Source organism: Zingiber officinale, chromosome 10A (genome assembly GCF_018446385.1).
Source record: "Zingiber officinale cultivar Zhangliang chromosome 10A, Zo_v1.1, whole genome shotgun sequence".
Taxonomy (NCBI): Eukaryota; Viridiplantae; Streptophyta; class Magnoliopsida; order Zingiberales; family Zingiberaceae; genus Zingiber; species Zingiber officinale.
In genome coordinates this window covers 37,773,269-37,845,357 of record NC_056004.1, presented here as the reverse complement: position 1 = coordinate 37,845,357, position 72,089 = coordinate 37,773,269, and the positions used below count along the sequence as shown (strand labels likewise).

The 72,089-nt window shown below is 40.0% G+C and overlaps 3 protein-coding genes across 6 annotated transcripts; 1 reads left to right on the top strand and 2 right to left on the bottom strand.

The window, feature by feature from the left end:
- The first annotated feature begins 42,253 nt into the window (after window positions 1–42,253).
- On the top strand, window positions 42,254–44,622 carry LOC122026957 (GATA transcription factor 4-like). The gene is made up of 3 exons (XM_042585723.1): window positions 42,254–42,373; window positions 43,033–43,301; window positions 43,406–44,622. Exons 2-3 carry the CDS (start codon window positions 43,044–43,046, stop codon window positions 44,267–44,269), a joined length of 1,122 nt encoding a protein of 373 aa, XP_042441657.1. The 5' UTR covers window positions 42,254–42,373; window positions 43,033–43,043; the 3' UTR covers window positions 44,270–44,622.
- Window positions 44,405–50,916, bottom strand: LOC122026958. Of its 4 annotated transcripts, none has more exons than XM_042585725.1 (2): window positions 50,241–50,904; window positions 44,405–44,809 (listed from the first exon to the last, which is right to left on the bottom strand). In XM_042585725.1, exons 1-2 carry the CDS (start codon window positions 50,719–50,721, stop codon window positions 44,778–44,780), a joined length of 513 nt encoding a protein of 170 aa, XP_042441659.1. In that variant the 5' UTR covers window positions 50,722–50,904; the 3' UTR covers window positions 44,405–44,777. The 4 variants fall into 4 exon arrangements, 3 of the variants coding, with proteins under 3 accessions (XP_042441659.1, XP_042441658.1, XP_042441660.1); XM_042585724.1 differs by lacking the exon at window positions 44,405–44,809 and adding an exon at window positions 44,817–44,979 and having other exon boundaries at window positions 50,241–50,905; XM_042585726.1 differs by lacking the exon at window positions 44,405–44,809 and adding an exon at window positions 45,002–45,164 and having other exon boundaries at window positions 50,241–50,643.
- A 5,483-nt stretch (window positions 50,917–56,399) lies between these two features.
- On the bottom strand, window positions 56,400–63,669 carry LOC122026603 (uncharacterized PE-PGRS family protein PE_PGRS54-like). The gene is made up of 4 exons (XM_042585338.1): window positions 63,624–63,669; window positions 63,404–63,549; window positions 57,460–57,581; window positions 56,400–56,691 (listed from the first exon to the last, which is right to left on the bottom strand). Exons 1-4 carry the CDS (start codon window positions 63,667–63,669, stop codon window positions 56,400–56,402), a joined length of 606 nt encoding a protein of 201 aa, XP_042441272.1.
- Window positions 63,670–72,089: the final 8,420 nt, after the last annotated feature.

The following is a 72,089-nucleotide window of genomic DNA, read 5'->3' as shown; positions in this document are numbered from 1 at the left end:
TTCCTTATTTGTAGATTAAAATGTTGATTTTAATTTTGGTAAAAACTTTCCTTTTAATTATATTCATGATTTAAAAGAAAGTTTAAAAATTAAAAATTCTCTTTTATTAGTTTCTATAAAAGATTAAGAAAAGATTTAATATCATTCCTTATTTGTAGATTGAAAGGAGATTTTAATTTTTAGAGATAACTTTCCTTTTTGGAAATTATCCACATGTTTAAAAGAAAGATTTTAATTTATAAAATTTCTTTTTATTAACCAATCATGAAGGGATTAAAATTATTGGAGAAATTTTTATAAATTTCTAGAAACAAATTAGGAAGTTTTAATTTTTATTTTAATTAAAACTCTCCTTGTTTTGGGGAGAAGAGTGGCCGGCCATTATAATTTGAAAAGAGAAAATTATTTTAATTAAATAAATTTTCCTTTTCAATGGCAAAAGAATTAAGGAAGTTTTTATTAAATTTTCCTTATTTGCCAAGACCAAGGATTATAAAAGAGGGGGTAGAGGAGGCTTCAAGGCTAACAACTCTATTATATTTTCTCCCTCTTTTCTTCCTTGGGTGTGGCCGGCCCTTTCTTTCCTCTCCTCTCCTTTGTGTGGCCGAAACCTTCTCATGGTGGAGATAGCTTTGGTGGCCGGATCTAAGAAGGAGAAGAAGGAGAGAAAAGAAGCCTCTTTTCTAGCATCCCTTGGAGCATGGTGGTGGTGGCCGAACCTCTTCATCCTAGGAGAAGTTTTGATGGCCGAAACTTGTAAGGAAGAAGAAGGTGCTTGGTGGTTCTCATCTCGGAAGATCGTTGCCCACACAACGTCCGAGGTTAGAAGAGGAATACGGTAGAAGATCAAGAGGTCTTTCTAAAAGGTATAACTAGTAATTTTTGTTTCCGCATCATACTAGTTATTTTTGGAAATAATACTAAATACAAGAGGCATACGATTCTAGTGTTTCAAATTTGTTTTCGATATAGTATTCTTTTGTTTTTCTTTTCCTTGTGATTTGATTGTTCTTTTCGGTTAACCTAAAGTTATTTTAGGAAATTAAATATTAGCTTTCCATAAAAGGTTTTGTCTAGTCGGTGGTGGTTGCTCCCATATCCAAGAAGGTCATGTGCCTCGCCACGTCAGTACTGGGAACCAATTATGGAAATTAATATTTAATGGAATTAATAACTTAAGGTGATTTAGGTCGAACGTGTTAAGTTCGGAGACCCAAGTCAAAACCTAAAGAATGAATAGATTAAGTTTTGGATCAAACGTGTTAAGTTCAGCGATCCAAAATTTAATTTAAAAGAACACATGGTAGCTAGAAAAGTTTCGGACCTTTGTACAAAATTTTTATGCGTGGAACCTCTAGGTTTTCCGAGTAGCAACCAATGGACGTCTGGCGGGTAAGTAAGGTAAGTCCTAGAGAGGTGTGAGGACGCGTTCGGGAAGGGAACATTAGGCGTCGATCCGGCTTAGATCCATTTCGGATATCTAAGTCGAGATCGTGACTAGATTCGGTCTCGGAAAGACGGAATCTAAGTCATACTCTTGATGCTAATTTTATTACTTAGCGTATCTGTAAAAATGTGCTAACAAACTGTGCTGCAGGGTTTATTTGCCTCGAACTAACACTGTTTTGCGGGTAGGGAATGTCGGCGCCCGGAGGTCCGGGCGCCCGGAAGGGATCCGGGCGCCCGGAGGCAAGTTTTATCCCCAGGACGACGTTGACACTTGGAGCATGCTGGTTGGGAGTGTTACGTCACATTCCAGGCGCCCGGAAGGGATCCAGGCGCCCGGAGCAGCATATAAAAGAAGCCCCAGGCAGGAGCTTCAAGATATCAGTCTTCTGAGAACTCTGAGTCCAATCACTCTGCTGCTCTGCACTCCAACGACGTTCACAAAGCTCCGACGACTCACTCCGGCTCTCTTTTTAATTCATTGTTTGTCGGTTAGCTTTGTTTTCTTTCTTTTCATTAGCAATATTTGTACGTAAATTGTAATTATCCGAATTGCTAGTGAATTGCCCAACGAAAGTACTCAATGAGTGCGGGCCTTCGAGTAGGAGTCGTCATAGGCTCCGAACGAAGTAAAAATCAACAGTGTTCATCTCTTTACTTCTTTACTTTTCCGCTGCGTCTTAACTCGAGATTTTCGAATCGATATTCACCCCCCCCCCCACTCTATCGAATCTAACGGTCTTACAAGTGGTATCAGAGCGAGTACCGCTCTGATTTGGTGCAACCACCAATCAGACAGGGGGTGAAATCATTTTTTTTAACAAACTGATATTATTATCTTTTTGGAAGATTTTTTTCTCATTGCATTTAAAATCTAAATTGGTACAACACCAACTTAGAGTTTCTATTTCTCCCGCACTGCTAATCCAAGACGAAGTCTTGGGATTTTTTTGCAGTTAATTTAGTGTGTGCAGGATAAGATGTCTCAACAAGAAGGCTTCAGCACAGTACGTCCTCCCCTATTCAACGGGGATGACTTTTCGTACTGGAAGAGGAGAATGGAGGTCTACATGAAGACAGACTACGACCAATGGATGAGCGTCACAAGGGCTTACAAAATTCCAGTAGACAACTCCGGGAACATAGTAGACCCTGAAGACTGGACAAATGATATAAAGAAAAAGGCATCAATTGAAAACAAAGCCATCAATACTCTACATTGCGGACTAACACGAGAAGAACTGAACCGGGTCGGACCGCATCAAAACGCTAAGGAGCTTTGGGATAAACTGATCGAGCTGCACGAAAGAACAAGCGACGCGAAGGTAACAAAAAGAGATTTGCTGTTAAATAAAATTTTTAATATAAAAATGCAGGAAGGAGAAACGGCAAGTCAGCTCCATGCGAGGGTCAAAGATATCCTCAACGGTCTCCACGCGATAGGCCACCAAATGGAGAACCGAGACTTAATCAGGTACGCGTTAAATGCTTTTCCGCGAAACAATTTGTGGGCATCAATCGTAGATGCCTACAAAATTTCAAAAAATTTATCTAAATTAAAATTGGATGAACTCTTTTGTGAATTAGAACTTCATGAGCAAACTAACGCCGGGGTCGAGAAAGGTGTAGCTTTATTTGCAGGTTCCTCTAAAGAAAAGAAGAACAAGCCCGAATCTGAAGAAGATTCCGATCAAGACTCTGAAGACGAAGAACACCTGGTGAACCTGGTAAGGAAAATGTTCACCAGGAAAAAGAGAAGCTTCAGCAAACAGGATCTTCAGAAGATCAGTTCGCCAGCCGACTCAAGAAATGTCACATGTTTCGGATGTAACAAAAAGGGGCACTACAAGAACGAATGCCCAAGATTGAAACTTGACAAACCAAAGTCAACAAAGAAGAAAGCCCTCAAAGCAACATGGGACGATTCCTCCTCAGACGAATCGGAAGGAGAAAGGCAAAAGCACCAAAGTCACCTCGCGCTGATGGCTCGCGAAGCTGAAACGGAAGACGAATCAGAGGAATCGGAAGACGGGTCCGAACCCGAATCGAGCCACGAGTCCGCACTCGTTTCCGAAGGTTCCGAAGAGGTATACCTAAACTTAAATCGTAAATTCTTTAGAATTATCTCGTGTTTAAATAAAAAATTAGTTAAATTGGAAAATAAAAATAAATCGCTTCTTGAGGAAAATCAAAACCTCAAGGAACAATTAAAAAATTCGAATCCAACTCAAGATCGAACACTTGAGGAGGAGAATTTATCATTAAAAAATGAAATTAATAAGTTAAAAGAATTGTTGGAAAAATTCACAACAAGATCTAAAAATTTAGATTTAATTCTAAATAACCAAAAGGCATGCTATAATAAAACCGGACTTGGATATAAGTCAAACTCAAACAAAACCTTTAAATCTTTATTAACCCAACACAAAGCAACTAAACAAGCTTGGGTCCCGAAAGCGTGCTTAACCACGCAAGTAGGACTTAATCAATTCTATATACCTAAAGAAAAAATACATTATATAAATAAACCAAAACAAAATCCAAAATACAAACCTAAATCAAATTCAAAATCTAAACAGTTTAAGAAACAACAAAATTATCACCAAGTTAACTATGACTATAAAAAGAATCGACACAAGCCTAAAATTAAAACTTAAATTAATGGCCAATAATTCAGGGGGAGGCTCCAGAATAGCTGGCACCAAAACTAACAAACCCGGCAGGGCAATTAGAATTAGAGACCAAGTTTAACTTGAATCATGGTATTGGTGAAATTTTTGGATGATAGTACGTTAGGGAAACTTGGGCATCGCATGTCTAGAAAGATATGGTTTCGATCTGGTGCATTTGGCCAAGTAGAACTGACCGAAGATACCCTTAAACGAATCCTAACCAGTTAGACCAAGATTTAGTACTAAGTTCCGTGGATAGGACTATTCGGAAAACCTCGAAAGGTTGGTTACTTCTAATGATGTCCTTGTGACTCACCAAGCTTAGAAGTTTATCCGAAGAATGCCTATTTGTGGAAACCAAAGCTAAGTCTGAATCTAACACAAGTTAAACCAAAAGTCTGTAATCAAACCAATTTCATCTCACAAAATCATAGGATTCCCTGATTGATAATATAGTTCGGGTGAGATGAATAAGGCTTAAAAATTAATTTCAAAATTTTAATTTTAACCTTAAAAATTAATTTCAAAATTTTAATTTTAACCTTAAAAATTAATTTCAAAATTTTAATTTTAACTTAAAAATTAATTTCAAAATTTTAATTTTAATTTAAAAATTAATTTCAAAATTTTAATTTTAACTTAAAAATTAATTTCAAAATTTTAATTTTAACTTAAAAATTAATTTCAAAATTTTAATTTTAATTTAAAAATTAATTTCAAATTTTTAATTTTAACTTAAAAATTAATTTCAAAATTTTAATTTTAACTTAAAACTTAATTTCAAAATTTTAATTGTAACTTCAAAATTAACTTCAAAATTTTAATTTTAACTTAAAAATTAATTTCAAAATTTTAATTTTAACTTAAAATTTAACTTCAAAATTTTAAACTTAAATTAATTTCAAAATTAAGATTTTTTTTAAATAATGATTGATTAAAAATTGATAAACTAAGACTAACATAAAAATCCTACTTGTTGTAGGAAACCAAGTGGATTTTGGACAGTGGTTGCTCCAAACATATGACTGGAGATCACACCAAGTTCACTCAATTAACCTACAAAAGCCTAGGAACAGTTGCCTTTGGAAACAACGGTAAACTCAAGGTAATTGGTATAGGTAATATTGAATTAAAAATAGATTTCATAATTACAAATGTTCTACTTCTTGAAAATTTTAAATACAATCTTCTGAGCATAAGTCAATTATGTGACACTAGGTATAAGGTAAAATTTCTATCTACAGAATGTTTGATCAAACATCTAGATAATCCAACTATAAGCCTAAAAGGCTTTAGAAAAGACAATATTTATGTCATTAACTTAACCACTTCTTCAGTCAAGTGTTATTTAACACAAAAAGAAGAAACCTGGTTATGGCATAGAAGAATGTCACACACACATTTCAGAAACATAACTAAATTAAATGGTCTAGTTAGAGGCTTACCAAAATTACCTAACTTAGATTTAACGATATGTAATGCTTGTCAACAAGGCAAACAAACAAAATCTACCCACAAACCAATTAATGAATCCCAAACCAACTCAGTCCTAGAACTTTTACACTTAGACCTATTTGACTCCCATGGAGTTAAATCAATAAATGGAAGTCTATACTGTTTAGTTATAATAGACTACTATTCTAGGTTCACTTGGGTCAAATTCTTAAAAAATAAAGATGAAACCTTTGAAATTTTTACAAATTTCTGCAAACAAATTGAAAATGAAAAAGGCATAAAAATCAAAAGAATCAGAAGTGATAATGGAGGAGAATTTAAAAATCATAATTTTGATAAATTTTGCCTTGAAAATGGCTATCATCATAAATTCTCTTGCCCTAAAACTCCCCAACAAAATGGAATTGTAGAAAGGAAAAATAGAACTTTACTTGAAGCATCTAGAACTATGCTAAACGAATACAACTTACCTAAATATTTTTGGGCAGAAGCTGTTAGTACAGCCTGCTATGTACAAAACCGAACAACACTAAACAAAAAACACAATAAAACATTTTTTGAAATATTTTACAACAAACAACCTAATATAAAACACTTTAAGGTATTTGGTTGCCCAGCCTTTATCCTAAATACTAGAGAACACTTAGGCAAATTCACTTCCAAAATAGAAAATGGAATTTTTTTAGGGTACTCTCTGAATAGCAGAGGCTACAGAATTTATAATAAAGTTACCTTAAGAATTGAGGAAACCACCAATGTAAAATTCAAAGAATCCAATCAAAACCTAGAACAAGCCCAACCTCAACCAGTTGACCCTGTTCATGAACATATCAATTCTGAAGGAACAAACCAAACCTAAAATCATGAAGAAGAAGAACAACTACAAGAAAGTCAACCTTCTAGAACCATAAGAGTCAACCCAAACCATCCTACTGATCAAATAATTGGTGACCCAGACCTTAGGGTCCAAACTAGGTCATCTTTCAGAAACCTAAGTCAAATCTTGTTAATCTCAAATATTAAACCCAAAACTGTAGCTGAATCCCTACTTGACCCAGACTGGGTCATAGCTATGCAAGAAGAATTAGCTCAATTTGAGCGCAATGAAGTTTGGGACCTAGTACCTCCACCTAACGATAAGAAAATAATAGAAACCAAATGGGTATTTAGAAACAAGTTAAGTGAAACTGGAGAAATTACTAGAAACAAGGCTAGGTTAGTTGCCAAAGGGTTCAGTCAAGTTGAAGGACTTGACTATGATGAAACTTATGCCCCGGTAGCTAGACTAGAGTCCATTAGAATGTTACTAAGCTATGCAGCCCATAAAGGATTCAAACTATACCAAATGGATGTCAAGTCTGCCTTTCTTAATGGATTAATAAAAGAAGAAGTTTATGTAGGTCAGCCACCTGGTTTTGAAAGCCTAGAACACCCTGATTATGTCTACAAATTAAAAAAGGCATTATATGGACTTAAACAGGCACCTAGGGCATGGTATGAAAGACTAACCTCTTACTTAATCTCTAAAGGGTTCAACCAAGGTCAAGTTGACCCAACACTATTTGTGAAATCAATAAAAGAAGATATTTTTATAGCTCAAATCTATGTAGATGATATCATCTGTGGTTCGACAAACTCAGAATTTTTAAACGAATTTACAAACCTAATGGAACACGAATTCGAAATGAGTTTGGTAGGAAAATTAACTTATTTTCTAGGGTTACAAGTCAAACAAACAAATGAAGGAAATTATATTTATCAACAAAAATATACTAAGGAGTTACTTAGAAAATTTGGAATGGAAAATACTAAAGAAATAAAAACACCTATGGCCGTAAACACAATCCTAGATGATGATCCTAATGGGAAATCTGTAGACTTAAAACATTATCGGAGCGCAATAGGTAGTCTACTTTACTTAACTGCAAGCCGACCTGACATTTTATTTGCAGTTAGTATGTGTGCTCGATACCAAACCTGTGCTAAAGAATCTCATTTGACTCAAGTCAAAAGAATCTTTAGATACCTCAAGGGAACCACAAATGTAGGAATTTGGTATCCTAGAACCAACAACTTTGAATTAATAGGATATTCTGACTCAGATTATGCCGGATGCAAATTAGACCGAAAAAGCACAAGTGGTGGATGCCAACTACTTGGTCCATCCCTTGTCAGCTGGTTTAGTAGAAAGCAACACTGTGTTGCACTATCTACAACTGAGTCAGAATACATAGCTATAGGCGAATGTGTTGCACAGTTATTATGGATGATGCATACTCTAAAAGATTTCAACTTAAATATCACAAATGTAAAAGTATTAATTGACAATATAAGTTCAATTAACTTAACCAAGAATCCTGTGCATCATTCAAGAACCAAACATATTGAAATTAGGCACCACTTCATCAGGGATCATGTTACTAAAGGTGATATTGAACTCAAGTACATTGAGTCTAAATCAAATTTAGCTGACATTTTTACAAAACCACTCCCTGAAAGTGAATTTAGCAACTTACGACGACAATTAGGGATGTGCTCAATAGACTAGGAAATTTCAAAAATACTTTCAAAATTGATTTCACCAACTTATAGGCTAAACTTGTTTGTTTTCAAACTTTCCATTTTTTAGACTTTCGAAAACAGTTTTGGCCTTAGACTAGTTGTACATCCTTAGAAAACATGTACCCATAGGTTTAGTTCTTGAGCATCTCACCAACATCTTAGGTTTACCTTGCTTGTGTTTGATAAACATAGAAAGGGGTGAGATGCATAGGCCAACTGTCTGGACTTAAGATGCTTATTTCAGTGCATCAACATAAGTCTGGACATTAAATACAATTCAGATATTAATCAGATTAAAGTTCATCAGTCAAGTCAAACACTGACTGATCATAATTAACTTCATCTGACTAACCAAGTGAAAGCTACTATCTTCTGATAGTTAGTTAGTACCAAATTGGTTAGACAGCTGGTAAGAGTTAAGTATCAAATTCAGGGGGAGAAATAAAACTACTTTAGTTTTCCAAATTGAATTTTAAACTTAATTTTGAAAATCAAAATTTAAAAACAACTTGTTTAAAATTGTGAAATTTTTTTAATTCACAAACTTTTTATCCTTTTTACCTAGTCTTTGAAAACTGAACTTTTCAAGTATTTTAAACCATGATTTTGAATCTAGTACGTTTAAACTTTGAAAATTTAATTTTGGAAAATAAATTTTATCAAAACATTCTAAAAAGTAAAGATTTAAATTTAATTTAACTTTACTTTGAAAATGTTCCTGCATCTAGTTCTTAAAATTTGATTTTACTTAGTTTTGACAATTTGATTTGAAGGTTAAATTTTACAAAAATTATTTTACAAACTAAGCTTCTCAAAATCATTTTCCGTGATTTTGAAAATTGAATCTTTTACAAACTTCGTGTTGAAAAATAAATTTCAATTAGTTTTGAAAAATAGATTTTTCAAACTTAGCTTTGAAATTTTGGTTTTGAAAACTTATGTTTGAAAAGCGTTTCAAAGTTGAAACTTGTTTCAAAGCGTTTCAAAGTTGAAATTTAATCTTGAAATTTAGACCCTATACACTTATGTTTGAAAAGTAAACTTAAAAGTTTTCAAATCTTTATACTCCCCCTAGTCAACTTGATCTTTTCTTGGATTTAAAAATTGTACTTTTGTCCCTGAATCCTGAACCAAACTCAGTCATTTTTCAAGATTAAGTGTTATTGTTTTAAGTAACTCTACACTATGATTGTTTACCCTTGTTTTTTTTTTATGAATGCCAAAGGGGGAGAAGGGTTAGGTGGTTAAGTTAGCTAAACCAATCTGAAAACACAAACTAACTTTAAAACCACACAAATGCATGTTGTTTCGTACATATGCTTTCACTAACTTAACCAGGTTGTCATTCCATCAAAAAGGGGGAGATTGTTGGTGCGGGTAGCACTAACGGTCTAACCCAGGTTTTAATGAATGACAAATAGGTTAAGTTAGTTGTGTTGTTGTCTGACACTTTGATCGAGTGTGCAGGAGAAGTCCAGACAGGTCGACGGGCTGACCAGATGTCTGGCACGAAGTCCAGCTAGGTCGACGGGCTGACCGAACGCTTGGACGACGGGCTGACCGGACGCTTGGCGAGAAGTCCAGCTAGGTCGACGGGCTGACCGGATAGCTGGCGAGAAGTCCAAGCGGGTCGACGGGCTGACCGGACTCTTGGCAAGAAGTCTAGACGGATCGACGAGCTGACCGGACGTCTGGCAGGTAAGTAAGGTAAGTCACTGGAGGGGAGTGACTGCGAGGACGCGTTCCCGGGAAGGGAACATTAGGCGTCGATCCGGCTTAGATCCATTTCGGATATCTAAGTCGAGATCGTGACTAGATTCCGGTCTCGGAAAGACGGAATCTAAGTCATACTCTTGATGCTAATTTTTATTACTTAGCGTATCTGTAAAAATGTGCTAACAAACTGTGCTGCAGGGTTTATTTGCCTCGGACTAACACTGTTTTGCAGGTAGGGAACAGTGAGGGTCCGGGCGCCCGGAATGGCTCCGGGCGCCCGGAGGCAAATTTTATCCCCAGGACGACGTTGACACTTGGAGCATGCTGGTTGGGAGTGTTACGTCACATTCCAGGCGCCCGGAGCAGCATATAAAAGAAGCCCCAGGCAGGAGCTTCAAGATATCAGTCTTCTGAGAACTCTGAGTCCAATCACTCTGCTGCTCTGCGCTCCAACGACGTTCACAAAGCTCCGACGACTCACTCCGGCTCTCTTTTTAATTCATTGTTTGTCGGTTAGCTTTGTTTTCTTTCTTTTCATTAGCAATATTTGTACGTAAATTGTAATTATCCGAATTGCTAGTGAATTGCCCAACGAAAGTACTCAAGGAGTACGGGCCTTCGAGTAGGAGTCGTCACAGGCTCCGAACGAAGTAAAAATCAACAGTGTTCATCTCTTTACTTCTTTACTTTTCCGCTGCGTCTTAACTCGAGATTTTCGAATCGATATTCACCCCCCCCCCCTCTATCGAATCTAACGGTCTTACAGATACAAATAGAGAAGTGACTACTTTGACACTTTTGAGATCCGGCGAACCAAGGACAAGCGGGATAGCGAAGGGCTTCGCTACAAAGGTATAAATGGTTTATCCTTATGTAGATCTACTGTAGATTAAAGTTTTTCAAACTCGTACTCGTATTTTCGTTCGGTTTTACCTTGCACGAGATCCGTGGCTTGGGCGATTCGGGGTTTCCACGACGCGAAAAGCGGTTTTCGCGGCCCGAAAAACCCAACAGCAACATGAGAACATGGATGCTTATGATATGGTTAAACACCTTAGACAACTATATCAAGGACAAGCAAGGCATGAGAGATTTGAGATCTCTAAAGCGCTATTTCAATACAGAATGCAAGAAGGAAGTCTCGTAGGGCCATATATACTCAAAATGATTAGGTATGTAGAAAACCTACAACAATTGGGATTTCCACTAGGCCAAGAATTGGTCACTGATCTTATCTTACAATCATTGTCTGATAGCTATAGTCAATTTGTCATGAACTACAACATGAATGAAATTGACAAGTCACTGCCTGAAATGTTGAGCATGTTGAGAACTGCTGAACTCAACCTTAAGAAGGCAAAGCCTAATTCCATTTTGATGGTGTCTAAGGGCAAAGGCAAGTGGAAGCCTAAAGGTAAGGGTAAGACTCAAGCCAAAGGAAAGGGCAAGACACATGCACTGAAACCCAAAGGTGGGGTTGCTAAGGAAGGAACCTACTTCCACTGCGGTGAGACTGGACACTGGAAGAGGAACTGCGAGGTATACCTAGAGGAACTGAAACGGAAGAGAAGTGAGACTTCTACCTCAGGTATATATGTTATAGAAGTCAATCTATCTATTTCTTCTTCATGGGTATTAGATATCATATGTGCATCTCACATTTGTACTAATGTGTAGGGGTTGAGAAATAGTAGAGCATTGGCAAAGGGTGAAGTGGACCTACGAGTAGGCAATGGTGCAAAAGTTGCTGCTGTTGCAGTAGGAACATATTCCTTATCTTTACCCACTAGGCTTATTTTAGAACTAGAAGAGTGCTATTATGTGCCCGCTTTGACAAAGAACATTATCTTGTTAGAGTGTATACTAAAAGCCTAGCTTTTTGTATAAATATTTATTTAGAAATAAGAATCACATTGGTCAAATGTCTATATTTATATGCTAAGTGCAGTTATTCAATTAATTTATATTGTAGATAACATTGTGTGTGGTGTCACACACAGAAGATCATGTTATCAATTCCTTATAAATTATAAACAGTAGCTCACGACTAAGATGGAAAGGAACAAACCATTGGAATAGTCATAGTGTAATTTAGCATTAGTTTATCTTAACTATAAAATTACACTAGTACACTCTGAGTGTATTGAGCAGGACCATTTAAGGTAAGTTCTTTTTATACTGACTGAATAAAAGAACAAGACCTTTGTTATTATGGAAGTGTATGCTCTTAATTCTGATATAATAACAAACACATATATCTAGTATTTATTTCTTTGACTTATCAATGGGTGAGATTTAGTTCGATAAATCAAGAGGCCCGATAAGTTGGGAAATGATATTATTTATAGTGTGTGTTGTTGATTATAGAAGGAAGCTGTGTCCTAGTAATCTAGGTTGATGATGTCCCCAAGAGGAGCTCATAAGGATTGTCATGTAAACTCTGCAGGTGGACTTAGTCTGACATGATAATGAAGTTGAGTGGTACTACTCTTGGAGCTAGATATTAATTAAGTGAGTTGTCAATAACTCATTTAATTAATGGATATTTTATATCTTAAACACAGGGAGACTAATACACTCAAAATAATAAGGAGCCCAAAATGTAATTTGGGATTAGTGCGGTAGTTCAATAATAATTCTTTAGTGGTATGAATTATTATTGATGAAATTAAGTTGGGTGTTCGAGGCAAACATGGGAAGCTTAATTTCATCGGGAGACCAAAACTAATTCCTCCTCTAGGTCCCTATCGTAGCCTCTTATTTATAAAGTGTTATACCCACCTATACCCACCTTCTTACCCAACCATTAGGTGGCCGGCCAAGCAAGCTTGGAGTCCAAGCTTGGGTCGGCCAAGCCATAGGTTGAGCCAAGTATAGGTGGCCGACCCTAGCTTGGAGCCCGAGCATGGTGTGGCCGACCATGTAAAGAATAAAAAGGATTTTATTTAAAATCTTTTCATATGTGGATATCATGGTTTTAAAAGAGAGTTTAAAATTTAAATCTTTCCTTTTATAGCTTTCTACAAAAGATTAAGTGAAAGGTTTGATATCTTTCCTTATTTGTAGTTAAAAAAGATTTTAATTTTTGATAAAACTTACCTTTTTGTAACCATCTTGATGATATAAAAGAGTGTTTTAAAATTAAATCTTTTCTATTATAGTTTCTATAAAAGATTAAGAAAAGATTTGATATCTTTCCTTATTTGTAGATTGAGAGGAATATTTTAATTTTAAAGATAACTTTCTATTTTGGAAATCATCCACATGTTTTAGTAGAGAGATTTTAATTTATAAAATTTCCTTTTATAACCAACCATGAAGAGAAAGATTATTAGAGAAATTTTTATTTCCGGAAACAAATAAGGAAGTTTTAATTTTATGTTTAAAACCTGCCTTATTTGGAGCATGTGATGTAGCCAGCCATGTAAAGGGTTAAAAGGAATTTTTAATTAAATTTTCCTTATTAACCAATGGCAAGGAGAATAAGGGAATTTTAATTATAATTAAATTTTTTTTATATGTCAAGACCAAGGAATATAAAAGAGGGGGTAGAGGTGCCTCACCACACAACATATCTTCTATAGTTTCTCCTCTCTTCCTTGGTGTGTGGTCGGCCCTATTCTTCTCCTCCTCTTCTTTTTTAGTGGTCGGTGCATCCCCTTCTTGGAGTTCTTGTGGTGGCCGGTTCTTGCTAGGAGAAGAAGGAGAGAAAGGAGGCTTTGCTCTTGCATCCCTTGGAGCTTGGTTGGTGGCCGAGAATTACTATCTCTTGGAGAAAGGTGCTTGGCCGAAACTTGGAAGAAGGAAGAAGGAGGCTTGGTGGATTCTCATCTCGGTAGATTATTGCCCACACACGTCCGAGATAAGAAGAGGAATACGATAGAAGATCAAGAGGTTATTGCTTACAAAGAAAGGTATAACTAGTAATTGTTTTCCGCATCATACTAGTTTTTCTTTGTATAGTTTTTAAAATATCAAACACAAGAGGCATATGATTCTAGGTTTTGAATTTGTGATTCGAGTTTGTATTTTTTTTTTTTTTTTCAAATTTGTGATTCGATTGTTCATTTTGGTTAAACCTAGGGTTATATAAGGAAATTAAATATTAGATTTCATTGAAAGGCTTTATCTAGGAAGTGGTGGATGCTTTCATACCCAAGAAGGCCTAGTACCTCGCCATGTTTAACCTGGAAGCTAATTTCTGAAATTAATATTTAATTGAATTTGTAACATGGGTGGATTTGGATCAATAATGTTAAGCATCATTTGTGATCCAAGTCTAAACCATTCAGAACAGATAAGTTAAATTTGGAATCAATAATGTTAAGTACCATTTGCGATTCCTAATTTAATTTCTAAAGAACACAATAAGTTGTTAGTAAAGGTTCAGGACTTGTACAAAATTTTTATACAGGGGAACCGGTATGATATTCCGCATAGCAACCAACATATCTTTGTTTCTTGTTTGGACAAGAAAGGTTTTCCATTTGTAATAAAGGGAAAATGTTGTTCCGTTTATTTCAATGACATGTTCTATTGTAGTGCACCTCTTTTGAATGGTCTCTATGTTCTAGACTTTGAAAACCCAATCTATAATATAAATACCAAACGGTTCAAATCTAATGATTTGAACCAAACATATCTCTGGCATTATCGCTTGGGTCACATAAATGAGAGTCACATATCCCAACTCCATAAGGATGGACTTTTGGACTCATTTGATTTTGAATCATATGAGGCATGCGAATCTTGTCTTCAAGGCAAGATGACAAAGATTCCATTTAGGACTCATACATACTGATGTATGTGGCCCTTTCATAATAGCAGCTAGAGGAGACTATTATTACTTCATTACCTTCACTGATGATTTCAGTAGATACGGCTATATGTATCTGATGAGCCATAAGTCAGAATCCTTTAAAAAGTTCAAAGAATTCAAGAATGAAGTACAAAATCAACTTGGTAAGAGTATTAAGATGCTTCGATCAGATCGAGGTGGGGAATACCTTTGCCAAGAGTTTCATGACCATCTCGTTGAGTGTGGGATCATATCTCAACTCACTCCACCTGGAACACCACAATGGAATGGTGTATCAAAAAGGAGAAATCGTACTTTATTAGATATGATGCGAGCGATGATGAGTTATACAGATCTTCCTACTTCCTTCTGAGGGCATGCTCTAGAGACGACCGCTTTCACACTTAACCGAGTTCCATCCAAGGCTGTCATAAAGACACCATATACGATATGGACAGGGAAGAGTTCCAAGATGTCTTTTATGAAGATTTGGGATTGTGAGGCTTATGTTCGACGATAAGTTTCAAATAAACTAGGACCCAAATCAGATAAGTGTTATTTTGTTGGATATCTCAAGGAAACAAAAGGATATTACTTCTATAATCCTACACAAGGCAAGGTGTTTGTTGTCAGAACTGGTGTCTTTCTAGAAAGGGAATTTATTTCTAGAAAACTAGTGGGAGTGAAGTCGATCTTGAAGAAATTCAAGATACACAAACTAGCACCGATGCCTTGATGGAAATTGAACAGGTACCACAAGAAGTTGTGGAACAACAACCTGTTCAAGTATCACATGCTCTACGCAGATCTGATAGGACTCGTCGTCAACCTGAGAGATATTCATTTCTCTTGTCTGACAACAGTGATGTAGTTCTAGTTGGTCTCAACGAGCCTACATCTTATCAGGAAGCTGTACAGGGCCCGGATTCTGAGAAATGGCTAGAGTCAATGAGATCCGAAATGGAATCCATGTACACTAACCAAGTATGGACTTTGGTTGATCCACCTGAAGGGATTAAACCCATTGGGTGTAAGTGGGTCTTCAAAGTGAAAGCTGACATGGATGGATGTATGCATACCTATAAAGGTAGATTGGTAGCTAAAGGTTTCAAGCAAGCTTCTAGAAGCTGGAATCTTCGATTCGATGATGCAATCAAAATGTTTGGTTTCATTAAGAATGAAGATGAACCTTGTGTCTACAAGAAGGTTAGTGGGAGCACAGTCATCTTTCTCATATTGTAGATGACATACTACTCATTGGAAATGATATCCCCACTCTTCAGTCAGTGAAGACTTGGCTTGGGAATTATTTTTCAATGAAATACTTAGGTGAAGCAGCCTATATTTTAGGCCTTAAGATCTATAGAGATAGATTTAAAAGATTGCTTAGCGTAAGCCAGAGTGCATACATTGACAAGGTGCTTAAACATTTTGCCATGGAAAATTCCAAGAAGGGATTCCTGCCTATGTCACATGGTGTGAGTCTTTTGAAGACTCAATGTCCCTCTTCTAAGGAAGAAAGGAACCTCATGGATCAGATTCTTTATATATCTGCTATAGGGTCTATCATGTACGTCATGCTTTGTACTCGTCTAGATGTCTCGTATGCATTAAGCATGATGAGCAGATACCAGTCAGATCTAGGTGAAGGTCACTGGACAACAGTCAAGAATATTCTTAAGTATTTAAGAATGACTCAAGATTATTTCTTGATTTTTGGAGGCGATAAAGAGCTTGTTGTAAAGGGTTACACCGATGTTAGCTTCCAAACATATAAGGATGATTATAGATCATAGTTAGGGTATGTGTTTTGCTTAAATGGTGGTGCTGTGAGCTGGAAGAGTGCAAAGCAGGACACAGTCGCTGATTCTACAATAAAGGCCGAGTATATTGCTGCTTCAGCTGCAGCAAAGGAGGTTGTTTGGATCATGAAGTTCATTACAGAGCTTGGTGTTGTTCCTAGTATAGCGAACCCAATAGACCTCTATTGTGATAACAATAGAGCTATTGCATAGGCTAAGGAACCTCGCTCTCATCAGAGATCCAAACACATACTACGGTGATTCCATCTCATTTGAGAGATCATCGATAGAGTAGATGTGAGAATATGTAGAGTATCGACCGATACTAACATTGCAGATCCTTTGACCAAGGCTTTGGCACAAAGAAAGCATGATGGTCACACTAGGTCATTGGGTATTCGATATCTCGTGATTGGCACTAGTGCTAGTGGGAGATTGTTAGTGTTAGCCCTAGTACCAATTATGAGATGATTGTAAAGGACTCATTTTGTATCATATATCATTATTAATAAAAAGCAAAGTTTGTTATTATATTTATTTCAGTTCAGTGCCGATTGAATAAGTATAATAATGTCCTTGGCTAGTAGATTATTATCTACAGCGTATCAATTGGTTGAATTAATAGTGAGATATTGTAAATATACATAGAACACTACTCTTAACTATTCCTAGTCGAGTATTAATATATAAGGGCAATATTAATACGTTGAGACTAGCATGTAGGGTGGCAGCCTCTGTTAGTATTAGCCCTAGTACCAATTATGAGATGATTGTAAATGGCTCATTTTGTATCATATATCATTATTAATAAAAGACAAAGTTGGTTATTATATTTATTTCAATTCAGTGTCAATTGAATAAGTATAATAATGTCCTTGGGTAGTAGGTTCTTATCTACAGCATATCAATTGGTTGAATTGATAGTGAGATATTGTAGATATACATAGAACACTACTCTTAACTATTCCTAGTCGAGCATTAATATACAAGGATAATATTAATGCGTTGAGATTAGCATGTAGGTCAACGGATGACTTAATCTCACAAGTCATGGATATGAGATATCAGGTTGACACATGATTATATATTAGAGAATATATACTGAATGACCCACCATGAGAATGTTTCATGGATCGTTATATGAGTGTCATAAACATTCTCATGTGACTATTGGTATGAATAGTCCTTAGACCTGAAGTCGCTACGGTTCCCTACATAAGGAGTTGTGTACTTTGGTATCAGCAAACATCACCTGTAACAAGGTGGACTATAAAGTTGATCACTGGATATGCAATGAATTATGTGGAGGGATGTGAGTGGTGTAGATGGGATCTATCCCTTCCATATGATGGAAGTGATATCTGTGGGCCCCTTGATTAGTAGGACACAAGAAAGCATGGTCATGCGCAAATGAGTCAATATGAGATATTGAGCTTATTTGATTGAGTGTGTCTACTTAGAGATCAAGAAATACAAAGGTTGATAAGAGGATGACACGGTCTATGCCTCATTGATCAATCTAGATATCAAGGATAGAGGGACAAAGTCATACAAGATAATAGCCACGAACAGGTTAGGTCGGATCTCGACTTTCTCTTCACTTGGGTAGCAATGATGCCTTGCTAGATGTCACTCATTGCTTATGTATCTAAATATTGATTTGGGTACATTATCAATGTTACGAGGACCTATTGGGTCACACACAAAGAACAAGTAGATTTGGAGATGGGCTCATATGATGAATCATTGGATTAAGTCTTATCCAAATTGGACTTATTGAGTTAGACTCAATTGGATCTAATTGTTGGATTAAGTCCAATTCAAATTAATGAAATGTGATTCATTGAATTTGAAATTGCATGAGATTAATTGAGTAAGACTCGATTGAATTAGACTTGAGTTAGACTCAAGTGAATTAGACTTGAGTTGGACTCAAGTGAGGAGACTTGAGTTAGACTCAAGTGAGGAGACTTGAGTTAGACTCAAGTGAGGATTAATGGAGAGATTTATTGAATTTCGAAATTCAATGATTCATTTCATTCAATTTTTTAAATTGAATTTGAAATGAGGAGTTTCAAGTGTGGTCCTTAATGGAGTGTAAATGCTCATTAAGACTATTAATGCTAATTAAGTGTTTTCATTGGATGAAAATACTTAAACAATTTCTCTTCATTTTTGAGTAAGTTCTTCATTCTCCTTGCTCTTCTCCTCTCTTAGCCGAAATCCTTTCTCTAGGTTGCTAGCACAACCTATCTCCATTTTGTGAGTTTGTGAGACAAACGAATGCTTGTTCGTGTGGATACCGTAGAGGCGCGAACGCGAGATCGTACTGTGATCCGAGCTGTCGGGAGATCGTGTGCACACATCAAAGGTATAACCTCTTATAATCTTTTGAAGAACTTAGTATATTTTTCTTTCCCTTCGCATGGATCTCCTGAAAGGAACTAGATGATTTCCACTGCGCATAAGCGTGTTTAGCACTCTATTTCCTTACAACCTCGGTTGTCGGTTGCGCACACGAGAGGGTGAGGACGATGACACAAGGGAGAAAAGGAAGTGGCACCGAGATGGAGGGTCAACATGTTGTTGCTCATGGCTGAAGAGGGGTCAGGTGACGGGTCATACTCATGGCAAGAGCAGATTGGAGCAAACGACGAAAGAGGCGGCGGTGGATCGGGAGATGAGTAGGGCATAGGATAAATAGGGAATGAATAGGAAACTTAGGTTGTATATTTTAACTTAGGTTAATTAATTCAATTAACTCTCAGCTTATGTGATATTCCAATCAGGCTCACTCAAAGACTAATAGATTTATCCCTTTAAAAATATCATACAAATTCAGTTTAAATTTCAAAAAAATCCTAGAAAATTCTATAATCTGATTTTTTTTACTTAACACTTATTATTATTATTTAATTATCATATCTAAGATCACATTTGTATAATTTGGACATGCATTTTTTACTTATATGGTCAAGGCAATAATGTCATGTGTAGGACGCTAATAGATCATCTCGTCGTCTACTATTCTTTAGCCCACTTATGTCATTATATAAATGTGAGGTACACCCGGTATCTAATACTAAATGTTTGAAGAAATAGTATGATATTCAATCTTGAAGATATTTGAAGGAGATTGGGCATCAGATGTCTTTCTCTTCTACATGAACTCAAGAGAAATCTTGTCATTTCTTCTCTAATATCTCATCTTACCACAATGATAACATGGATCCTTTGAAGCTAGTTATTCTTTCTTGGACCTTAGAACAATTATCAAGTTGCATAGCCAATCCAAGAAGTTTAACCTAGTTAGCTTTGTTCATTTCCAAAGTTGAGCGCAAATTCTAAGAAAATATTTTAATTCTTATGAAATAGAAATACACAATTGAGCAAACATGAGAGAGATGCTTCACTATATAAATATAAAAAAGTTATATACATATAAGAATCTAATTCAAGAGGCCTTTGATGAATTCAGGAGATCTTAAGTTTTCTTTAAGTGGGTTGATATCAACTATAGATAAGAATAACTTTGGAATGAGTCCAACAAACCATTCTTAGCTCTAGTATTAGGCATCACATATACCAATTATATATCACACATATATAGAGGTGTAATCAAACTGAACTAAGCTGAATAGTAAGAGGCTCGAACTCGAGCTCGGTTAGTTATCCCTAAACTCGAGTTTGATTCAAGCTTTAGTTCTTAAGTTCGAGCTCAACTCGAAATAAAATTAAATAGCTCGAGCTTGGCTCGAAAAAAACTCATTTAAAAATTAAATGAGTTTAGTTCAAGCTAGTTTAAGATAATTAGTTATAATAATTAATAATATATTATTATTATATTTATAATTTATGTGATATTTAGTGTTATATATATAAACAAGCTTCTTAACTAACATGTTCGTGAGCCTCTTAATGAACACATTCATGAGTCTCTAAATGAACATGTTTGGGAGCTCACGAACTAAATACTGTTAAGCTCAAGCTTAGCTCGATAATATTTTTGAGCTCAAAATCAAGTTTGAGCTTGGCTCATTAACAAACTTGAATCAACATTTTCGAATCAAGACTCAAATTGCTCGCAAGTGACTTGCCTGATTTACACCCCTACACATATATAAGTATCACATTATGCTATCAACTATTTGAAATTTGCATAAATAATGGATTGTTAACTCATTAACAAGTACACATCATATGTATATCACTCAACTTCACCTCTTTCCATATTGACCATGGAATGAGTCCAATACATCAATGCTTCAAGTTAAACTCGATCTGTTAATCATGAGATTACATCTCAATGGTTTGAACATATCTAATTTTAGGTTAGGCTTGGAGTGTGTAAAATACCGGAAATAGGCGAATATTAATAAGGGAATTTTTTCGAAATTTTTGGAAATTTTTCAGGAATTTTTCAGAGCTCGTACGGACGAGTTGACGGGGATAAAAACGGGGCCCGAAAAAGCCTATTTAGGCTACCCATTTAAGCGAGGAGAAGTTTGATTTTTCTTTTATTTTCCTTTTTCTTTTATTTATTTTCTTTCCTTCATTTTCTCTGCCTTCTCCCCGCGTGCCCGAGGCTTCGCTGACACCATCTTCTCTCGTGCCCTAACCGCACGAGCGGTTCTCTCCTCTCCTTTTAGTTCTTCTCCTCTTCATTTCGCTGCTGCCCTCATTCACAGGAGACCATCTTCTCTTTCGACGTGTCGCATGCCCTAACCATCTTCTCACCGAGCTTTCCTTTCTGACCCAATGCCACCCTTGCTCTGCCATTTCGCCGAGCGACGGCGCCACTACAGTCGACCACCGAGCCCTAGCGCCGGTCACCGCTGAGCCCTTCCTTTGATCGCCGAGCATAGCCCTTTTCTCTACTCTAGCGTCGTCCTCCTTCCTTCTCGTCTCTGCCTGACGACACCACCCGAGCCCTCACGGCGAATTTGCCCTAGCCAACGCTGTGCCCTAGCTAGTCACCGACCACCGCAGTGTCGCCAGCCTCTCCTGTGCCCGAGCATCGTGCCGACGCTGACGCACAGCACCTCTCCGCCGTTCCTAGCAGTGATCCTTGAGGTATGCGATCTAACTAGTTGTGGAATTAGGGATTTCAGTTGATTGATTTCCTTGTTGTGATTTTCTTCCTATTCTGGACTAGGAGGAAGATCTCGGATCAGTTCTTATAGTATTTCCATATCAGAGCTTGGATCTTTTCCTCTGTTCTTGATCAATCCTTTCTTGCGGTGGATTTAGGTCACGGTTGAGGTAAGTTTGGGATGTCGATTTTTCATCTTCTGTTCTTGATCCGAACAGTGTAAATCGTTCCCAACTAAGAGTTGTTTCGTTCTTGATCCTGTTCTGGACAGAATCTGTGCGGTGGATTTTAGCAGCAAAGCTTTAAAACTTCAGTAGCAACGATCCTTGCTATTGAGCCACAGCGACTGTGGTTGAGGTATAGTGTAGGAATTGATCTTCGTTGTAGAGGATTCCTAGTCGAGTTAGTAATAATTGTTAACTTGGATTCATGTGTTGGTTTTAATGAAATCGAATAGTAGAATGGTTAGGGTTAATGGAGCTAATCCTAATTGATTTTTGAGTTCAATTTAATTAGGGTTCCTGAAGAAAAATAGTTTGGTTTAGCTATTTTAGTTATAATTAAACTTAGCTAAACTGTACGATTTATTACAGGATATTGATTCGAGACGGTGTCTTGACGGGGGATCTGATTTGGATACGATCCTTTTCTATTGGAGGCGGGTACTTTGACTTATGTCTTTTGATATGCATAATAATGTGTTTAACATATAGCATGATTGTGTTATCCATTTGTTTCGCTTGGTCACTACATGATATGTTACATGTTTGCTTGTTTACTTATTATTCACCGCATGTTATTATTTACCTGATCATACATGCTTTACGTAGTGACCCAATCATATGATACATTATATTCAGGACCTAGGGTTTATTTGATACCCTATCTGTTTGTGTACCTTTCATTTGATTCATTGTCTTGTGGTACACATTTTATATTTATGTATGGAGCATGCTATGCTATTTGTGATATTGCCATGTTTAGTGTCATGCATCATCTTGCATGATTGCATGCTGTGCGATTGTCTTCTCCATTATTGTTGAGCACATCGCCAATTACATGTATCTGTACATACCACCACTCATGGATTAGTGGTATATCAGACAGGTGTGTGGTAGTTCTGCTGTTTGGCTCCGTTGGTCTAGTGACTCAGCGTGGTAACCGGCAGACAGTTCCGCTTTATTTGGCTCCGTTGGTTTAGTGTAGCAGCGTTGTAGTCTGCAGGCAGTTGGACTTTGTTTGGCTCCGTTGGTCTGCTCATGGGTAGTGTGATTCAGCGTGGTAGCCGGCAGAGACTACTCCCCGTCATCGTGTACCGGGAGATGAGAGCATTGCACTCCCCCATTTATTATTTCGGGGTAGGAGTATGTGTGTACTCCGACAGCATCCCGTCTGCTCGGTCATCATTAGGAGCAGTGATGTCAGAGTGTACAGTTGTCACAGCCCTACCCACTCGGACTCACCATTGTGTGTGAGATGGTTGACTGGCTTCAAGGGTGACCATGTCATTAGCATCATATGCATGATGCATTTATTGTTTGTGTTTGCTGCATTTACTTGCTGCATTTATATGAATGCATATGATTGACATACATACAGGATTATGACACCCTCGGTTTGACGACCCTATTACCTTTATACCTTGGTCCTGGTTAGTACAGTTTTCTCCTGTATTCTTCAGTTGCATTTTATCTTTCTTGTATCAGGAGACTGTACGCATGATTAGTGCTAGTTGTTATATTCCTTATTTTGCATATCAGTGGTTACCCGCTGAGCGTTGGACTCACCCCCACCTCCGTTTGTTATTTTCAGGTTGATGCTGTCAGGAGATTGTTCCAGTCGCTAGTCCCCACAGCACGTAGTGCTAGTCTTTTGCATACCACGAGTTGTTATTTTAGTTTTCTCTATCAGACTATGTTTTGGTCTTGTAATGTTTTACTTATGGATCTTGTATGGATTCTTATCGTTGATGGATTTTGGTATGATTTGGATATGTTTTACTCCATGCCTGCCTGGACGGTAGAAGAGGTGAGTTTGTCGGATTTGAGCTTTACGAGTGTAGTTGAGTAGGGTTGTTTTCGAGTCATCGTATTACTATTCTATTTGTTTACTACTTAACTACGTGGTTGTGTCAGCCAGAGGCTGAAATTGATATTAACTGCGTGGTGATTCTTTTATTATTGTTATTTTTCCAGCCGCATGTGGCTGAGGTATATGGTGATTGTAGAAAGTTTTAGATTGTCCGCCGTACAGGGGAGATGCTACCGAAATTTTTTCGGACAGAGACTCCTCCGGGGCGTGACAGAGTGAGTTGAACAACTCAATTAAGAAATAAAACTCTGGTTCTTACCATATTAATAGAAAGTTTAGGCTTTAATTATTTTGTAAGTTTGTTATTTTCTTCTGTTAGTTTATTTATGCAATTTTCAGAGTTAGTTAATTTTTTATTTAAACATGCAAAAATTTTAAAAAAAACTTTTGCTTAAAGTAAAGTATATCTCATCAAAACCTTCAGAAATGAGTGTGGACTCGTGGCTTGATTCGAGTTCGGACCCGTCTTCGAATTCTAATTCGTAAGCCATCAGTGCGAGGTAGTTGGTGTAACGCCCAAAAATTCTCAAAATAAATTTTAGAAATATTCTATTATTTTTTTGGAATTTTAGAATATTTTTATAGAATTTTTGGAGTAGCAGAAGTAGCAAAATTAAATAAAAACGTAAAACAGTCTAAGCGGGAATTGAACCTGCGACCTATGGACCCTATGACTTATAGGGTGACTTTAGTAACCAAGGGGCCCCAGCAATGGTGTGCTGAAAGAAGAGGAGAGAAATTATATTTATAATTGAGTGGGGTCGTATAAATAGAGAATTTGAGTGAGGGTTTATTATTTTGGATCAGCAACTTTCCTCACCCTCACCCTCACACGCCGCCCTCTCTCTTCTCCCGCACCTTCTCGGCACGCCAACCTTAAGATACCTAGGGTTCCATCCCTAGGGTCGTAGGAGCACCTTCCGGCGACAACTCCGGCACGAGGACGCTCCCCTCCGCGAGAAGAACGCGTAGACGTAAGGGGATCGCCGAAGAGGTCTTCTTCTCCGGAAACCTAGCGATCGGATTGTAAGAAAACTTAGCGCAGGATGTAAGTAACCCCTCACCTGCAGTATAAGTAGCTAATCGTATGCTTTTATGTTCTTAGTTCGCTTTTATGTTCTTAGTGCAGCCATATGCAACGTTAGATCACACCAAGTGCTAGATAAAATGACTAGTACAGTTATATGCTATAGTAGGCATTTTAATAGCTAAGTTAAATGTCATAGATGCATTTTAAATAGCATACATAGTCTTGCTTCAGTTTATATGGGACTATGGTCCAATGGGTGGGCTCCCATAGTCGCCTCTAGGTTCAGATAACCTAGCTCTAGGCTTAGATAACCTAGTAAGAGCAAGATAAGATAAATCAGTTTATGAACAATATTTTACTTTTATCAGTGGCACTGTACTGGACTCTCAATTGTTCCTGGGTTGGGCTCCCATAGTCGTCCCTAGATTTAGATAACCTAGTAAACCCTACTGGATTCGGGACTAGCTACCTCGGGTCTAGTTAGGGATGCGCGCATAGCAAGTACAGTTGTCGGGCCCATCAGCAACATGATTATTATTTTTATCTATTATGAAAGTAGTTTTCAAAGCTTCACAACTCAGTTAGGTGAATACAGTTCAGCTTCAGCATTAACCTAACATAAGTTTTAGCTTAGCTTATGTATCGGTTTAGTTTCCTTGATCATATAACAATTAGTTTTATGTTCAGTATTTGATTGCCATGACTTACATGTCCATATGCCATGTTTTTAGCATTTTCAGTATGATCATCAGCATGTATTTCAAATAGCATCTTTTAAAAGCATGATTTCATCGAATGCATGTTTTGTGAGGTAGATGCTTCTTATTAAGCTCCCAAGCTTATAGTTTCCTTTTCCTTATACTCAGATAAAGGTAAAGGGAAGATGGATTAGCAGAGGCTGGAGGGCAATGCTATAAGATGTGTGTGAGAAGGAACCTGGAATAAAGATTTTTGGGAACTAGCAAATTTAAAAACTTAGTATTTCCTTATGTTGTTGCTTTTCTGCACTTTTAGGATGTTAAGTATCATGAATTGTGAAACTATGTATTATGTCATGCTTAGACTACTAATTGTCTTGATATTAGATAGCAAGGTATGAGTAATAACATGTCTAGTAGTATTGTTTTATGTTTTAGTTGAATTCTGAAAGTTTTGTATGAGTTCATGTGGGATTTCAGTGAAATCAGAAACCCAATCGATCAGTCGATCGATTGAGGAGTCCTCAATCGATCAACCGATCGATTGGAAAGTAATTCCCCGTGAACAGAGAGCAACTGAATCGATCAGCTGATCGATTGAGAAGTCCTCGATCGATCAGCCGATCGATTGAAACGCGACTTCCACGTACAGAGAGCTGCTGAATCGATCAGCTGATCGATTGACGTTTCTCAATCGATTAGCCGATCGATTGAGGTTTCTCAATCGATCAGCCGATCGATTGGGAGAACTCCCCGCGAACAGAACGCTACTGAATCGATCATTGGAACGATTGGCCAGGCTGGATTGATCAGCCGATCGATTCAGAAGGTTCTTCCGTGCACAGAAGCACGATGAATCGATCAGTGGATCGATTGAAGACTTTTCAATCGATTGAGTCCCAACTCAATCGATTGGGGAAGTCTGATTTCAGCTGGAAACAGCTGATTTCAGCTCCTAGACTATATAAGAAGTTTAGATTCCAGATTTTATAGCAAATAGCAGAGATTTTAATTAGTACAGCTTTCCGCACTTTATAGTTCAGTTTAGCACAATGTAACCCCCGGCCTTACAGCATAGTCAGTAGAAGGCGGGGCGTTACAGAGTGGTATCAGAGCAAGTTCCATACTTCCTTCACACACACATCAGCATTGAACCTACAGCTTCCAAGTAAGAATATCTCTCACTTTATTTATGTTTCTTGCTTTCATGTTTATAGATAACTAAAGCATGTTCATATATGATAGCATCTAACAAGATAATAGTAGTTATGTAAACATAATTGTATTAGTTATGTATGTTCTCTATTTCCCAAAAAATGGTACGAGGACGCCCAGCAAAAAGGGCACCAACTACTGAGCCCCAGCATGAGGCAGACAGCTCAGTGCCTCCCCCAGACCTTACAGAGGTAGTGGCTCAGTTACAGAAGTAACTAGCTGAACAGCAACAGGAGATAGCCACCCTAAGGGCTAATCAACAGAACACTCTCACTGCCACTTTGGAACCTAACATAGCAACCCCAGTAGTTATAGAGGTTCCACCAGTCCAACCTACAGCACCAGTAGCCCCAGCAGTGGGGGCAAAGAGAGAAGCCTATCTGATCCAGTGGCAGAAAATCAAGTCAGAGAACTTCTCAGGCACCAGTGAACCATGGGATGTCCAAGCCTGGTTCAAAACACTGGAGAGTACGATGGAGCTTCTGGACTGGCCAGAGTATGAAAAGGTGAAATGTGCCTCCTTCTGCCTCACAGGAGACGCACGTATGTGGTGGGAGAGGATTAAAGCGAAGCGCCCAGTGAACCAGATGACATGGGCCGACTTCGAGAGAGAATTCTTTGAGGAGTTCTTTCACATGCGGGTCACAAACCGCCACTACGACGAGTTCACTGAATTTCATCAAGGCAATCTTTCAGTTGAGGAGGCCATGAAGAAATTCAATAGACTAGCTCGTCTATGCCCCAAACTAGTCAGCACTGAAAGAGAATGAGTCTGGTTGATGCTCAAAATGCTAAGGACGGAAATAGCACTGAACGTGGCTAGCGGCGTTCATAGGCCGCAAACCACTGAAGAACTGGTAAGTAGTGCTCTGATCACCGAGCATTACCAGAACAGCATCAAGCAGCAGAAGCAAGCCTTCTCAGAGTCCAAAGACCAAGGAGGCTCAGGTACTCAGAAACACCAGGGCCACAGCACTAACTAGAAAGGGAACTCCAGTAACAAACGGAAACCAGGGAGTTACCCAAAAGGAGGACCAGCTAGTAAACAGCCTAGCTATCCCAAGTGTTCTACTTGTGGGAAATTCCACCCATGAGTTTGTCACAAGGGCACACGAGGATGCTTCGAATGTGGCCAGGAAGGGCATATGGCTAAGCAATGCCCGAACAAGACCAGTTTTCCCCCACCGCAGCCGATTCAGTACGGAGACAAACCAGCCCAGTTGCACCAGATGCAGGCTGCTTTAGATGGTTCACACATCAGCCAAGGCAGACTAGAAGCCCCCTCAGCCACGATGAATGCGAGGATCTACTCACTCACCAGAGAGGACGTAGCAAATGCCTCGACAGTTGTTACAGGTCATATCAGTATTTTACAGTAAAATGCAACTATCTTATTCGATACTGGGGCAACTCATTCTTATATATCCATGGCATTCGCCAAAAAGTTAGCAATAACTCCAGATGCACTTAGTGGTCAGTTTTTGACAACATTACCTTCAGGAGAAATCATGGCATCCACGCACTGGCTCCGAGCAGTGCCAGTCATTATAGCGGACAGAGAACTCTTTGGTGATCTGGTTGTGCTAGATATGGCTGATTATGATGTCATCTTGGGAATGGACTTCCTGATCAAATACGGTGCCTCCATAGAGTGCCGTAAACAGAAGTTGTATTCCAACCTGAAGTAGGAGTGCAGTTTGGGTACATCGGAGAACCAAAAAGAAAGGCAAAGAAGTTTCTCTCAGCTCTAAAAGCACAGAAACTACTTGATTCAGGATGTACGGGATTCCTAGCACATGTAGTCAGTACCAGTCAGGACAAGGACCAAAAGCTAGAAGAGGTCCGAGTTGTATGTGACTACCCAGCAGTCTTCCCTGAGGAGTTACCAGGCCTAGCACCAAATAGGGAGGTTGAATTTGAGATAGAACTTATCCCCGGTACAAATCTCATCTCCAAAGCACCCTACCGTATGGCTCCAGCAGAACTGAAGGAACTTCAGGAGCAACTATAGGAGCTGCTCGACAAGGGCTTCATACGCTCTAGTCACTCACCATGGGGAGCGCCTATATTGTTCGTGAAGAAGAAGGACGGGAGCATGCGCCCGTGTATAGACTACCGGGAACTAAACCAAGTCATGATTAAGAATAGGTATCCTCTTCCCAGGATAGATGACCTGTTTGATCAGCTAAAGGGAGCAGCAGTGTTCTCTAAAATAGACCTCAGATCGGAATATCACCAGGTGAGAGTTAAAGAAGGTGATATACCCAAGACAGCTTTCAGGACCAGATACGGACATTATGAGTTCGTAGTCATGCCCTTTGGTGTGATGAATGCTCCAGCTACTTTCATGGATCTCGTGAACAGGGTATTCAGAGAATACTTAGATAAGTTTGTTATCATGTTCATCGACGACATTCTTATCTATTCCAGAACTCAGGAAGACCACGCAGAGCACCTGAAGATAGTACTGCAGACCCTTCAGCAGAACCAGCTGTACGCCAAGTTCACAAAATGTGAATTCTGGCTCGATCAGGTACCCTTCCTGGGTCACATCATCTCCAAAGATGGTATCATGGTAGACCCCAGTAAGATAGAGGCTGTGAGTAACTGGAAAAGACCTAAGAAAGCTAGTGAAATCAGAAGCTTTCTGGGATTAGCAGGCTATTACAGAAAATTTGTAGAGGATTTCTCCAGGATAGCCTCCCCACTGATAGCTCTCACCAGAAAGAACAGAAAATTTCAGTGGATAGAGGACTGTGAGAACAGTTTCATCGAGCTAAAAAGAAAATTGACCAGTGCTCCCATTCTGTCTCTGCCAGAAAACACAGACAGCTTTGATATTTATAGTGATGCCTCTAAATTAGGACTCGGAGCAGTACTGATGCAAAATGGCAGGGTGATCGCCTATGCCTCCAGACAACTCAAGGACTATAAGAGGAACTACCCTACTCATGACCTTGAGCTTGCAGCAGTTGTCTTCGCCCTCAAAATTTGGAGACATTACTTGTATGGAGCTCAGTGCAGAGTGTATACAGATCATTAGAGCCTGAAGTACTTCTTCACTCAGAAGGATCTGAATATGCGATAGCGCAGATGGCTCGAGTTGGTCAAAGACTATGACATAGACATCCTCTACCACCCAGGAAAGGCCAATAAGGTGGCAGACGCACTTAGCAGGAAGTCCAGTGCCACCTTACTATCCCTAACAGTCATATCACCGCCCCTACAAAAGGAGATTATAGATTTCGGTCTCGAACTTATAGTTGGGCAACTCTCTACTATGACATTAGCATCTACCCTGCTTGGTGACATCCAGACAGCTCAGGATCAGGACCCTGAAATTCAGAAAATCAAGCAAGGGTTAGCAGAATCAGAAAGTGGAGAGTTCAGAGTGTCCGATATTACATTTTGGTGACAGACTATGCGTTCTGGATCAGGAGGAACTACGGAGGAAGATCCTAGACGAGGCTCACAGGACTCCTTATGCGATACATCCTGGCTCCACCAAGATGTACCAAGACCTAAAGAGACGTTTTTGGTGGCCTGGGATGAAAAGAGACATCGCTAGATATGTCAGTATCTGTCTGACCTGCCAGAGGGTCAAGGCAGAACACCAGAGACCAGGAGGAGTTCTGCAGCCTATTCAGATCCCAGAATGAAGTGGGAGGATATTTCCATGGATTTCATAGTGGGACTACCCAGAACCATGAATAGTTTTTATGCCATCTGGGTAATAGTCGACAGATTGACTAAATCAGCCCACTTCTTAGCTATCAGGATATCCTACTCCATGGAACAGCTGGCTCAGTTGTATCTCAAGGAGATTGTCAGACTGCATGGAGTCCCACAGACCATTATATCAGACAGAGACAGTAGATTCACGTCACACTTCTGGGAGTGTGTACAGTCAGCATTGGGCACCAGGTTAAAGTTTAGCACAGCTTTCCATCCTCAGACATATGGTCAGACGAAGTGAGTAAATCAGGTACTTGAAGATATGCTCCGAGCATATGCCCTAGACTTCAAGGGAAGTTGGTGTAAATATCTGTGTTTAGCAGAATTTGCATACAACAATAGCTATCAGGCCACTATCGGCATGGCACCCTACGAGGCTCTCTATGGGCGGAGGTGTAGATCTCCAATCTGCTGTATGAAAGTGGTGAACAGAAAGAACTAGAACTTCAGACAGATCTAGTAGCAGATACCACAGCAGCTATACAGCAGATCCGCCAGAGGATGGAGATAGCTCAGAGTCGCTAGAAAAGCTATGCTGATACACGGCGTCGACCTTTAGAGTTTTCAGTTGGGGATACAGTATTCCTCTGAGTGGCTCCCATGAAGGGAGTAATGTGTTTTGGGAAGAAGGGCAAATTAAGTCCCAGATATGTGGGACCATACCTTATCACCAGAAGAGTTGTCAAGGTAGCATATGAGCTAGAGCTACCCCAGGAGATGTCAGCTATCCATAACGTATTTCATGTCTCTATGTTGAAGAAGCATATCCCAGATGCCACCCAGGTGATTGACCTCAGTCGGTACAAGTCCACGAAGACCTCAGCTATGACAGTCGGCCTATTCAGATAGTAGACCGAGCAGTTAAGAAATTGCGGAACAAGGAGGCACCATTAGTAAAAGTCATTTGGCAAAATCACACAACAGAAGAGGCAACTTGGGAGACAGAAGATAGTATGAGACAAAAGTACCCAGAGTTATTTTAAGTTTGAGGACGAACTTTTTATAAGATATAGGAGATTGTAATGCCCGAAAATTCTCAAAATAAATTTTAGAAATATTCTATTATTTTTCTGGAATTTTAGAATATTTTTATGGAATTTTTGGAGTAGCAGAAGTAGCAAAATTAAATAAAAACGTAAAACAGCCTAAGCGGGAATTGAACCCGCGACCTATGGACCCTATGACTTATAGGGTGACTTTAGTAACCAAGAGGCCCCAACAGGGGTGTGCTGAAATAAGAGGAGAGAAATTATATTTATAATTGAGTGGGGTCGTATAAATAGAGAATTTGAGTGAGGGTTTATTATTTTGGATCGGCAACTTTCCTCACCCTCACCCTCACACGCCGCCCTCTCTCTTCTCCCGCACCTTCTCGGCACGCCAACCTCAAGAGACCTAGGGTTCCATCCCTAGGGTCGTAGGAGCACCTTCCAGCGATAACTCTGGCACGAGGACGCTCCCCTCCGCGAGAAGAACGCGTAGACGTAAGAGGATCGCCGAAAAGGTCTTCTTCTCCGGAAACCTAGCGATCGGATTGTAAGAAAACTTAGCGCAGGATGTAAGTAACCCCTCACCTGCAGTATAAGTAGCTAATTGTATGCTTTTATGTTCTTAATTCGCTTTTATGTTCTTAATTCGCTTTTATGTTCTTAGTGTAGCCATATGCAGGGTTAGAGCACACCAAGTGCTCGATAAAATGACTAGTACAATTATATGCTACAGTAGGCAATTTAATAGCTCAGTTAAATGTCATAGATGCATTTTAAATAGCATACATAGTCTTGCTTCAGTTTATATGGGACTACGGTCCAATGGGTGGGCTCCCATAGTCGCCTCTAGGTTCAGATAACCTAGTAAGAGCAAGATAAGATAAATCAGTTTATGAACAGTATTTTACTTTTATCAGTGGCACTGTACTGGACTCTCAGTTGTCCCTGGGTTGGGCTCCCATAGTCGTCCCTAGGTTTAGATAACTTAGTAAACCCTACTGGATTCGGGACTAGTTACCTCGGGTCTAGTTAGGGATGCGCGCATAGCAAGTACAGTTGTCAGGCCCATCAGCAGCATGATTATTATTTTTATCTATTATGAAAGTAGTTTTTAAAGCTTCACAACTCAGTTAGGTGAATACAGTTCAGCTTCAGCATTAACCTAACATAAGTTTTAGCTTATCTTATGTATCGGTTTAGTTTCCTTGATGATACAACAATTAGTTTTATGTTCAGTATTTGATTGTCATGATTTACATGTCCATATGCCATGTTTTTAGCATTTTCAGTATGATCATCAGCATGTATTTCAAATAGCATCTTTTAAAAGCATGATTTCATCGAATGCATGTTTTGTGAGGTAGATGGTTCTTACTAAGCTCCCAAGCTTATAGTTTCATTTTCCTTATACTGCAGATAAAGGTAAAGGGAAGATGGATTAGCGGAGGCTAGAGGGCAATGCGATAAGATGTGTGTGAGAAGGAACCTGGAATAAAGATTTTTGGGAACTAGCGAATTTAAAAACTTAGTATTTCCTTATGTTGTTACTTTTCTGCACTTTTAGGATGTTAAGTATCATGAATTGTGAAACTATGTATTATGCCATGCTCAGACTGCTAATTGTCTTGATATTAGATAGCAAGGTATGAGTAATAACATGCCTAGTAGTATTGTTTTATGTTTTAGTTGAATTCTGAAAGTTCTGTATGAGTTCGTGTGGGATTTCAGTGAAATCAGAAACCCAATCAATCAGCCAATCGATTGAGGAGTCCTCAATCGATCAGCCGATCGATTGGGAAGTAACTCCCCACGAACAGAGAGCAGCTGAATCGATCAGCTGATCGATTGAGAAGTCCTTGATCGATCAGCCGATCGATTGAAATGTAACTTCCGCGTACAGAGAGCTGCTGAATCGATCAGCTGATCGATTGAGGTTTCTCAATCGATCAGCCGATCGATTGGGAGAACTCCCCACATACAGAACGCTACTAAATCGATCATTGGATCAATTGGCCAGACTGGATCGATTAGCTGATCGATTCAGAAGGTTCTTCTATGCACAGAAGCACGTTGAATTGATCAGTGGATCGATTGAAAACTTTTCAATCGATTGAGTCCCAACTCAATCGATTGGGGAAGTCTGATTTCAGCTGGAAACAGCTGATTTCAGCTCCTAGACTATATGAGAAGTTTAGATTCCAGATTTTACAGCAAGTAGCAGAGATTTTAATTAGTATAGCTTTCCGCACTTTATAGTCCAGTTTAGCACAATGTAACCCCCGGCCTTACAGCCTAGTCAGTAGAAGGCGGGGCATTACAGTTGGTGTATTTCAGTTCTCCACCGTCTGATTCATCTCTGAACGATTCATCCCACATCGCTTTGAGGGCCTTCTTTTTCTTCAAATTCGGGCAACCAGTCTTGTAGTGCCCCTTCTTGTTGCATCCGAAGCAGGTCGCATTCTTACTGTTGGAATTTGAGGAGGAGTTGATCTTTTGCAGGTCCTTTTTGCTGAAATTCTTCTTTCTCCTGGTGAACATCTTTCTTACCAGGTTCACCAGGTATTCTTCATCCTCTGAGTCTTGGTCAGGCTCAATTTCATGTTTAGGTTTAGTTCTGGATTGTTCTTTTGATGCCCCTGCAATAAGAGCAATACCTTTCTCGGTTTAGGCGTTAGTCTTTTCGTGCAGCTCTAATTCACAAAATAACTCATCTAATTTTAATTTAGACAAGTTCCTCGAAATCTTATAGGCATCCACAATGGATGCTCACAGTGAATTTCGAGGAAATGCGTTTAGAGCATACCTTATTAAGTCATGGTTCTCCATCTGGTGGCTGATGGTGTGAAGTCCATTGAGAATGTCTTTTATCCTCACGTGTAGTTAACTTACAGATTCTCTTTCCTGCATTTTTATGTTAAATAATTTATTTAAATAAAGATCCCTTTTTGTTACCTTCGTATCATTGGTTCCCTCGTGCAATTCGATAAGTTTATCCCACAGCTCCTTTGCATTTTTCTGTGGGTCAACGCGGTTCAGTTCTTCCTTCGTTAGCTTGCACTAGAGTGTGTTGAGAGCCTTGAATTCAATCTGAGCCTTCTTCTTCATTTCCAAATTCCACTGTTCTGGGTCCAATGGAATTCCGGCGGTGTCGACAGGAGCCTTGTAGCCTTTGGTGATGATGAACCACTGGTCGAAGTCGGTCTTCAGGTATACCTCCATCCGCTACTTCAAGTACGGGAAGTCATCACCATTGAATAGGGGAGGACGAACGGTGTTGTACCCTTCAATTTGTGTCATTTGAGTGATGCAAAGATAAACTAAAGAAGGTATCAAAACTTGGTCTTGGGTTAGCAAAGTTTAAGATAAAAAAATATAGAAAAATTTGAGAGGTGTTGCACCAATCTCAAATTAAAATCGAATGAAAAAAACTATCTAAATAGGTAAAGTTTTACCAATTCAAATAAAATGCGAAAAACAAAGAAATCTAAAAATGATTCCCCCGGCTTGATTGGTGGTTGCACCGATTTAGAGCAAAACCTGCTCTGATACCACTTGTTTGATTGATCGCACGTGAGAGGGGAGTGAATCACGTGGTTTTCAAAACTTTTCTTTTCGGTTTTAAAAAATAGAGTAAAGTACGCAGCAGAAAATTAAAACAAAAACCCAACACCAGAAAACGCAAGCGATTTACTTGGTTCGGAGCCTTCGGTGACTCCTACTCCAAGACTCAGGTCCCGCGGACCTATCGATGGGTAATCCACTAAATACCTCTTTCAGTACCTTGGAAGAGGGAATCAAATACAGAGAATAATTCGGCCGATAAGTGTAACAGGCTACACTTTCCGTTTGCAGAATATAAGTACAATAGTAAAGTTTGTTATCAACACCTAGAGTTTGAATGTGGAAGCGTTCGTGTGTCGATGTCGGTCTACCGATCGTGATCAGAAGTCCTCGGAACAACCATCAGGTGTAGTAGCTTTTTAGCAGAGTCGTAGTAGAAGTCTGGAGCAGTCAGAAGTTTAAATAGACATGTAGTAGCTCGTATATCGGTTGTATTACAATGCCTTCTCGAGACAGCCTTATAAAAGGCATGGAAGGCACCTCTAATAAGGCAAATTCGATTTCAAACAGCCTGGCACTTATCTAGGACTTCGGCCAAAATTTATCCTATGGAAGGCACCTTCTATGAACAGTATGAAGGCGCCTTCATTGTTTGAAGGCGCCTTCGGACACTATTCATCCTAAGGTAACTTTTCTCTATTTGTTCTGTAAAACAACGTTAGTCCAAATAACCTTCAAAACAAGTATTAGGACAAATAATAATCTAATAATAAAGAGTAGTAATTAGTTGTTATCCTCCCAGTACTAGGAACTAGTCAAGGTCTCAGCTTAGGGATCTCAAATGGACCTAAACTGGATCGACGCCTACTGTCTCTTCAACCGGGACGCGTCCTCACTTGGTCACTCTCCTCCAGTGACTTATCTTAATTTACCAGTTTGTCAAACATCTGATCAGCCAATCAACCTGTCTAGACTTCATGCCAGCTATCCGGTCGGCCCGTTGACCTAGCTAGACTTCTTACTAGATAACCGGTCTTTGTATCAGCTATCCGGTCGGCCCGTCGACTTATCTGATTTTCTTGCCAGATATTCGGTCGGCCCGTCAACCTATCTGGACTTCGTACTATACACTTAATAATGTGGTTAGATCACAACAGAACTTAACTTAACTTACTTGTCATTCATCAAAACCTGAGTTAGACTGTTAGTACAAAACTGCACCAACAGAGGGCGCCTTACAAGTGCTCTAAGGCACCTTTGAGCTAGTCTCCAGGGCACTTCCAATCACATGGAAGGTGCTTCTGAGCCTCTCCACACGAGGCTTCGGCCAAGGCGCCTCTAACAGCACCTGAGGTGCTTCGAACACTATTTATCCGAGCTATTCTTTCTGCATTTCACTTCCTGCATGACATATTAGTCCAAATACCAAAAATACCCTATAAAATAAAGTTAGCATAATAAAATATGATTAATTTAACAATCTTTAGACTATCTAGTTCTAACTTTCAGATTTCTAGTAAAATCCTAAGTCGAACAGACGCCTGCTGTTCTCTGAACGGGAACGCATCCTCACCTACTCCTCTCAAGAGAATTTACCTTTTGTCAAACTAGTCCTCTAGACCGTTTGTGTAGGATCGAGTAAGCGCGATAGAGGGGGGGTGAATATCGCACTCTAAAAAACTTTTCTTTTACTCGTTTAAAAATAAAGTAGTGCAGCAGAAAAGTAAAGAACAAGTTTGGTTACTTGGTTTGGAGCCTAGGTCGACTCCTACTCCAAGGCCTGCAATCCTTGATCGCACCGATGGGCAATCCACTAAAACCCTTCTTTTCAAAATCCTCAGAAAGAAGCAGATCATACAAATGCAAATAGAAGATAGTAACAGACTATTATCTTCTTTTAAATCAAATATAATGCAAGCTTTAAATAATTATACCGACAAGAGTAGAAGATGAAGCTTGGTCGGTCGGATGAAGTTGCTTGCTTGAAGATGTGTAGAAGACGTGTAGCACGAGTAGCTTGTGCATAGATGAACTTCAAATCGATCAGAATCTGTATTTCAGCCTCAGACCTCGTGCTCTCTTTTATAAGAATCGTCGACGTTCGGTTGACCGATCCCCAAGTTTGATCGACCGAACCAGCTACCTTCCATCTTCGCTGAGGTCTGATGCTGATTCGATCTTCGGCATTTACTGTCATTGAAGTGTTTGGTCGACCGATCACCTTTTTCGGTCGACCGAACAGATAATTTCCCTATTCATCGAGATTCTCACTTAATGTTATATTGATGAGGTATCATTCGGTCAACTGATCTGCTTGTTCGGTCGATCGATCAGCTTAGCTTCCTTCTCTGCTTCTAATCGAGGTGATCTATGCCACATCATCAAGGTTCGGTCGACCGATCCTTTGGTTCGGTCGACCGATTAAGCTCTGATCGAATTCACTCTGATTTGATCTGAATTTGTGTCTATTCTGAGTTAGTCTGGTTCGGTCGATCAATCCTCCTGTTTGGTCGATCGATCAGGACTAACCTGTAAAACAATGTTAAATAGTATTTTCCTGCAAAATATAGATTAGCACAATAATATATAAAATGCATGAGTAATGATAATTAACAGTTCAACTATCTTGATCTCAACTTGGAAACCTTCCCGGTATGTTCAGTTGGATCAGTGACCTTAGGTTGTTCCCTTCAGGAACACGACCACACTGTTGGTCCTCCAGTTGTTTACCTCAACCTACCTATCAAACATTGGTCCTCCAGACTTGTTTCGACTTTCTCTACTCAATGTCTGATCACCTGATCCAGTAAGGCCTTTCCTACAATACTACATTAGTCAGCAGCAATAATAGTAACACAGAATTATATGGTAAAACTAAACTTAAAATCGCCAAGATCCGCTAGTCCGATCGACTACGTGTGATCGACCAGAAACCATTCGATCAACCTTGCTTGGATTTTCCTCTTCCAAGACTTCTCGCTACCTAAGGTTATCTCCCCTTAGGATTTTCACCATCTTGTTTCACTTAGCAGAATCTAAGGTTGTCATCCCCTAGGATTTTCTCCACCTGAGTTCACTCACCAAGACTCAGTATTCGACTACTTAGGGATCAGGTCCTCCGGACCTATCCACCTGGCTTCCATGATCTACCGAGATTTCCCTTACCTTAGTATTTGGCTACCTAGGGATCAGGTCCTCCAGACCTATTAAATCCACCTGCCTTCCACGATATACCAAGATTTCCCTTGCCTAACCTACAACTAGAACTTCCCTTGCCTGACTGTAGTTAGGACTAGTCACTCGGTTGACTTCCCACCCTTGCCTAGCCACGAGTAGGACTTCCCATGATCAAGCCCAATTAAACTTACTTAAATATATTTGTCGGACATTAAAACCTTGGAGGTCGATTGCACCAATAGTTTAGACTTTTGTTCAGCATCTGAGAGACTTTAGGACATTTTATTGGACATTCGAACTCGGACCTATCCAGTCTTCCGCCTGGTGTCTGTGGTCCTCAGGACTTTCAAGTGTCCTCGACCCTGAGATTTTTGCCCGATGTTCTTGACCTACCAAGACTTCGCCCAGTCCCACGGACCAGAACTTCCATGCCTACCTACAACTAGGACTTTCTCCCTACCTAGTGTCCACTAGCACTTCTTTACCTAGCCTCAACTAAGACTTTCACCTTGCCTACGATCACTTAGGAATTTCTTGCAGACTTAGTCAAACTTGTTAAAACAACAATAAGACTTAACTTAGAACTCTTTACCAATATCAAAACTTAGGTTCAATCATCTGATGCTCCTTGTACTAACAATCTTGACATGTCAAGACTTCTTTGTTGCCTAGCATCCGGTCAACCTTGACCTGTCAGGATTTCCTCATTGCCTAGCATCCGGTGAACATTGATCTGCCGAGGTTTCCTCATGCCAACCCCCTATTGGACTTTTAATGAAGGCATAATGAAGCCCAATATGACCTTTCAAACTTCAAAATGGCATAACATTTGACTTGGGACTCGGAATCAAGTTCTTTCGGTGGTCACATGTGCAGAATTTGAAAATCTACGCTTGTTATTGGTGAAATTGTAATTGCCAAGTTTTGACCCCAAATTCTACTATTTAAATCCTTTTTAGAACCTTTTTGCTATTTTTGATCATTTTCATTTTTAGGACATTTAGGGTAATTTTGATATTCCTGGTATTTATAGGAGAGGATTTGTCATGATCTGTGTCCTGTTTTGAGTTAAGATCATTCGGTTATATACTTCTTTTTCGGGTAAAAAATTTATTTTTTTTCTTTACAAGATTGAAATTAAGATATGTTAATTGTTATTGTTTTTCTTTATTTGGCCTTAGGTTGTTGTTTATATAAAAGTCCTATTTAAATGTTGAGGATTTATCCTTTATTCATAATAAATTTTTCTTATTATGGTAAAATTCATAGAGTGACGTATTTCTCTACGTTTTAGGAGGATCCACTTCTTGTTTTCTCCTCAATCTTCCCTTCTCGGTAGCTCGCAAGATAATCGTTATCCTACTCGGTGTCAACTTCTAATCACCAAGTGTCGATTACTCGTGATCCACTTAGATTTTTTGTCTCATGATAACTCCATATTGGACTTCAGAACGCTAAGTGTCCGATCGATCGTGACTCACTTGGACTTTTCATATTTTATCAAGTATCTGATCATGTTTGACCTACTTGACTTTTTGCTCAACCAAATTAATATATTGATTGACAATCAAATATCCACTTAATTTTAACCTACTTAATATCACACTCAACCAATTAATATATTGATTAAATATCAAAACTTCAACTCGAGTTAATTTAAACATGGTCAACCTGACTATAAGTCAAGAGGTCCATTGCACTAATACAAATATGGAAAAAAAAATGGATGAATTTAAGAGACTCAGATTATAATAGTGTAAGTTTGAAATTCAAACATAAAATAATTTTTTTTATAAAAATTCATTTGGTCCTAAAATGTTTTAAAATTTAAAAAATAATGAATTTGAAACTTTTTCATCGAACACTTTTGTACAACAGTCATAAAACCACTTTTGACAAAAAAAAAAATCTTAAAAATCCTTAAATTTAAAAATAAAATAATTTTAGAGAAGTGAAACAAGCTAAATTTTAGATGGATTCGAACTATTTAAAATCATCAATTCACCTTTAAGAGCATCTGATAAAAAGTATTTAATAAGAGCTCTAAATTTGAAAAATAAAAATATAGATGAATTTTGAGTATCATCAAGCGTGTAACTTGCAAATTTGTTCATAGGAGTATACTTAGGTGGAAGAGTATTAAATCATCACTCATATATATATATATATATATATATATAATTTGATCTTAATTATTGTTCATTTATAGAAAGTTTTCATTTAAATGGAGCATGATTGAGCTTTTAGGCTATCGATTTATCTTGATAATTCCGATATTTAAATTTTCTTAATTTACCTTCCTTCTAAGAATAGTGGATTATTTGAGTGGCTACTGATGTTGTGGTTATTTTTTTTTTAGTGTAACGTGCAAATCTAGTAGCTTTGAAAGAATTATATATATTCTCATGAGTAAAAGTGTACATAAATTTAAATTTTTATAATTATCAATATTTTTAGATGAAAATATTTAATATAAGAGGGCCTTTGGTTTAAAAAATATATATATTTTCGCATATCTCTTTTTTAAAAAAATAAATATAAAAATTATTAGTCAAATAATATATATTTTTCTTAAAAAAATAAAAATAAAAAAATAACCAAATGAATGATGGACGAACAGGGAGCAACACGTGCGGGCTCTTCAGTAAATGTGTGCAAGTTTTGAATATTTCCGTGTGTTTGAAAATTGGGGAAACTACTCCCTCAACTGCTCATGGAAAGGGGCTCTCCACCCTCCTGCACCCGCCTGATAAGAGGCTACGACCTACGACGACGTGACGAAAGAGCTGTGGTTTCCGATTGTGATACAGCTACCCCGCAGTGGGCATCTCTGCTGGTAACCGATAAAGCGTCGCTCACCCTCTCCGCGATTCACCCAAACAAAATGAACGATCGCAAGATGGGTATAGACTTCTAATAACCGCATACAAAGGTCAAAGAATTATGCGAGCGGGGCACGGGTCCCATACTAATCCGACGTGGACCTTCGCCGTCCAAGATGGACGGCCGCGATGTGCGTTCTCAATTTTTGTCTCTATTCGACGAGATGTCCGCGGGTTTAACGGCAGCAAATTGGCCGAATCAATTAAAAACATAATAAAATATATATGATTTGATAATAAGAAAAAAAAAATTTAAAAAGTAAAAAAATGTGCGAAGGTGAGCTTGCAGCAACCTCGAAGACGACAAGCAAAGCGAGTGAGGGTGAGGTTGCAACCACATGATGGTGAGCGAGGTAGATCCACAACGTAATTAACTATCACTGTAAATCATCATCGTAATTAGCCTCCCTCTCTCAGCCAATTCGCTCAGCCTCGCTTTGGAGCCGCCCAAGTAAACCATTTTTAAATTAGGGTTGTACAAGTCGAGACAAAGCATGAATAATGAATTAATCATAAGAATTACCGAGGAAAGTTCTATTTCCCTAGCTACCAGATCGAGACAAGGGATATGATGACCCGGCAGTTTAAGTGCAGCATAAAAAATCAGGTGAGATGGGTCGTCACAGAATTTAAAGTAAATCTAAAGCAATCGTCGAGATGATCCATCCAAAAATAGTGAGATTGCAGATTAATCCAAATAAATATTGTCGTCCAAGACAATTTACCAGCACGCAATTCTCCGGCATAAAAAAGGTGCAGAAAACCAGCGGTCGGTCAGTGGAGACAGCCGCGCCAGTAGGCGTCACGTTCTAGATTCCCCGATCGCACCACAAGACGAGCATTCGTGTGATTTTTTTTTCCCATTTTATAAGAAAAAGATCTCACCGACACCTTATTTACTACATTTTTTCATCTTTTTCAAAAAAATAAATAAATAAATCCAGTTCACCATTGTTGCTTTGCTTGTCCGCGCGGCAAAGCTCCCGAATCATGAAGGGAAAATAAAGCATTTTAAAAAAAAAGAGTGGTAGCAGATTTATACCAATGCGTGTACTAATAAGAGAAGGCAGTCAAAAAAACGAGGCGGCGGTGGAGGAACGGTGCTGGACTTCCCGGGCTGCCTGGGCCCCGCCGGCGAGCAAGGTAGATAGGGGTGGTGAAGACAATGGGCGGTAGACAGCTAGCGATGAGAGAGAGGCAGCCCCACCTACCTATGGGGCATGCCCATGCTCACGTGTCGTTGTTGTGGACCCATCACCCTGCTTGCGTCCCCTTCCCCCCTCTCTCTCTCTCCATCTCTCCTTTTAATCTACTGGCCGTTACCCCCTTCCCTCTTTCTCGACATAGGAAGTCTCAGACTCTCACTCTCCTCGAGAGGAGTCGTCCCTGCTTCAGTAGCAGAGCTCATAGAGGAACTGAAGTTCTCCTTCTGCGCCGAAGCTTCTCGACCTGGTGAGGACATGCATAGGCCTTCAGCACTTCGACTGTCTTTCTTCCTGACCATTGAGTCGTTGATCCTTAGCAAATATATTCATCTTTACATGGGAGTATTAGTCATCAACGTTTGAACGAGTCTAGGAGTTTTTTTTTCCCCTTTTCACCGGCGGATGCCGTTTCTCCATGCACAATAGTATTTGTTCGATTAAGGAAGCAGTTTTATCCACCGGGTATAATTCTAATTCTTCCAGAATTTGACAGCTAAAATCTCCGTGGGAACCTTTATTTTAATTCGGTCAAATTAATGGCCGCCTACGCTGCTCTCTTCGTTAATTATTTTTATGATTTCGAAAGGGGAAAGAAACGAGTGGCGTTGCGTATAATAGTAACTCCACCATTTCTTCGTCGGGACGTCAATTGGCAAATGACGCGTCAAAGCCAATCAATGGCGGCCTCCCCGACACGTAGACCGCCTCCAGATACCGTATAAACCTATGGTTTCCTTGTAAACCTCCCTCCTTGCTTTCTTCCTGCTTCCGTGCGAGAGATCGTGTCGTGTGCAATTAATTCCATGCATGCATTTTGCTCCTTCCCATCAGGTTTGCCCGATCGTTTGATTAATGGCGTCGTTTGTTTTTGATCCAAGATCGTGTTCGTGATGGTGCGCTGTGCAGAGAGGGAGGCGATGGAGGATGGCGTGGGCGACCTGTTCGACCACATCGAGGATTTGCTCGACTTCCCCGCCGACGACGAAGTGGTCGGGATGGTGGAACCCTGCGGCGACTGGAGCGGCCCGCTTATGATCCCTCCGCTTCCGGAGTCCCTCGTAAACGAGCTTTTAGGCGGCCACGGCGGCGGCAAGGATTCGCTTGAAGGTTTCATTGACCAAAACCAGAAGTCTGTGGACGAAAAAAATAGCACGGAGGAAGACAAGCAGAGCCCAGTAAGTTTTTCTTCGACTCCACTAAAGAACTTACGATTTTTTTTTGTATCGGCAATTGCAAATTAATATAGGAATAGAAGATGTGATGTTCGTTGAATTGGCAGTGCGACGAGCTTGACATTGTACAACTGGAATGGATGTCCAAATTCCTCGAAGACTCTGACTCCTTCTCGCTCGGCCTCCCGAGCGGCAGCGATGCCATCGACAAAAGCACCGTCGACAGCGGCGACAGCCACGGACCCAAAGTCGATGAGCTATGTTTCTTTCGTACCTCGAGTCCTGTCTCCGTGCTCGAGGCGATCAGTAACGCCGCCGGAGGTGAAGGCAGCAGCAACTCCTCGTCATCTTTCTCTTCCTCGACCTCGGAATCGTATTTTATCAAAAGTACTAAGGAAGCGAGAGCGCCACCACTTTCACCGAGGCCACCGGAGCAGCCCGCTGCTCCATTCGTCCCCGCCCGCGCGCGCAGCAAACGGGCTCGTCCTACCGCCTTCTCGCCTCGCCCCCACGCCATCCCCTGCATTCTGGTACCTGTCCCTGTTCAGGTTTCTCCCTGCGCTGCTACTTCAGATCCAGAGAGTTTAGGCGAGTCGTTCCCCGCTCCACCACTTATGAAAAAGAAGCAAAAGAAGAAGATCCCGGCCTCCAACAGCGACAGGACGGACTCCCCGCCGCCGGTGCGAAAATGCACGCACTGCGAAATCCAGAAGACACCGCAGTGGCGGGCCGGGCCGTTGGGGCCTAAGACGCTATGCAACGCCTGCGGCGTCCGGTACAAGTCCGGGCGTCTCTTCCCAGAGTACCGCCCCGCCGCCAGCCCCACCTTCGTCCCCTCCATCCACTCCAACTCGCATAAGAAGGTGATCGAGATGCGCATTACGGCCACCCATAAAGCTGCCAGCGCCGGCACCACCGTCCGCTCCTCCGACAGCTGCGATCTCCTTGCGTACATTCGCCAGAGGGAGTGAACCATGTAGCAATTCCCATGATGGTGATGATCAACAAGCATCGTTAGCTGCAGAACTTAGCATGGACAATTTCTTCTTGTTTTATGCCAGAAACTTTCCAGCTTCTGATTTCATTTTTTTTCATAATTATTTTTCTTGTATTCCCCTCAAAATTTTGTACAGAGGCAGTGAGTGCTCACAATTAGTTAGTGGCTAGGAGGAGAATGCAACCGAGCAAAATATCATATATTAGTTTCTTAGTGTTTAGCTAGGAGCAAGGAATGAAAGGAGGGGAAAGAAATTCTTGTAGCTGGATTATTGTAGCTTGATGTATTGAATTCTTTTTGCAGTTATGCGTTTGATAATTATCTAAACCCTTTTGCTGTTTTGCATGGGCATGAGATACAAGTCCTGAACATTTGAGTCAGTAGTGATTGTTGAGATGACAGGGTACCTGTTTCACTCTAATGGCCTCTTTCACCTAACAGTGGTCTGTCATTGGAATGCTCCAAAGCTTGCATCTACATCATCAGACCCACTGGGATTTGTTGGCTTCCACAACTGCATGAAGAATCTAATCATTGATGAGGAGCAATAGGGCAAACATCCTATAACTGCGCTCGCTGTTCACTGCTTTTGTACCATCTACCAGCACATTAATCAGCCACCAACTTATAATAATGTTAGGCCATTTGAATGATTGCTTCTTCTTTTTTTCCCGTTTAGCATATCTGAATTCAGAATATAGATCTTATTTTTTCTCAAAAATTTGACACTAAACTTCGCTGTTAAAAGGAAGAAACCTTCTCATCATTTTCTTTACATAATTCTAATCTGTGGTCCTCCATTAAGTTCTCCAAATGTTGAGAAAATTAATTTTATATATTCTTAGTCTTGCACTCAATAAGTATCTAATCTGCATTTCAAAGATGAGCAACAACAAAATTAAGATTTAACTTTGCAACTTTAAATGAAAATCTTTCTAATCGAGTTCATTTACTGACCAAACAGTTATCTGTATTTTAGTATCTCACTTCAGACACTTTCATTATTAACATGATGACATAATAGCGTACTAACAGAATCCAGTAGATTACTCACAGTGGTATACTACTGTCAACTTTTAATGGTAAATCAATATCTACAATTACACACAATACAATGGGTTAATGATGAATAGGGATAAATATGTTCTAGACATGTTACACCAACAAATACATACGAGAAATCATGTTTTGGGCCAAACAATTTTTTTTTCAAAATAATACACCTACAAAGATTTACTTGCACGCACACTTGGTTAGTACCCTTAAAAAAAGCATCTAACATAGTTCGTATGACAATTTTTAGAACCATCATAAATCGTGACCTCTGTTGTGATGGACTTTATTTTTGGAAGATATATGTCTACATAGGCCAGTACAATTAGTTCATTAGTTCATGCAAGGATATTATTATCAATAGCCCAGCATCAATTGCCAAAATTTATCTCCGTGGAGGGTCAAGTCGCCGAAATGACAGAATGAATCGTGACTCTAAGTGAAAATCATTGGGAAAAGGAACACATCCTCGAATGCACACTATAGATTAGATCTTCTATCATGCATTTTTAGGACAATTTTCAACCGTTGAAATTTGAGTACTGTATCTGCAATAATTGTTTTGTAGGTTGTCATAGAGACTCTTAAAGCACAATAGTAGCTAACAAAAAGTGAAATGGTGGTCCCATCATTTATGTGTCTATCTAGATGAATTTTCTAGATGAAAATTCTAGATGAGTATCACAACTCTTAGGTAGAGAAATGATATTCATCTAGAATTTTCATCTAGAAAATTCATCTAGATAGACACATAAATGATGGGCCCACAAAAAGTGAAATGGTGGTCCCATCATTTATGTGTCTATCTAGATGAATTTTCTAGATGAAAATTCTAGATGAGTATCACAACTCAATTAGGTATGTTGTACACATGGCAACCTTTCAATACTTTAAGATCATTGTAGATACTATCAAAATTAAGACGTTATTATATTTTTGGTAATTGTTATAACCTTATTGAGGAAATTTTTAGAGTATTATAATTAAAATGTTTCTATTTTTAGTTAATTTTTAATTAATTAGCAATTATGAGACTAATTTAATGAAATTTAATGTTTTCTTAAAGAGAAAATTATCTATTTTTTCTCAACTTAGTATTATTATAAGTAAACTATCTCCTATCTCTCATTATGAAATTATTTGTCAACATGGCGGAAATAGGGAAACTATTTTCAAATTTGACATAGGCTCTTTTTCATCTCCATTTTGCTGTGCATATACACTCCAATCTTAATATCCAATTTCTTATTTACAAAAACAACCCAACAATACTCTAACATGGTATCAGAGCTTACTTGATTTCTTTTTCCTCAAGCCAAGGATGATCCCTCTTGAGTTTTTTCTACTCTACTACTATATGTCCTTTTAGTGTTATGAGATACTATCATTGGTGAGACCACGTTGCTCGATCCAATCAGTCATTCATGACCTTCACCATCTTCACCTCCTCTACCGACGTCTCGTCATCCAAATCACAATGGAGAGTAAATCATTACCTTAGATTGTCAGCCTAAGTTTTGTCATTTTCTATTAAAGGGCCAACCATTTCATTATAAAGAAATAAATTTAGATTATATATAAATATATTTTTCTACCATTTTCTCTTTTCAACTGTGGCTCTTTAGTCTTCATCTTTTTAAAGAGATTGTTCAAAAATATTCAAAGCATTTTGATCGGACTTTCATTCTGTCAACCTTATCAACATTATGTAAATATTATAGTAGGAAAGGACAAATTATTTACAGAGTTAGCAAAAAAACAAGAAATCTCTGAACCTTGACTCTATTTGTTGCAATAACATTAGAGTGAGTTCAGTATGGTATATCGGTACCGAATCTTATATCAAAAACTTCGGTATACAGAAAAAGCATACCCATAACGTATATTAATATCGTATACCGCATCAAAAACTTTAGTATATAGAAAAATCATACCGATACCATACCGAAATTTTAGTATATCAAAACTTCAATATACCAATTTTTGGTATGGTATAAATTCAATATTGTTTACACTCAAATTCCTATATCCGCATAGTATATCAAAATCGAATACTGAAATATTGCATACCGATAGGGATGTAAATGAACCAAACGGTTCGCGAGTTATTCGGAGCTCGATTCGGTAAAAATCTCTTTCGAGTTTGTTCGTTTAACTTATCGAGCCGAGCTCGAGCTTAAGGATATTCGGCTCGTGAGCTCACGAACATGTTCGTTTATAGGCTCGCGAGCTTAGGCTTATGCTTGACTCGTTTAAAGGGCTCGAGCTCGGCTCGTTTAAAGGGCTCGAGCTCGGCTCGTTTAAAAGGCTCGAGAACATGTTCGTTTATAGGCTCGTAAACTCGGACTCAAGTTTGGCTCGTTTAAAGGGCTCGAGAACATGTTCGTTTATAAGCTCCTAAACTCGGGCTCGAGCTGGGCTCGATTAAAGGGCTCGCGAACATGTTCAATGGTGTGTTGAGTTTGGAAGTTTAATGTAATAGTTTGGGATGTTCAATGATGTGTTGAGTTTATATTATTTTAGTTGTTAGGTTTGTTGAATATTTATTCAAATGAGTTTTCGAGCTCGCTTAACAAGCCAGCAAAACGAGCCTTAAAATGAGCCCAAAAACGAACTCTAAAACGAGCCCGAAAACAAGCTTGAGCTTGCTTAACGAGTTAGGCTCATTAACTATGATAATCGAGCTAATAACGAGCCAAGCTCGAACTGTTCACAAGCTTAGTAATTCCAAAACGAGCCGAGCTTGAGCGTTGTGATAAAAGTTCGATTCGAGCTCGAGCCAAGCTCGAGCCCGAATATAACTTAAACGAGCCAAGCTCGAGCTTAATACTGTTCGGCTTGGTTCAGCTCGTTTACATCCCTACATATCGAATAATATTGCATACCAAGACTGTACCGAAAATTTTTGGTATAGGATAATATCGTATTGAAATTTTTGAAATACCGAATTTTCGATATAATTCAGTATATTTCGATACGGTATGTGCGATATATCAAAATTTTTGATATTTTTCCCATTCCTAAATCATATGGCATCCAATCTATCCTATTTTTCACTCAAATTATCTTTAATTGATCTCAACCCTATTCAAAATTTTGATGATACTCTTATGCTATCCTGCATATTGATTCACTTAAAACTCCATAATTATCAATTAATGATACTTATCTTGTTCCTAAATTCTCTATGAATTCAATTTTTATAGGACAATTATGTGACCTTGGATTTGATGTGATTTTTTTTCACATCCTGCTCTTATTGTGTATGATTAATTGACTAAGCAAATCTATCCTATTTTTCATTTAAATTATCTTAAATTGATATCGACCCTATTCAAAATGTTGACGATACTCTTATGCTATCCTGCATATTGATTCACTTAAAACTCGACAATTATCAATTAATGATACTTATCTTGTTCCTAAATTCTCTATGAATTCAATTTTTATAGGACAATTATGTGACCTTGGATTTAATGTAATTGTTTTTCACATCCTGCTGTTATTGTGTATGATTAATTGACTAAGCAAAATGTTAAAAAAAAAAAACAAACTCTAGTCATATTTAAGTTGAAATCACTGTATCTACCTCTAATAAATACTTGAAACAAGTTCTTTTCCGATGAATATTTAATTTAACACTACTATCTTGATCGTGTCGCTAAATAACAAATGTGATATTTGTTCTCTAATGGTAAACTCAAAATTGCAACGTATTCTTACTTTATTTGCATTTCTTGTCAACTACTTTACCTTTTAATAATAGCAATTTCTTCTAGTGGGATGACAAACTTGAAAATATTAGTCACTTGGATAGGCCTCCATGAGCACTTCCCGATTTACCCTAGTAACCAGTGGAAACTTCCATTGAGCCTGGCCGATCATCTCTTGGATTAGTCGGTTTGAAGAGTTAGATACCTAGATTAAAAAAATAATAATAATTTCATTACTTCTAACTCTCTGAAATCATATAGGGCTATAAACAAGCCCAGCTAGCCAAATTTTGTATTATTTAAAATTGTTTGATAAGGTAATCAAATCAAGGTTAAAATGAACCAAGTCATTGAAATAATTATTTAAGTTTAAATTGGTCTTTGTTTTATAACTCGAGTTTGATTTAAGTTGGACTCGAGCCTAGTTAGTTTTAATATTATAAAGCTCTTAATTCAAACTTTGTTTGGTTCTCTGAAACTTTTATATTTTAAAGTTTTTTTAGTTGGTTAGTGACCTTATTACAAACTTTTTTTTTCATTTGACAGCTTCTTTATTTATCATATTGATAAGAACTTTATTGATCAACATAGTTCACGAACATTATTCACAAATAGTTATAAATGTTAACAAACTCAACATATATATATATATATATATATATATTCAAGCATGTTCATTTAGTTTAACAAGATGTTCAACCTTATTTATTTAGTTGACCTTGTATATATTGAATGAAAACAAATAAACTCTTATCAAACTGAACATCAAATTTTCTAATGAACATTTAATTCATTTACAACCCTAATCTTATACATTCTAATATTTAGGAACCTTCACCAAATTAGCTCAAAGATCTATCTAGGCACTCTCACAAAGCTACATTAAATTATCCTCATCAATATCCCATGATAATAATGGTACAGGAGAGTAACAAACACCCTCACACCTTATGCATCAGTTATAGAACAAGCATTTGATAGGGGAGCTAGGCTATCCAGAGAAACTATTAGCAGTGATCTAAATAATAATAACACCAACAACAACAATTGAATTAGTACGCCACCAGCATAATACGCTGGAAGAAAATCACACTCCTAACTATGATTTCATTTATGAACGATTTCAATAGTTCCAGTATAGCAATTAAGAACAAGGCCAAACGGGTGCCAAACTCTTACTTGTTGAAGCGATCGAGAAACCCATCCACGACGGCAGCATCAGCTTCGGCTGGCGAAGTGTATGTCTCCTCAGAATCTTCTGATCCAGGGCCCAAGCCCAATGGATTGAGCTTCTCCCTCGCCCGAAAGGGGCGGTAAAGGAAGAGATCGTATAAGAACCTCCCCTGAGGACTGAGCAGAGCGGCGTGCCGCGGCGGAGGGTAGAGGAAGCTGAGATTCGTCGTCGCGCGATAGGCAACAGCGAGGCGGCGGACATCGGAGGACCTGGAGGGAGGAACTTGAGGGTGTCCGCGATGTCTATTATTATGGGCTCACAAAATGGGCCGGGCCGTATGGAAAAGTCTGCATATTGCATCCGCCAAACCTCAACTGCACCCATACTCCCACGCTTGTCAATTTTAATATAATAAATATAAAAAAGGTTAATTCTTATAAGAAAAAACGGAGGTTGATGAGTAAAATGAGAATGGAGAAAAGGCATCCTCTGGTACTATCAACGCACTCGTCGATGCCTCACTTTTTTCTCCTTGACTTTGTTTCCTTTTCTCTTTCGCTCCGCAGCGCTTTTTCCCCTTTTCTTTTGTCCTTTACAGGCGCAGGTCACAGGCACAATTATTGACTCAATCAGGACGCCCACCTTCCGGTTCGACCGGATCCCGCCGGTTTAGCGGCGGGGTTATGTCACGTCACGTCCCCATCTCCATCCAGGTCTCGACCCTGGTATTGCGTAGCCGTTTTCTACCCATCTCGTTAGGCGGGACACGCGTAGCGACGTGCCATCGAGTACCTTTCTTGATGAGTACTCCGAACGCTTCCTCTTTATTTTTTTCAATCTGGACACTACAATCTAACTCGCCAAACCACCCTGGCCACAACTGCCCGATTGTATTCCATGTCGAGGTGGCTACCAACTGCGAAGAGGGTGCGAGGGCTGGTTAGATCTGAAAGGAGGTCATCCCCTTATCGGTTCTGAGTCAGCTTTCCCACCCGTAAGTTTTGTACTCACTGCGGTACCCGGGTGAGGAGAAGCAGACGGTGTTTTGGGTGCGTTAGAGCGACGCGTTGGTGGGAAACAAGAAAAGGCAAGTGTCGGGGGGCTGCGTTTGGTCAATGAACCAATAAACGAGTGGGGCCCAGCGTACGAACGTGAGCTTGCATGGATCTTCCGTACGCTGAAATAGTATTATTATTTTTGGTGGAATCCTAAACTGGCTCGTTATTTAATGCAGTGTTCCGAACTGGAACATTGCGGATGAACGGTCGAGATTAGATCGATCGGACCATGATTAAATCAACCGGAACAATTGTTCTCCGCTAGATTTCATTGCTTCGATCATTCCATTAGAGTCTGAAGAGAAACAGTGCCTTGAATTTTGTTTTTTTTTTAATTAAATTAATATGTTGGTCCTTAGATAATCATAATCTTCATCTTGATATTAATGTAGATAAATTTCAGAAAATTCAAACTTGTAATCACGTGGACTAAAGTTCAACTTATTAATATTTGCAATTGTGAAAAATCATAATAAATAGAAATAATTAGTCAATGATTTACTAAATTATAATAAATATTTTTAAAAGAAATAATTTCGTTTTTTGAAAAGAAAAAAACATAGGTCATCTTTTCACCCACTCACAAGTTCTTTATATTATCAATATTTATTTTTATCTTTCTTATTTTTTCTTTTTTTTTTTTTATCTTTTCTTTTCTTACTCTCAACTCTCAACTCTCGATTTAGCTACATTGTTTGAGTAAGTAATCAATTTAAGTACATTGATTGAAATTTGTTAAGTAGGACAGTTAGATTGGGCAAATTGTGTGGGTCAATTTTTATTTTCATCAAGTTAAACAAGTTGGATGATTTGATTATATGACGATTCGATTGAGTAACATGAGTTATAGTTGATTCTTCTGAGCTAGGTAATATAGATCTAGCATAGCATTATATTGAGCTAGTAAGAGTGGGTTGATCCAATCAAGTTAACCTTATTAGGCTAAATTATGGTATCAACTTAGCCTTGTGAAGAGAAGAAAAAATATATATATTTATATGCGGATTAAAAGTTAAAAAATAAATAAATATATTGAAAATACATCGGACTTGTAGATATGATCGATGTGATCAACTAGAACATTAATTTAGATCTCACATTCTAGTAACAAAAGGAAAAGTCATATTTACTTTTATACAAGAAAAAAAAATTCATTTGAAGAACTTACCTATCTTATTTTTGGTGAAGGGTCCCATTGGGCCATTAGATTTAGGCTAGATCTACTTTGTCCTTTAAGTTGTTGGGGTTGAATTATATTTAGATGTCTCAATAATAATGAAAGACACCTTTGTACTAATTTTGATAATTTAAATAATTATGTACAATATTAAAAGAATTTATTTGATTTAGTAATTAATAAATCAGTATTAATTATCTTTGTCAATGTGTTTGAATTTAAATTTGTATAATAATATTGATCCTACACATTGGCAAATGACTCTAATATTGACTGAGCAAAGACTCCTATCTAGAAAAAAAAAATGATTTCAAACAATCTTACGTATCAAAAGGAACGTCTGCAACCGGGTCAACGAGGGATCCCAGTGTAAGCACTCCGACGTTCAAGTCAATGATTTAGTCAAATGCAATGAATAGTAGAGCTAATAGTAGGACAAACAGTGACTATGAGTGCATAAAATTGTGTAGCATCACATACCTACGCCTGTAGATGGAGATCCCTTTTATAGTGTTAATGTTTGCTTATGCATGAATCTCAAAATATTTTCAAAAATAGGCATATCATAAAGATGCTCTAACACCTTTTTCCAAAATGAACCTGCAATCTCTACATTTGGCAGGATGGAAGTTTCTAGTACATTTTGCATATGGAATATTTTATAGCATTCATGGCACAAAATGCCAAAAAGAAATGTAATGTCGTTAGGTTGAGTGGTCCTTAATATGCTTAGCTAGCAAACTGATCAAGTCACACATATGGTCCAATCGGCTATCACTTACGTGAGTAACCATGTAAAATACTGGAAAAAAAAATGGTAAATAATGATAAGAAATTTTTTTGAAATTTTCGAGAATTTTTCGGAGACTGTATGGACGAGTTTATGGGGATAAAACTGGGCCCCGAGAAAGCCTGTTTAGGCTACCCAATTAAGCGAAGAAAAGTTGAATTTATTTATTCATTTTCTTTTTATTTTCTTTGTTTTTGCCAAACTCTTCCTTTTTCCCCCGCGCGCCCGACGCTGCCGAATCTGTACCCTAACTGGCGCCGCTCGACGGTTTCTTCCCCCACCAACATACAAAAACTCGAGCCCAACACATCTTCTCCTAACTGTGCCCTAAATCTACCCTTCTTCTACTCTTCCAATCCGGAAGCAAGCCGAAGATGTTTGCCACCAGCCGCTTCCTCTGTGCTCATGCCCTAGCAAGCCACCGACCACTACAACCGACGTCGATTCTCTCTACCTAGCACTATCGTCGGCCACCAGGTCCGACCCAGCGCCACTCTCGCCTGTGCCCTAGCGCCAGCAGCCAATTTCACCCCCGCCCTAGCACTGTCGCCGGATCCTTGATCACCTCCGACCAGTGGAGAGGAAGAAGTGGGAAAGATTCTAGCAGGGAGATTGTGCTCTGTGGGGTGTTCTTGGTCTGGACCATCTTGTTCCAACGTCAACAATGGCTAGGTAGTGAGGTAAGGAGTAGAGAATTGTATTCTGGTTATAGATTATGTGTTGTTTGGACTATTGTGATGATAGATTTGATTTAGGTATGCAGTAATCCATTTATACTAGTGGATTTCCTGATTAGCGATCCATACTCTAGGTTAACTTGAGGTATTTGTTTTGGAACGACAACAGGTGCCCCCGGCAGCAGCTGTGATTTTTCGGCCACAATTTCCAACAACATCCCTGGCTGTGATTTGAGGTAAGGCGTAAGGATTTGAAATATTTTGTAGGTGATTGCTAGTTATGTTAGCAAGAAGTGTTAATTTTAGGTAGGGTGAATGATCATGTTGATTAGGGTTCCCTTTAGCTATTTTGTTTACAATAAAACTTAGCTAAACCACACGATTTATTACAGGATTCGAATTCAGGACGAGCACTTCGACATAGAGGTTGATTAGCTAGATCTATATTGGAGGCGGGTACTTTGACTTTATGTCATTTGATATGCATAGTAGTGTTTTTAACAAATAGCAATAATTATGTTTCTTATCTGTTTCGATTGGTCACTACCCGATCTGCTACATGCTTATTTTTTTTATTTGTTATGCACTTCATGTTAGTACCTACCTGATTATACATGCCTATAGGGTAGTGACACAACCATATTTTTATTATATTCAAGACCTAGGTTTTGATACCTTATCTGGCCTGTGTACCTAGACCATTGATTAGGTCAATTTGTTCTAGGGTACACATTATATATATGGATAGGTTCAGGATATTTTCTATGTTTAGTGTCATGCACCATCTCGCATGATTGCATGTTGTGCGATAGTCGGCTCCATTATTGTTGAGCACATCGCCAGTTACATGGATCTGCACATACAACCACTCATGAGTTAGTGATTTTTATCAGGCAGAGTGTGTTGTAGCAGGTGCTCTGTAGGTGCTCCGTTGGTCCACTCATGGGTAGCGTGACGCAGCATGGTAGCACGTCAGGGATCCCTCCTCTGGACTGGCTCAAAGAGATGAGAGCATTGAGCTCCCCCACTTATGATTTGGGGTAGGAGGATAGGTGTACTTCGACAGTATCCCATCCACACGGTCACTCATCAGGAGCAGTGACGAGAGAGTGCACCGTTGTCACAGGCCTACCCACTTGGTCTTACCATCGTGAGTAAGATGGCTGACTGACGTCAGGGGTGACCAGGACATGTCATTGGCATCATATGCATTGATGCATTTATTGCTTGTGTTTGCTGCATTTATTTGCTGCATTTAGATGGATACATATGATTGATATGCATACAGGATTTATGACACTATCGGTCTGACGACCTTGTTATACTTATACCTAGGTCCTGGTTAGTACAGTTCTCTCCTGTTTATTTCAGTTGTATTTATCATTCTTATATCAGGAGATTGTACGCATGATTAGTGCTAGTTGTTATTTTCTTTATTATGCATATCAGTTGTTACCCACTAAGGAGTTGACTCATCCCGTGGTTATTATTACATTTCAGGTTGAGGCTGTCCGGAGGGTTCCAGTCGCTAGTCCCCTACAGGTCGCGAGGATGTGTGGTTTTTGGACTTTGGTTCTTATTTTCTTATTGCACTATCTGGACTTGTATTAGTTTACTTTATGGATGTTATCGATGAGTTTATGTGGATTTGTTTTACTACATGCTTGCCTGGACGGCAGAAGAGGTGAGTGGATTTTGTAACGTCGTGTTTTTGAGCTTTATGGGTATAGTTGAGTTTACTATTAAACTGCTTTTTGTATCGATGAGTTTTTGAGCTTTTTGTATTAGTTTATTTTCTTATCACTGCTTTAGTTTGTTTACTATTAAACTGCGTGGATGTTTGGTTGTTGCATTTTTATTATGTTGGCCGAGGTATATGTGGCCCTGAGGGCAATGTATAAAGTTTCAGATTGTCACTCATTCAGGGGAGATGCTACCGAAATTTCTTCTGGCAGGGATTCTCCCGGTGCATGACAATTTATTTGGTATCAGAGCCAGGTTGGCGATACTTGTTTGTTTGTTTTTCGTGTTACGGATTTTCGAGATTAATCTTATATCAATTTATTGGTATCAGAGCGGGTTACGATACCTGCTTTTAGTGTTTTGGATTTTAGGGTTAGCCCAAGTTTGCGAGTTAACTTGGGTATTTATTTTCGATTTTTGTATGGATTTCCGTTGGTCTTCTCGTACGGAATTCCGAGGTCATAAAGGGGGACTGGATAGTGACGGAGCATCTCCAGACGGCAAATAGGTATAAAGGTAATTTTATAGTTTTTATATTTATAGTGATATTTGTGTTAGAACTTAACAGATATGAGGAGATCTACATGTATAGCTGCGAGACGTGGTGCTGGACAGCCATGTACGAGGACTTTGGAATCTCTGAACTTGCCAGAGATGCCTACGGGGGTTGAGCCTGTCAGTCAGGGACAGAATTAGGATATTGCGGACGCGTCGGGCTCTCATACCCCGATGGCTCCTTTAGAGGTACTTACCTCGGTTGCACCGGCTGTACCCACCCCTACCGTATTTAAGGTACCACCAGGTGTACCACTAGCATACCCGACACCTGCTCCAGCAGAGCCTGCGGCGTACCCGACACCACCACCACCTGGACCTACCGTGTACCTGGGACCAGCAGCGCTCGTGCCCCCAGTGTCTACAGTGTATCCAGCAGCACCTGCACCAGCGGTACCGGTTGCTCCCATTCGATACCACCCACCAGACCTCCAGTCGCGACCACCTATGTTGACCCTGCAGTGCCACCGGTGACATATGCCCCAGTTTATGCAGCAACATCGAGAGTACCTCCCCCGGTCTATTTAGTGGTACCCCCTGTAGCGCCAGCTCCAGTGTTTCCGCCAGTTCCAGCAACTGTCCCTACCCACCTCCCAGATATTGTTGCGGCACGAGCTCGGATCCCAACATTGGCAGAGTCGATGAAGAGTCGATTCACACTCTTCCGAGGAGAGACTGATCCGAGTGTGGCCCAGTCCTGGTTAGAGACTATGGAGCGGACATTCTTCTACATGGCTTGCTCTGAGTGGGAGAAAGCAGAGCTGGCTGATTTTCACTTATGGGACGAGGTCGACACCTGGTGGGTTACGCAGCGTTCTATCATAGGCGAGCAGAACATCACTTGGGCCAGATTCAGAGAGGCTTTTGAGAGCTGCTATTTTCCTCGGGCATATCAAATGACCCGCCGGCAGGATTTTCTGAGTCTACAGCAGAACAACCGATCGGTGACAGAGTACAATGCCGAGTTCAATCGGTTTGCCGAGTTCAATCGGTTGGCCAGATTTTGTCTAGAACTGGTTGCTGAGGACAGTTCCCGTATGTAGCAGTTTATTCAGGGACTGGATGGATATCTGCAAGTAAAGCTTGCCGGTTTTGGGAACACATCTTACATAGAAAACTGGACAGAGCCCTGATGATAGAGTCAACTCACCAGAGAGCGTATCTGGATAAGAAAAGGAAGCAGTCGGGTCAGACATCTAGACAGATCCAGCAGACACAGGCTACACAGCAGCAGATTGTTCAAAGTCGGCCAGGTCAGGGTACTCCTGGGGCATTTGGTCAGCCTCAGAAGGCAGGCCAATCTTCCTCAGGACGTTTCCAATCTCCTCAGCAGAACCGGAAACAGTCTGCTAGCGATATTCACTATTTCTGATGTGGGTCCAGAGACCACATCACCTCAGCCTGTTCTCTGGGACAGTCAGTTTGTTATTATTGCAAATTGCCTGGGCGCCAGGGCCGAGATTGTCCGCTGAAGGCTCAGCATATGGCTTCCGGAGTGTCTGGTCATAGAGGGCAGCTCAGTCAGACAGGGACTCGACGAGGAGGGTGGAGATTCCAATCCTCACATCGTCAGCAGGGGGCAGGTTCCCCTGCACCAGCTGCGTATGGCATGCATGGACAGGGGCACCCCAGTACCTTTATAGTACCACAGAGTTCAGTTGTGGGACTTCAGTACCAGTCGCATCCTCAGCCTCTGGTTCAGTACTAGTCCCAGCTGCATGTACAGTATCAGTCGCCGCCCTCTCAGACTTCTCTGGCACAGTATCCAGCACCGCCTCAGTGGCAGCCTCCTGCCCAGACGCAGCAGCCACTGCAGCGTTACTACCTCCTCCTCCGCCAGAGATGGGGCATATTCATGCGGTGACCAGAGAGGATGCGCAGCGAGCCGACGGATCTGTTTTCTGTGGTACGATTTCTATTTATCCCTTTTTTGCTGATATGCTGATAGATATTGGTAGCTCGTATTCATTTATATCTCGTACCTTTATGCGGGAGATTGGTAGATTACCCACTTTCAGACCGCAGCAACTGACCATGTCTCTACCGTACGGTGATGCTTTGGACGTCACCCAGGAGGTCAGAGGTTGCCCGTTAGATTTTGGCAACATGATACTTACGGTAGATCTTTTAGTATTGGAAATGGTCAACTTTGACATTATTCTTGGTATGGACTATTTGTCAGCATATCATGCCACTGTTGATTGCCAGACGAGGGTGGTCACATTTCGACCTCCGAACCAACCTTTGTGGGATTTCACTGGCATTAGAGACAACGGCATATCGACCATTTCGGCGATTCAGGCGCAGAAGCTGCTGTCACATGGTTGTCAGGGTTTTCTGTTATCCTTGATTCATACTGAAGACGACAGTAGTTCTCAACTCTCCGACATTCCAGTAGTCCGAGAGTATCCGGATGTATTTCCAGAGGAGCTACCAGGTTTGCCACCCAGAAGGTAAGTGGAGTTTGCTATTGAGTTGATTCCGGGAACCGCACCGACATCGAAAGCTCCTTATCGTATGGCACCAAAAGAGTTGAATGAACTAAAGGTTCAACTCCAAGAGCTTTTAGACAGGGGATTTATACGCCCTAGTGCTTCTCCATGGGGTTCTCCAGTATTATTTGTCAAGAAAAAGGATGATACACTAAGGTTGTGCATTGACTACAGACAGCTGAATGCAGTGACCGTCAGAAATAAGTACCCTAGCAGTCTCTAGCAGAGGTAATTTAGTAGACCCTCAGAAGATCGAGGCTGTCACCAGTTGGGAGCGGCCGAAATCAGTGTAGGAGATCCGCAGTTTTCTGGAACTAGCTGGATATTACAAACGGTTCGTCGAGGGTTTCTCGCGTATTGCTATGCCACTGACACGCCTGACTAAGAAAGGCGTGAAGTTCACTTGGACCGAGGATTACGAGACCAGCTTCTAGGAGCTGAAGCGGAGATTAGTATCGGCTCCAATTTTGGTTTTGCCCGCTGGAGAGGACGGATTCGTGCTCTACACCGACGCGTCTCTTCAGAGTTTGGGCTCTGTTCTGATACAGCACGGTAGGGTAGTCTCCTATGCTTCTCGTCAGTTGAAGGAGCATGAGAAGAACTACCCAGTACATGATTTGGAGCTAGCCGCCATCATCTTTGCTCTGAAGATTTGGCGACATTATCTATACGACATTACCTTTGAGATTCTTACGGATCATAAGAGTCTCAAATATATTTTCACTCAGAAGGAACTTAATCTCCGACAGAAGAGATGGATGGAGTTCCTGATGGATTATGATTGTACCATTAGCTACCATCCGGGGAAAGCTAATGTGGTTGTCGATGCACTCAGCAGGAAGTCCAGAGGGACTTTGGCTTGCCACCGAGTTTCAATCACAGACTTGGTTCAGGGTATCTCCGATTTGGGCCTTCAGGAGCAGGGACAGACAGAGCAGGGTATTCTGGTTACCATGGTTGCTCAGTCGTCGATCAGGACGAGGATCCGAGAGGCCCAGGCCGGTGATCAGCATTTGTAGTTTATTGGTAGCTAGATAGCTTCCGGGCAGCAGACCGAGTTCACACGAGATGAGGAGGTATTATATACTTCTGAGGCAGATTATGCGTACCTCAGTCTCACCCAGTCTTATAGGAGCTACTTCAGGAGGCTCATCGCTCTCGATTTGCGATCCATCCAGGTGGGACCCGCATGTATCGAGATTTGAGGCGTTCCTATTGGTGGAACGGTATGAAGAAAGACATCGCGGAATTTGTAGCGAGATGTCTGGTATGTCAGCAGGTGAAGGCCGAGCACCAGAGACCTGCAGGATTACTTCAGCTGATTCCTATTCCTAAGTGGAAATGGGAACACATTACCATGGACTTTGTGGTGGGTTTGCCGAGGACACAACGAGGCCATGACGCAATTTGGGTAATCGTTGATCGATTAACCAAATCCGCGCACTTCTTAGCGATCCGGAAGACTGATTCCCTGGATCGATTGGAAGATCTGTATTGTCGGGAGATCATCAGATTACATGGTATTCCTTTGACTATTATTTCAGATAGAGACCCCGATTCATGTCTCGTTTCTGCCAGAGTCTGTAGCAGGCCTTGGGCACTCAGCTCCGTTTCAGTACAGCTTTCCATCCGCAGACAGATGGACAGTCAGAGCGGACCATTCAGACTCTAGAGGACTTGCTGAAGTCATGTGTATTAGATTTTAGAGGTAGTTGGGTGGACCATTTGCCATTGGTAGAGTTCGCCTACAACAACAGCTTTCATTCGGCTATCCAGATGGCACCGTTTGAAGCGTTGTATGGTAGGCCTTGTCGGACACCCACCCTCTGGGATGAGGTTAGGGAGGCCCAGCTGTTGGGACCTCATAGAGCTCGGCATGAGGCAGAGTTGGTCCGTACTATCAGACGGAGGATGTCAAAGGCGTAGGACCGCCAGAAGAGTTATGCTGATCGAAGACGCAGACCCCTGGAGTTCTCTACTGGCGACCATGTATTTCTGCGAGTTTCACCCACAAAAGGGGTGAAGAGATTTGTCCTCAGAGGTAAGCTAGCTCCATGGTACATTAGCCCTTTCTAGATCCTGGAGAGGATTGGAGTAGTAGCTTATCGTCTGCCACTACCACCGTCCCTGGCAGACATTCACAACGTATTCCACGTATCTATGCTGAGGAGATACGTACCCGACCTGACACATGTGCTGATAGATATCCCAGTTCCCCTTCAGCCTAACGCTACCTACGAGGAGGTTCTGGTACGGATCCTGGACCGGAAAGAGTGTCAGTTGCGGAACAAGACTATCCGGCTAGTTAAAGTCGAATGGCGGCATCATTCGGACGAGGAGGCTACCTGGGAGCTCGAGGATACTATCCGAGCTCGATACCCCCATCTTTTCACTTGAGGTATGTGATTTAATTTACCGTTCAGCATTTATACTCTTTACCTGTTGTTAGTATTTGCTGATGGTAGATAACGAAATTTGAGGGACCAAATTTTTATTAGTGGAGGAGAATATAAAATACTGAAAAAAAATGGTGAATAATGATAAGACAAGTTTCCGAAATTTTTGGGAATTTTTCGGGAATTTTTTGGAGACCGTATGGACGAGTTTACATGGATAAAACTGGGCCTCTGGAAAGCCTGTTTAGGCTACCCATTTAACCGAGGAAAAGTAGAATTTATTTATTCATTTTCTGTTTCTTTTTCTTTTCTTTGTTTTCGCCGAACTCTTCCTTTTTCCCCCGCGCGCCCGACGCTACCGAACCCGTGCCCAAACCGGCGCCGCTCGACGGTTTCTTCCCCCACAAGCGTACAAAAACTCGAGCCCAACACATCTTCTCCTAACCGTGCCCTAAATCTGCCGCCCACTTCCTTCTTCTACCTTAGCCGACGCCACAAAAATGAAGCCAGAGCAGCGACGCCAGCCGATCGTCGGTCGCCTCCTATGTGCTCGTGCCCTAGCTAGCCACCGACCACCACAACCGACGCCGATTCTCTCTGCCTAGCACTATCGCCGGCCACCAGGTCTGACCCAGCGCCGCAGTCGCCTATGCCCTAGCGCCGGCAGCCGATTTCACCCGCGCCCTAGCACTGTCGCCGGATCCTTGATCACCTCCAACAAGTGGAGAGGAAGAAGTAGGAAAGATTCCAGCATGGAGATTGTGCTCTATGGGGTGTTCTTGGTCCGACCCATCTTGTTCCAACGTCAACAGTGGCTAGGTAGTGAGGTAAGGAGTAGAGAATTATATTCTGGTTGTAGATTATGTGTTGTTTGGACTATTATGATGATAGATTTGATTTAGGTATGCAGTAATCAATTTATACTAGTGTATTTCCTGATTAGCGATCCATACTCTAGGTTAACTTGAGGTATTTGGTTTGGAACGACAACAAGTGCCCCCGGCAGCAACTGTGATTTTCCGGCCACAATTTCCAGCAACATCCCTGGCTGTGATTTGAGGTAAGGCGTAAGGATTTGAAATATTTTGTTGGTGATTGCTAGTTATGTTAGCAAGAAGTGTTAATTTTAGGTAGGGTGAATGATCATGTTGATTAGGGTTCTTGGTAAATAAGGATTTTGGTTAGCTATTTTGTTTACAATAAAACTTAGCTAAACCACACGATTTATTACAGGATTCGGATTCAGGATGAGTACTTCGACATAGAAGTTGATTAGCTCGATCTATATTGGAGGCGGGTACTTTGACTTTATGTCATTTGATATCCATAGTAGTGTTTTTAACAAATAGCAATAATTATGTTTCTTATCTGTTTCGGTTGGTCACTACCCGATCTGTTACATGCTTATTTTGTTTATTTGTTATGCACTTCATGTTAGTACCTACCTGATTATACATGCCTATAGGGTAGTGACACAACCATATTTTTATTATGTTCAGGACCTAAGTTTTGATACCTTATCTGGCCTGTGTACCTAGACCATTGATTAGGTCAATTTGTTCTAGGGTACATATTATATATATGGATAGGTTCAGGATATTTTCAATGTTTAGTGTCATGCACCATCTCGCATGATTGCATGCTGTGCGATAGTCGACTCCATTATTATTGAGCACATCGCCAGTTACATGGATCTGCACACAACCACTCATGGGTTTGTGGTTTTTATCAGGCAGGGTGTGTTGTAGCAAGTGCTCTGTAGGATTCTCCCGAGGCGTGACAATTTATTTGGTATCAGAGCCAAGTTGGCGAATACTTGTTTGTTTATTTTTCATGTTACGAATTTTCGAGATTAATCTAATACCAATTTATTGGTATCAGAGCAGGTTACGATACCTACTTTTAGTATTCTGGATTTTAGGGTTAGCCCAAGTTTGATAGTTAACTTGGGTATTTATTTTCGATTTTTGTATGGATTTCCGTTGGTTTTCTCGAACGGAATTTCGAGGTCATAAAGGGGGACTGGACAGCGATGGAGCATCTCCAGACGACAAATAGGTGTAAAAGTAATTTTATAGTTTTTATATTTGTAGTAATTTTTGTGTTATAACTTAACAGATATGAGGAGATCTACACGTATAGCTGCAAGACGTGGTGCTGGACGGCCACGTACTAGGACTTTGGAATCTATGGACTTGCCAGAGATGCCTACTGGGGTTGAGCCTGTCAGTCAGGGACAGACTCAGGATATTGCGGGCGCGTCACCCCTACCGTATTTACGGTACCAGCGGGGGTACCACTGGCATACCCGACACCTGCTCTAGCAGAGCTTACGGCGTACCCGATACCACCACCACCTGGACCTACCGTGTACCCGGCACCAGCAGCGCCTGTGCCTCCAGTGCCTATAGTGTATCCAGCAGCACCTGCACCAGCAGTACCGGTTGCTCCACATTCGATACCACCCACCAGACTTCCAGTCGCGACCACCTATGCTGACCCTGGAGTGCCACTGGCGGCATATGCCCCAGTTTATGCAGCAGCATCGTAAGTACCTCCCCCGGTCTATTTAGCGGTACCCCCTATAGCGCCAGCTCCAGTGTTTCCGCCAGTTCCATTAGCTGTCCCTACCCACCTCCCAGATATTGTCGCGGCACGAGCTCGGATCCCAGCATTGGCAGAGTCGATGAAGAGTCTATTCACACTCTTCCGAGGAGAGACTGATCCGAGTGTGGCCCAGTCCTGGTTAGAGACTATGGAGCGGACATTCTTCTATATGGCTTGCTCCGAGTGGAAGAAAGCAAAGCTGGCTGCTTTTCACTTACGGGACGAGGTCGACACCGGGAGGGTTACACAGCGTTCTATCATAGGTGAGCAGAACATCACTTGGGTCAGATTCAGAGAGGCTTTTGAGAGCCGCTATTTTCCACGGGCATATCAGATGACCCGCCGGCAGGATTTTCTGAGTCTACGGCAGAACAACCGATCGGTGACAGAGTACAATGTCGAGTTCAATTGGTTGGCCAGATTTTATCCAAAACTGGTTGCCGAGGACAATTCCCATATGCAGCAGTTTATTCAGGGACTGGATGGACATCTATAAGTAAACCTTGCCGGTTTTGGGAACGCATCTTACATAGAGTGGCGTTGAAGGCACTCTTAGGTGGATAACGAGCAGCGGTCAAAGCCTGATCGACAGTGGCTGAATCGGGATAAAATCTTGGGTTGGATCCACCTTGGAGCTTAATGGAGGCGCCTTGAACACCCTTTATAAGGATGTCTCGAGACAGTGGTAAAGACAACACCTTCTAAGCGACCATTTTGCGACAAGCTGCAAACGAGAAGTTCTCGAAGTGCTGTAGCAACATCCCGATGACCTGGAGCTCTAGATTTGATATTCTTGTTGTCGGTATTCCTTTCTTTACAGTTTAAATTGTAATTAGTCTATAATAACTTTTCAAGCTTATAGTTGTTGCCCACCGGAAGCGATCAACGATCGCGGGCCCTGGAGTATGAGTCGCCACAGGCTCCGAACCAAGTAACTCCTCGTGTCTTTGAGTGTGATTGTCCTTTTAATTTCCACTGCGTTTATCACTCAAGTTTTACGAATCGAACGAAATAGCCACGAGCACTATTCACCCCCCCCCCCACCTCTAGCGCTTCTCGATCCAACAATTGGTATCAGAGCAGGGTCTCTTCGATTTGGTGCAACCACCAATCAAGTATTTTTTGTGTGGTTATTTTCAATTTTACAGAGTCAATTAGAATTATCTTAATAGCTACATTTTAATTCCTTTTACGAATCGATTTTTGCTCGAAATTGGTGCAACACCACTCGAGCTCGTTAATTTTAGCTCTATTCCCGCACTACTAATCCAAGAACTAGTCTTGGGACATCTTATTTTATTTTGTATTTGCATATTGATTAAATGTCCCAGCAAGAAGGATACAATACCGTTCGTCCCCCGCTCTTCACCAGAGAAGATTTCAGGTACTGGAAAGGACGAATGGAAATCTTCCTAAAAATCCAGTTCGAGATGTGGATGATCGTCAAGACTGGATTCCAACTGCCAACCGACGAAGACTTCAAGCCTACACCCTGCGAGAACTGGGAACCATCTCTAATCAAGAAGGTGGAAGCCAATGCCAGAGCAACCTGCACCCTCCAGTGTGAACTGACCAAGGAGGATCTCAACAGAGTTGGTCCATCTTCTAGAGAGGAGAGAGACCGCATGGATAAGATTCCTTATGCTTCAACCATAGGATCTATCATGTACGCTATGCTATGTACTCGTCCTGATATTTCGTATGCTTTGAACATGACGAGAAGATACCAGTCAGATCCAGGTGAACGTCACTGGATAACGGTCAAGAATATTCTTAAGTACTTGAGAATGACTAAAGACTATTTCTTGATATTTGGAGGCTATGACGAGCTAGCTGTAAAGGGTTATAGTGATGCCAGCTTCCAAACTGACCAGGATGATTATAGATCACAGTCTGGGTTCGTGTTTTGCTTGAATGGTGGTGCTGTGAGCTAGAAGAGTTCGAAGCAGGACACAGTTGCTGATTCTACAACAGAGGCCGAGTATATTGCTGCATCAGAAGCAGTAAAGGAGGCAGTTTGGATCCGCAAGTTCATTACTGAGCTTGGGGTGGTTCCTAGCATAGCCGATCCTATAGAGTCTATTGTGACAACAATGGAGCAATTGCACAGGCTAAGGAACCTCGCTCACACTAGCGGACCAAACACATACTACGGCGCTTCCATCTCATTCGAGAGATCATCGATAGAGGAGATGTGAAGATTTGCAGAGTACCCACAGAGGCTAATGTCGCTAATCCCTTGACCAAGGCTTTGGCATAGAGAAAGCATGATGGTCACACTAGGTCATTAGGCCTTAGAGCCTACACTGATTGGCACTAGTGCTAGTGAGAGATTGTTAGTTAGAGCCCTAGAGCCAATCATATGATGATTGTTGTATGGACTCGATGTATCATATTCCTATACATACTAATAAAGGCATTTCTTTATGGTTATTATACTTACTTGTATTGGTGCCAAATAACTAAGTATAATAGCATCCTTGAGTAGAATGTTCTTATCTATATCAATCGATTGGTTGAATTGATAGTGAGATGATATAGAGAACACTACTCTTAATCATTTCTAGTCAAGTATTAACATTCAGGGACAATGTTAATGCGATGAGACTAGCATGTAGATCAACTTGATGACTTGATCTCACAAGTCATGGATATAGAGATACCAAGTTGGCACATGAGTATGCATTGGAGAATGTATACTGAATGACCTGCCATGAGAAAGTATCATGGATCATTATATGAGTGTCATATACTTTCTCATGTGACTATTAGTATGACTATGAGTCCTTGGACCTGAAGTCACCATGGTTCCCTACATAAGGAGTTGCATACTTTGGCTTCGTCAAACGTCACCCGTAACTGGGTGGACTATAAAGGCGATTACTGGGTATGTAACAAATTATGCGGAGGGATGTGAGTGATGTAGATGGGATCTATTCCTCCTATATGACGGGAGTGACATCATGGATCTTGATAGAGTGAGACCACTAAGTACATGGTCATGCACAAATGAATCAATATAAAATATTGAGCTCATTTAATTAGAGTGAGTCTACTTGGAGTTTAAGATATAGATTGATTAGAGGATGACAAGGTATATGCCTCAATTGATCAATCTAAATATCTAGGATAGAAGAACATTATCATATATTATGAGAGTCACAATTAGTAGTCACAAAGGTGATGTTGGATCTCAACATTCTTGTAACTTGGGTAGTAATGATGTGTTGCTAGATACTGCTCATTACTTATGTTTCTAAATGAGTTTAGGAGCATTGCCAACGTTACAAGAACCTATAGGGTCACACACAAAAGGCAATTAGATGGAGATTAGGTTCATATGATGAACCAAATTGGATTAAGAGTAATCCAAATTAGACTAATTGAGTTGGACTCAATTTGATTCATGTGTCTAATGAGTCTAATTTAGATTATGATTCATTGAGTCAATTTAAATCAATGAATAGAGATTCATTAAATTAAGTTGACTTGAATCAAAGGTTGGATTTGATCAACCATGGGAGATAAGAGGTCAAGTTTGACTGGACTTGAGAGGGAAGATGAAGGGTCAAGTTTGACTTGACCAATTGCCACCTCATTGTAACTTGGCATAGGGTCGGCCAATGATAATGGTCCACATCATCATGGCTACATCAAGTGTGTGCCACCTCATGAGGGAGACCAAGAGTCATGACTTTTGGTATTACATGGAAGTTTAAAACCTCTCAAGTGTGGTCGGCCATACATTGATTGGAATTCTAGTTGGAATTCAAGTCTTCTTCTTCCTCCTCTCTTCTTCCCTCTCCCTCATTCTCCATTGTTGAAACCCCTTGAGAGTGCTAGCACACTCTAAGTAATTTTTCTCCATCTCTTGTCCGTGTGGATACGTATAGAGGAGTGTTCACTTTACACACTACGAGATCCGACAATTTTTGGACGAGCGGGATAAGCGAAGAGCTTTGCTACAAAGGTATAATCTCTACCATGTAGATCTAGTGTAGATTTAGGAGAAAACTAAGTATATGTAAATTTTTATCTTTGCACGGATCCGTGGCAAGAACTTCGAGGTTTTTCGCAACGCAAAAAGCGGTTTTTACGGCTCGAAAGTTCCTACAGTGGTATCAGAGCCACGTGCGAAGCATATACTTGTTTTATTTGCATTTTATTGGATATTTACATATCTGTAAATTTCTGTAGATTTACTAAATTTTAACATTTTATGAGTATTTTTCTCTTGGGAGCGAAACAACAAGTGTATAGTCACTTGGAGGTTTTCGGCCACCAAGAAAAAAATTTCGCAACGAGTTGGTCTCGGCCAAATCGGTGATCTAAGTGATTTTAGGTGCTGTAAGGCCTATGTAACACTCACAAAATTAATTTTGTGAGTAGGGGTGCTCCCCCTAACCCCGCAAGTGGAATTGTTACTTGACCTCGGCTAAAAAAATCAGCAAGCAAGATCGCTGCGAAGTTGTGGCTCATAAAGGGTTGTTAGAATGGTAGTAAATTTATAAAAATTTATGAAAAATGCATATTTTGAATATTTGTGTGATGTGTTAATGGATATGGCCCAAGAGACCCAATATGATTGGAAATTGTGTGTTGTAATTGATAATACGACCTGCGAGCCGTCAGTTGGTTGTGCGTGTTGTATTTTGTTACACGACCTATGTGTCGTGCCCTCCTTCTTTTAATATTCCTATTGTAAAATAGTTTTAGACTCGAATGTAACTCGAGTTTCACTTTTGTAATATACAATTGAAGATGGAGTTACAAGAAGGAAGCCGACAACACAAGGTGGTCAAATGAAGACCTTAGAGAAGATGTTATCCCTAGGTTGACCATTCGATCTTCTCATTGGCTTGAGAGGATCGTAGAAGGGGCCATAACCATGTCACATTATTTTTGTATATTGATATATTCTTTGTGTGTATGTGATGCATTCTAATGTAGGGTAATTAGTGCCTTAATGTGTATATGATACGAATTCATGATTAGATTAGATCTTAATCAAGTCAACTCGATATGCCTACCAAGTTTTGATACCCATCACTACCTCGATCATTTGTTGTTGTTGAATCTGCCAAAGCAAAGCAACGCATATTATCTTGGTAGGGTGTGGAGGGACAATCTTGGTCCTGCCTATCAAATCTTGGGTTAGTACAAACTCAATTAGATTGAGTATAACTAGTTAACTCAATTGGATCGAGTATAACTATAGGCATTCTCCAACGGTTGGAAGATAGGATACAAATCACATTTATACTAAATCTTGGGTGATTTAGCTAAAGCTAACTCAAGTTTTATGATAAATGAGGATCTTGATCCTATAAACAAGAGTTGCATAGAGATGTAATTGATAATTAGTTATCTACCGATTATACTAAGTCTTGGGCGATTTAGCCAAAGCTAACTCAAGACGTAGTATGATGTGGATCTTGTCCCACGAGAATTATAGCTAATTGTTATGAATCTAGTAGTGTGGTTTGACCACATCCATGACTTGATTCTACAAAAGCCCTATAATTCAGTGGGAGCATCATTTAGTTAAAGGTCTAATTAAATGATAAATGGAATCTGATATTTACTTTCTGCATTATTTCTGTTGTAGATTGTCATATCAACAAACACGAACACCTTCTCCCTGCATTCTGTCCTTGATAAGGACAACCTCAATAGAACTAATTTCCTGGACTGGTACAGGAATCTGAGAATCGTTCTCACACAAGAAAGAAAACTGTACGTCCTGGAGCAGCCCATTCCCGAGGCACCTCCTGCCACTGCCATGCGAGCTGACCAAGATGCTTATAGGAAGCATCAAGATGATGCATTAAATGTGTCATGACTCATGCTCGCGACCATGAACTCTGAGCTTCAGAAGCAACATGAGTTGATGTCTACTTATGATATGGTTGAACATCTTCGTCAACTATATCAAGGACAAGCGAGGCGCGAGAGATTCGAGATCTCCAAGGCACTGTTTCAGTGCAAGATGCAAGATGGGACTCCCGTAGGTCCATATGTGCTCAAGATGATTGGGTACATAGAAAATCTACAGAGGCTAAGATTCCCACTTGGCCAAGAACTGGCCACTGACTTGATCTTGCAATCCTTTCCAGAGAGCTACAGTCAATTTGTCATGAATTGCAACATGAACGAAATTGACAAGTCACTGCCTGAGCTGCTAAGCATGTTAAGAACTGCCGAGCTCAACCTTAAAAAAATAAAGCCCAACTCCATTTTGATGGTGCAAAGGTATAAAGGCAAAGGAAAGCCTAAAGGTAAGGGAAAGTCCCAAGCCAAGGGCAAAGGCAAGATAATGAAACCGAAATGAGGGGTTGCCAAGGATGCTACCTGCTTCCACTGCGGTCAAATCGGGCACTATAAGAGGAACTGCAAAGGATACCTAGAAGATCTTAAGAAGAAGAGAAGTGAGACTTCTACTTCAGGTATATATGTTATAGAAGTCAATCTATCTATTTCTGCATCATGGGTATTGGATACCGGATGTGCTTGTCACATTTGTACTAATGTGCAGGCACTGAGAAATAGCAGGGCATTGACGAAGGGCGAGGTGGACCTACGAGTAGGTAATGGAGCACGGGTTGCTGCTGTTACTGTAGAAACTTACTATCTATCTCTGCCCTCTAGGCTTGTACTAGAATTAGATGAATGTTGTTATGTGCCTGCTCTTACAAAGAACATTATTTCAGTATCTTGTTTGGACAAGAAAGGCTTTTCGTTTATAATAAAGAACAAATATTGTTTCGTTTATTTAAACGATATGTTCTATTGTAGTGCACCTCTGATGAATGGACTCTACATTCTAGACTTAGAGAACTCCATCTATAACATAAGTACCAAAATGTTCAAGTCAAATGAAATGAACCAAACCTATCTATGCATTGTCGCTTAGGTCATATAAATGAAAATCGCTTATCCCAGCTCCATAAAGATGGTTGGCTAGACTCATTTGATTTCGAATCATATGAGACATGCGAGTCATGCCTACTGGGCAAGATGACCAAGACTTCCTTTAGTGGATACAGCAAAAGAGCGACTGACTTGTTGGGACTTATACATAGTGATGTATGTGGCCCTTTCAATGTCGCTGCCAGAGGTGGTTATAGATACTTCATTACATTTACTGATGATTTTAGTAGATATGGTTATATGTATCTGATGACACATAAGTCACAATCCTTTGAAAAGTTCAAAGAATTTAAGAATGAAGTACAAAACCAGCTAGGCAAGAGTATTAAGATACTTTGATTAGATCGAGGTGGTGAATACCTTAGCCATGAGTTTCATAACTATCTAGCTGAGTGTGGGATTCTATCTCAACTCACTCCTCCTGGAACACCACAGTGGAATGATGTATCTGAAAGGAGGAATCGTACTCTATTAGATATGGTACGATCTATGATGAGTCACACAGATCTTCCTATATCCTTTTGGGGATATGCTCTAGACACAGCAGCCTTCACACTTAACTGTGCTACATCCAAAGCTGTGATAAAGACACCATATAGGATATGGACTGGGAGAAATGCCCAGGTATCTTTTATGAGGATTTGGGGTTGTGAGGCTTACGTTCGATGTCAAGTCTCGGGCAAACTGGGACCCAAATATGATAAGTGCTATTTTATAGGATATCCCAAGGAAACGAAGGAATATTACTTCTACATTCTCAGTCAGCACAAAGTGTTTATGGCTAAAACTGGGGTATTTCTAGAAAGGGACTTTGTTTCTAGAAAAACTAGTGGGAGTACGTTTGATCTTGAAGAAGTTCAAGATATGGACCATAGCACTGAGACCTTGATGGAAGTTGAACTGGAACCACAAAATGTTGTGGATGATAAGATTGTTCCGCAAAGAGTTGAGGAACAACAACTAGTTCAAGTAGACCTACCTCTTCGCATGTCTGATAGGGTACATCGTTAGCCTGAGAGATACTCATTTCTCTTGTCTGACCATGATGACGTTATGCTCGTTGAGAATGAGCTTACCTCCTATCAGGAAGTTGTGATGAGACCAGATTCTGAGAAATGGCTAGAGGCCATGAGATCCGAGATGGAATCCATTTACACCAACCAAGTATGGACTTTAGTTGATCCACCTGAAGGCGTTAAACCCATTGGGTGTAAGTGGGCCTTTAAGAGAAAGACTGACATGGATGGGCATTTGCATACCTATAAGGGTCGTTTGGTAGCTAAAGGTTTCAAGCAAATTCATGGTATTGACTATGATGAAACCTTTTCTCCAGTAGCGATGTTTAAGTCCATTTGGATCATGCTTGCTATTGCAGCATACCACGATTATGAGATCTGGAAGATGGATGTCAAAATGGAGTTTCTGAATG

Coding starts and splice junctions, on each gene's coding strand:
- LOC122026957 (XM_042585723.1), top strand. CDS start 43,044: ATGGAGGATGGCGTGGGCGACCTGTTCGACCACATCGAGGATTTGCTC. Junction 43,302..43,405: donor AGGAAGACAAGCAGAGCCCA/GTAAGTTTTTCT, acceptor TTGAATTGGCAG/TGCGACGAGCTTGACATTGT.
- LOC122026958 (XM_042585724.1), bottom strand. CDS start 50,721: ATGCCTTTTCTCCATTCTCATTTTACTCATCAACCTCCGTTTTTTCTT. Junction 44,980..50,240: donor TTTCTCGATCGCTTCAACAA/GTAAGAGTTTGG, acceptor TTCTGAATTCAG/ATATGCTAAACGGGAAAAAA.
- LOC122026603 (XM_042585338.1), bottom strand. CDS start 63,669: ATGCTGCTGCATAAACTGGGGCATATGCCGCCAGTGGCACTCCAGG. Junction 57,582..63,403: donor GTGGTACCCCCGCTGGTACC/GTAAATACGGTA, acceptor TATCGCTAGCAG/ACTGTTTCCGGTTCTGCTGA. Junction 56,692..57,459: donor TTTGAACAATCTGCTGCTGT/GTAGCCTGTGTC, acceptor GTGGCACTGCAG/GGTCAACATAGGTGGTCGCG.